Source organism: Tyto alba, unplaced genomic scaffold (assembly GCF_018691265.1).
Source record: "Tyto alba isolate M040663 unplaced genomic scaffold, T.alba_DEE_v4.0 Super-Scaffold_1000006, whole genome shotgun sequence".
Taxonomy (NCBI): domain Eukaryota; kingdom Metazoa; phylum Chordata; class Aves; order Strigiformes; family Tytonidae; genus Tyto; species Tyto alba.
Window position 1 is genome coordinate 19,639,850 of NW_024881272.1, and position 57,950 is coordinate 19,697,799.

The 57,950-nt window shown below is 38.6% G+C and overlaps 2 protein-coding genes across 5 annotated transcripts; both read left to right on the forward strand.

The window, feature by feature from the left end:
* Window positions 1-719: 719 nt before the first annotated feature.
* On the forward strand, window positions 720-27,067 carry LOC104357024 (SSX family member 2 interacting protein). Of its 4 annotated transcripts, none has more exons than XM_042785856.1 (16): window positions 720-755; window positions 7,139-7,179; window positions 8,233-8,268; window positions 8,870-9,003; window positions 9,784-9,950; window positions 10,199-10,399; window positions 12,175-12,285; window positions 13,541-13,676; window positions 15,299-15,374; window positions 15,450-15,621; window positions 18,573-18,723; window positions 20,222-20,358; window positions 20,791-20,964; window positions 23,215-23,326; window positions 25,866-25,986; window positions 26,190-27,067. In XM_042785856.1, exons 4-16 carry the CDS (start codon window positions 8,961-8,963, stop codon window positions 26,269-26,271), a joined length of 1,683 nt encoding a protein of 560 aa, XP_042641790.1. In that variant the 5' UTR covers window positions 720-755; window positions 7,139-7,179; window positions 8,233-8,268; window positions 8,870-8,960; the 3' UTR covers window positions 26,272-27,067. The 4 variants fall into 4 exon arrangements, with proteins under 4 accessions (XP_042641790.1, XP_042641784.1, XP_042641802.1 ...); XM_042785850.1 differs by lacking the exon at window positions 720-755 and adding an exon at window positions 762-947; XM_042785868.1 differs by lacking the exon at window positions 720-755 and adding an exon at window positions 762-947 and having other exon boundaries at window positions 23,215-23,266.
* A 4,350-nt stretch (window positions 27,068-31,417) lies between these two features.
* Window positions 31,418-55,302, forward strand: LOC104357023 (vitellogenin-2-like). The gene is made up of 36 exons (XM_042806517.1): window positions 31,418-31,487; window positions 31,590-31,610; window positions 31,720-31,871; window positions 33,385-33,636; window positions 34,200-34,361; window positions 34,449-34,597; window positions 35,169-35,319; window positions 35,437-35,594; window positions 35,709-35,874; window positions 36,722-36,847; window positions 37,146-37,364; window positions 38,336-38,553; window positions 38,709-38,806; window positions 39,105-39,229; window positions 39,338-39,439; window positions 40,101-40,220; window positions 40,307-40,496; window positions 42,296-42,389; window positions 42,497-42,682; window positions 43,216-43,360; window positions 43,484-43,706; window positions 43,797-43,972; window positions 44,345-44,836; window positions 44,951-45,154; window positions 45,640-45,690; window positions 46,582-46,671; window positions 47,758-47,970; window positions 48,065-48,207; window positions 48,601-48,739; window positions 49,261-49,396; window positions 49,844-50,030; window positions 50,339-50,430; window positions 51,531-51,628; window positions 52,381-52,540; window positions 53,918-54,079; window positions 54,964-55,302. Exons 1-36 carry the CDS (start codon window positions 31,418-31,420, stop codon window positions 55,080-55,082), a joined length of 5,589 nt encoding a protein of 1,862 aa, XP_042662451.1. The 3' UTR covers window positions 55,083-55,302.
* The last annotated feature ends 2,648 nt before the right edge of the window (window positions 55,303-57,950 follow it).

Here is a 57,950-nt window from a genome sequence, read left to right on the forward strand (position 1 = left end):
ATTCCTCAAATCAGCAATATCTTTGTTTCAGACAGCAGTCAGACAACTCTTAAGATCAACTACAAAACTGTCTTCTTTCAAGTGTCTTCTACAGAAATGTGATTTTAGACTAGCTAAGTAACAGCATTACACAGGGATGGACTTCTCACGCTTTTGTGTACAGCCACTGAAATTTCCTGCGGGGAGAGAAAAAAAGCAGCAACATATAGTCAAATGTAAGCGCTAGTATTTAATGGCAGATTTTTTCAAAACTTGTGACCACTCTGTCCTCTGTGAAAGGCGATAGCGTTCTGGGCCGAGCATTAGGTAAGGAGACATAACTCCGCTCACTTGCAGCGCTCCGGTGCGGGCAGCGGAGGGCTCGGGCCCCACGGGGACTTCTCGCAGCCAAACTAACAGTCCTCTGCCTCCTCTTTCCCTCACGGCTGCCGCGGCAGCGGGACCTGCGCCCCTCCCCGCCCCGGTTAACAGGTGCCAACCGCGCAGCTGGCTTTCCCGGGCCGCGCACCGCCTCACCGCCGGCTCTGCGCCGGCCCCCCGGCACCTGCTCGGCCGCCGCCCGCCGGGGAGGCGGCGCAGGCCCGTGTTGAAGGTCTCCTAGCAACTGCTCGGCCAATGGGAGCGGCGCTGGGGCGGGGGTTAACCCCGCGGGGCCCGGCCAGGGGCCTGAGCGGTGGCGCCGGTAGCTGCGGGGCGGGGAGCGGCTCCTCCTCCTCCGTCGTCGTCTCCCGCCGCGACAGCAGCAGCTGCAGCAGGTGGTGCTACGCGGATGGGTGCGCGGGGCTCCTCCTCCTCCTCCGCCGCCTCCTCACCGGCGGCTCGGGAGGAAGGTTTCGCGGGGGCTGCGTCCCGCCCGTGAGGCGCGGCGGGTAACGGGCGCCCTGCGGCCGTTGGCGAGGCACGCGCGGGGGAGGGGCCGGTGAGGGAGCCACCGCCGCAGCGCTGAGGTACCGGGGCTGCGCGGGGCTCTGCCCGCCCGCCACGCGTGCGGGAGGGAGCCCGGCGTGGGGCGGCCGAGGGGACCGGCGTTTCCGCGGTGTGGGCTAGCCCCGGGCCGGGGTAGGGCTGCGTGCGGGGGGAGCCGCTCTGGCCGCCGCCGTGTTGTGGGTCTTGACGTGTGCTGCTTCTTGTCCGGCTCCGGCTGAGCCGTAGGGACGCGGGCGAGTGCGGGTGGCGGCCGGGCTCTGCCGGCTGAGCCCCGCGCCGGGAGGCCCGGCGGTTTGTTGCTCTCCGTGAAGCTACAAACGGCGGATGCTTGAAGAAGTGAGAGCCGTAAGGCTGTATACCGACTCAGTGAATTTGTGACTGCTCGCGTTTACGTGGTGGTTTCACGTGATGCAAGAGTGGAGGTTCCATAACGGATTTTGGCCTTTTTTTTTTTTTTTTTCCCCATTATTTTGTTTAAAAAATAATTTTTTCTTTATTTGCATCAAATCCCTTTTCAATTTGATGACCAAATCATAACTCGAGATCAGTTTGTAGTATCACTTCATCCCTATTTATGTAGAACACTCTACTGCTTTCTGTGCTGTCAAGGAAATAGTTACATGGGGCTCCATATGCTACAAAGGTATGATAGGAATTTCAGGGTAATGACCTAAAATAGGAGTCGTGCAATGTAAAATGGGAATGTATTGGGTAAATTTTAATAGTGAATTTGAAAAGGAGACCTAGAGAAATTATTTGATACCAATGATGGAGATTTCAGATTATAAGTATTCAGGAGAGGAAGATATTCTCTCTGTTTCTTTGCAGGGGGGAAAGATTTGGTGCTAATATCAGTTATCATTTGGACTGGAGAGAGCATAGCTGAGGGTAATCCCAGGCTCATTGGCATCAGTATTTTATCTCTCAAAGTGTCTGGCAGCAGATGCTAAGGAAATGATCATAAATATAGGTTGGTTGTACAGTGATGCTTTTATCCATATATCTTCCCAGTATACTGCAGACTGGAGCTGAAGGAATTCTGAGCAGAGGTTGTATCTCTTTTTAATTTAATACGTGCTGATGGATGTTCTACAATGAATTGGAGCCAGCCTATATAATTAGCATTCACAGCACCTCATGGTGATTTGAGTCCACAACTTAACTGTTTTATATGGAAAAAACGTTCTTATTTTCCAAATTTTGCACTGAATTTTTCATTTCATTCTGCATAACTGTTGTGTTAAAAGCAGCAATGAATAATTATTTTCTGAATGTTTGTTCTGTTTCTCTAGTTGCTTCTTCTTCTAGCTGGAAAGTTGTAGTTTATTAGTTTCTTGTATGAAAGCGTTGGTTGACCTTCTTGCACAATTTTCAGGTCTGTTCTGTCTTTTGTACAGGGAAGGCTGTACCTGTGTGTGATATTTAGGCTGGGGAAGCTTAGTGTTCAAAGCTATTATGATGATCTCTTTTCTGTCATCTCAAATGTTCTGTTAACTGCCTGTTAGCTGTTATTTCTAGAGGGCTAATCCTAGTGACCCTGGTATTTTTTTCCTGCATGGTAATACCTAACTACAGGCCGTTGGTTTAAGTACATAGCAGAGTTGTCTTTTTCATTGTGTTAGTTTGCGTTTATGAACATGAAATTTCAGCTGCTGATTTTTATCATCCACTTGCTTAGTATGAGGACAGCCTTCTGCAGTTCTTCACATTAGGTTTGGGTGGTTATTTTTCTGAATAACTGCATAGTACATGAGCTTTCTCACTTACCTGCTCATCACCTTTTAAAATTTACTGATGAACAGAGATGCCTGCACCAGACTCCTTTGGGACTCTAATTTTTGTGTCTTTGTGACTTCCATAAGATATATTTTCATATCCCTCCTCACCTTTCTTGAACTTATACTTTGCCATTCTCCATTTATAACTGGTCATTAATAAATCCCGTGACATCTTAAATTAAGAGCATTTGGTAGGAAACATTGTGAAAAGCTTTTTGGAAATCCAATTATGCTGTCTTGCCCAGGTATGTTGGCTCATTCCTCCTTCTGGAGCACTGTGGCAGACTTGTTAGTGTTTCTTCCTTCCACAGAAGGTATGCTGACATTTTACCAGTCCTATTTTTTTGCAGTTTCCAAGTCTGTTCTATGACACTTCTGTTTTGATCAGTAGAAACCTAGAGTTTACATGAGAACTATTCCTTGAATTCCTTGGCAATCTTTAAAGAAATTAGTTACAGTTACCATCTTCCATTTAATACCTGATTTAACTTACAGGTTATATGCTACTTGTGAGTTGCTTAATTTCTGAGATCTGGAGTACTAGTACTGGTTCTGCCCAGTAAATATTACCAACTTTAGGAACTAGTAAGCTTGTGGTTTGTTTTGTTATTTGTGTTTTGCTTTGTTTTCCTTTCTTTTAAAAAGTCATCTACTTGCAGAGACATTCAAGCTATAAAGTTTGGCTAAAACTGATTTCAGGAAAAGGAGGAACTGCAGAAGACAGTTCCTAAGGTCTTCCCCTTGGGTATCTGTGACATGGAGAGGTTTGGCAGCAGAATGTTCTGCTCCACCTACATGTAGTAAGTGGTCTGTGAATGCAAACAGAGGAATAAAATTTTGAACATTAACAAAAATAGTGCCATTGTTTAGTAATAGAAAATGTGAAGATTTATAGTGTTAGTTCAAAATAGGGTAGGAATTTGGGAGCCAGATGAAACATTTCCCTGTGATTCAATTTGTTCGGTGATTGCATTAACAGAATTTCAGTCATCTGTGTATGTAAAAGGTAGAGTTGAATCTTGAGGTAGTAGATCAGATTATATTCCTCGTGTAACCTGAATGAGGCAAAGGCTATGACAGAACAGTCATTGATATACATGTTCAGAAGATCAAATTTTATTTTCTTAAGCTATTGATTTTTTTTTTTTTTTTTTTAAGTAAAATGGACTGGAGAAACGTAGTTGGGATTTTCTGAGTATGATATGCTCCGAATGAAGTGGAGTCTTAATACCCTCAGGCTGGGTGGTTTGACTTGCCTTTTCACATTACTTTTGACAATACGGAGAAGTTTAGCTGGAAATTTTACATTACTATCCACATTGTATGAGAACTTTAAGTGGAGGGGTTCCCCCACCCCAATTTTGCAGTTAATAGAATGATTAAATTTCCACAATCTTGTAAATGTGTGAGGAAAGATCTGGGTTCTGCTTTGATTGCAAGACCCATCATTAAAATCACAATATTAAATAAAGGTCACTAAAACTTTAATAGATTTTAAGAGGATTGAATTCTTTCAACTATACAGCTATCACTGGATATTCTATGCATATTTTAGTGCTAATTGTAAATTGTGTTAAGACAACTGTAGAAAGAGAGTAAGTATCAAAACTAGGGAGGAAATGCATGGACTTTCATGGTGATTACATGAATTAAAACAAGTATATGTCTTATGACATTATTAGGGATGTATTTGTAAACCTACAATATCATGACTGGAGTGTACTGTAAATTCACATAGACTGATGTGTCTTTGTGTCTATCTGGGTAAAAGCCGTCTGTGTGGCATCTGTGGATTACTAGACAAAAGTAAAAGCTTTAAGTAGATTCACAGCTCAGGATATAATTTTAGTAGAAGGAATCATATTGTCCTTTTAGGTAAAGGCTAACCATGCCTGTCCCAATTTTACAAGTTGAAACATACATGCCAACAACTTCTAGTAGTATTTGAAATATATAGAGAATGAATGTTTGTTTGACAATTTCCTGTCTTTTAAAACTTTTTTCTAAGACCTTGCGATATTGGGAGCAGGTAGAAACCACCTCTCCAAAAATTGCCTTTCCATATCCTCTGTACCTTGGTGATGGGAAAAAGTTTTCTGGGTTACTAGATATTTCATTTCCCATTTGTGTCAGGTTAGAGATGACCAGATGGTGTAATATGATCACAGCACAGTGCTATGACAAGTGATTCTCTTCTGATTGTCTGAATGAGTTTTACAAACGTGGTTATGCCTGCTCCCTTACAAGTTTAAGCATGATACTAAGACATTCTAAGTATGCTCCATTATGTAAAGTTTATAATCCTGCTTCTTACTGCTCATAATCTTTGAGCCATGTTATGGTCTGAACTTGATCTTAATCAGATTTCTATCTTGAGTCTTGGCATATTCATTGTCAATCTCTCCCCTGTTCCCCAAAACACAAAGCAGTAATTTTAAGAACAGTTCCTTTCAGCTCTCTGGGTTTGAAATGTACTGGTTTTGAAGTTTAGGTTAAACCTGTTCTTGAAAAGAAAGATGTATTTGTCAAGTGAACCATGTATGAGTCTGTGGAACTATTTCTGTAGATTTTTGTCAAAAAATACCCTGGATGCCTTTCTAAGAATCAAATTCTGGTATGTTATTAACATGACAGCTTTTTTTAAGTTCTTTGGATTTTTTTTTTTTTTTTTGTAGTTCACTTGTTCTGGTGAGCACTTACATGCATTGGTTTGACTGCTCGCTTGGTATTAATCAATCTTTCTGTGATTTTAGTGTAAGTATTTTGGGGACATGTGTGTGAGTTTTTTGTTTGGTTGGTTTTTAGATTTCTATTTGCAGTGAGATGGCTGTGCCATTATGTTCATGCATTTGAAACTGAGTCCCAGAGGCTCATTTTTTGACAATCTACCTATGTCTTGTCCACTCCAGGAATTTCTTGCTTGGGATTTTGACAAGTCGTCGAACCTGTTGATGAAGTAACTGCAACAAATCTCTGTGTACAGAGAATGGGCAGAGAAGGAAAATCATGTAGTTACAGCAGTTTTGGCTGTCCAGTGGGGTTTTTTTCTCTCCCATCCCCAGTCAGTCAGATTTTTTACATTAGCATGAGATGCTGGGAAGCAGCAAAATTCGTTTTTTACTTTCTATTGCAAGTTTTCCCAAACAGGATTTGAAGGGGAGGGGAGAAAGAAAACCAAAATCCCTCAAAACCTTCTTACTACTATTTTTTTTTTTTTTTTTTTGTTAACTGGGATAGCCTAGGGAGATTCCTAAAGTACTTTTCAATCTTACATATTTTATTATTCTTCCATAATTACACAAAATACTGCTTCAGAGTTACACATTTTCCTCCTCTATGTGAATATGGTTATATTATGGTGGTTAAAGAGAGTGTTGTAGTTTACTAAAGGTGAAGAGTCCCTTCTGAATACAGGGTATCGAAATTAATTTTGCATCCACACTGTCTTCCTCAGGATTGCTCATCTTTAACTCTTGCATACTTCAGTGGGGCTATTTTGAGCTGTGTTGCTCCAGAGGAACTGCCTAAACTGGAAAGGAAATGTATCAGATGGACCTTAATCACTAGATAGCTTTCAAAGTCATGGCTAAGGTCCTGAACTGGCAGTAGAAGCCACGTGGAACTGAAGAGATGATCTTAGCATGGGACTAAAGGCTTGTAGCATTCCCTTTTGCAGCTGACACAGTAAAAGATGATTCAAATACAAAATGCTGACCACTCTGATTACTGCTTCAAAGCTACTGCACTTGTTTGATAACACATAACAATTTAAGTTATTTTGAGGTAGTGGATTAACAGTGAAAGGAAGTTTTTGAGTTTGGCGCTTTCCAAATCTTGACATTGCTGAGGGTGGCTTTTAATCTGATGTATTAAATAATGTGCAGTTGATTTCTCTGTCTTCACTAGACATTCTTCTGAGTCTGTGCGTTAGTTTTCTTTGTGTTCTCTTGCTGGTGTACCTTGAAACAGTGTGTCATTAGAGGGTAGTCTTGATAAAGCATGCACACTGAATGAATCTGCATGTGGCTTGCAGGGCTCAAATTCGGAGAATCGTTGCATTCCCACACCTGGTTTAGTCCTGTTTCTGCTCCCAGTCAAACATCGTTTGGGGTGATAGATGCTGTGTTAGAACAGTATTGTCAGTGTAGAGAGACCTGTGGGTTGGTAATACTGTGTGTTGAGGGGATTTGGATGATAAGATCTCTTTAATGGGTATGCAGCCTCTTAAAGAATAAAAGCCAGTCTGAAAGTAATGGCATATCTGAAATGTGAGTAGTACTTTTGTGGATTTTCCAACAGTCCTTAATGGAATTTTTGTGTCTTGAGTTTGTTAACAGTTTTTTGAAATACTTTATTAGAATGCAGGATTGCGATACCAGCAATGAGAATATTTTTGTAGCTTAATTTGACTTCTTTGTGTCTTACATTTGCAGGTTTCTCTGTCTGATGGATCCAACAGATACGAAGCTAACATGTAAGAAGTGTGTCCTCTTAATCTTTACTTTGACTTTGAATTCCAGTTTTAAAAGCACATTTGTTTTGGATGAGTGAAAAGAAAGAAAGATTACCTTGCAGATTTCTGCTATGAAGTCACTTCTTGTATTTAGAATCAGAACCTTCATTCATTTCAGGACATCTTGGTTTTACAGGGGGAAAAACCCTGAAAAAATATGCATAAATGAATATAAGCAGTGAGAAAGCAGAAAAGCTAATTTCTTAAACAATAACAGCCACTAGAATGTTGCATGGACTGTGTTTTTCTTGCTGCATTACATGTACTTTCTGATACGCAGTGTTGTGGTTCCTGCAAGATTTCAACTCATCTGGGGAATAACTGTTTACCTTTTTTCCAAGTAAATTTATGAACCTAGAGAAATATTTATCCAGCTGGATATTTTATTTTCTAGTGCTGAAGCATTCTGTAACATGACTGTGCACCAGCATGAGATCTCAAAAATGTGGTGTTACTTTGGTCACTGTGTTCTTTGCTTTGAAATGTTGATAAGGAAGGACTCTTACTGTCTCTGTTCTCAAGAGACCTTAATGGATAAGAGAACACACCTTCTCCTCCCGTCCCACTCTCTCCCCTTCCCTTCTTTTTTCCCCCCAAACTATGGCTTTTCCATAGTGATAAAAATATGATGTTTTGGTGTCAGAAATTTAGAAGCCGCTTATCTAGAGTGTGTTTATTGGAACAGGAGTGGGGGGTTAGGGGAAAACATCCCTGTGCTCTTAAAGTCTCCTGAGTCCATCTAAAACCAACTTGAGATATTGTTCCAAAGTGTTGATTGAAAAAAGGGGGCCTTCTTTCCTGTCAGGTGGAAAGTTTATGTCCCTGAACTATCATTGTTCACATAACAGCTGATGGGCTGCACTGTCCGAATCTTAAGCATCCAAGCCAGATTTTAAGTTTCCAGCAGTGTGGCAACTCTAGTGCTGTTATGTGCCTTCTTACTGGGCAGTGGAGGTGGGGTGAGGGGACAAACGGTTTGTTCTTACGAGTGTGTGACTTCCCTTTGTTTTCCAGAGGGCCAGTGCTGTACTGAGTGGCTGTGCCAATGGGGTAAGGCTTCTCTTATTTTTCTTCAACAATTTTAGAGATTCGGCAAAGCAGCAAGCAACTTGCCAGGGAAAGGCAATATAAATAAATCTATAGGTTAAGTTAAATTTAAATGGCCAAATATTTATTAGAAGTTCCTTAGCCCACTCTCTGCCAATATACCTTCTCTAGAGTCTTTATTATCCTCTTTAAGTAATTATCCTACTCAGATTTATGTTAAAACTTCACATAAGTTTATTGTAATAAAATTGCTTCCTGGTTATATGGCAGGAAATTATTCAATATTTGGCTTGTTGTGTTTTCTCTGCTGTATATCAACAGAAACAACTGAGATAATCTACAGTGTCTTTATTATTTTCATGTGTGCATGGCATTTTAGCTTTAGTTAATGATTTACAAGACTTAGTTTAGTTTAAGGCTAACTAAATGCAGATAGATTCATTATTTTTACAGTCTATTTGCTGTGTTTAGAATGTTCTAAATACTGTGTAAAGAAGTAGAAAAATTTCATGTGGCTCAAGTCCAATAGTCACTCTCCTATGCCTTCTTTAATCTTCTAGCTGTATTAGCTGCCATTGTTAATCTAAAACACTTGCTATTTTAGGAGATGCCTATGTAATGCACATTGCCAGCAATTGTACTAAATACTTCACTGCTAAACCAGTTGCTCAGGTACCCTGCCTGTCTTTGTTGCTATGGGAGATTGGAAGACTGTTACTGTGCCAGTGCTGTCATCAGGTAAACTGGCATATTTGTAATATAGTGGATTTGCTAACTTTCTGTAGCAGCCATAATATCACTGATAGAAAGATGGGAGTTTCATGCATGACATACTTGACTAGTTAAGCAGAATGTTAAATAATGCATAGCACATATAGTGCTTTATTTTGGATTGAGTCCTTACAGAAATGCTGCTGTAAAATAATGTCCTTTTGTATGTATATATAAAGGTTCTAAGACTTTTCAGTCACACTTTTTTTTAATCATACCTTTCAGCATATCTCACGTTTTCAGAGGTTTTTTTACTTGTTCTAAATTCTATTGCCTCATAAATTGATTAGAAATTTATTAAAGGAGTAAATATTTTCTTGCCTGCTTCTACCTAGTGGAAGAATGAATTACAGCATATGGTTAATTTGAATAAGGATATCATACATTCTTTATGAATTTTCACTAAATGCACAGCTTTTGCACATGTGTGAAAAATAATTAAGAAGCATTTTGTAGCAAGCCAATTAGGAAGAAGGGCTGGGCAGGTTTTTTTCTTGGTGGAGGAGTAAAGTTAGAAAGATACAATACCTTAAAATGTTATTGCATATTTAAATCTTCAGTGGAAATTTATCTCTTTTCACTGAATTGTTTAATATATGTCATTCTAGATGAAATTCAAAGCTCTAGACTTTGTAAATTTCTGTAAATAATAATTTGAGTAGTTAGGGATTTGATATTTTTTTTTTTGTATCTGATGTGTCCAAAACTATTAGCCGTGACTTGTTTCTTAATGTTTTTAACTTTTAGATAGCAAAAATATTTTTCAATATACCTCAGAAAAAAAGATATCTCCCCTGAGCATGAACTCACAAGTGCTACGCTTGCCACTGCCTTCATCCAAAAGCATGCACAGCTTTTTCAGTGCCTTCTGCACAGAAGAGAATATTGAACAGAGTATATCCTATCTCAATAGGGTAAGCCAGATCTTGTTTATTGGAGGTTGTGTGAAGGTGACATTAAATCAATTGTATTAGTAAAAATTCAGTGGATTAAGAAGGCTTCTTTCTCAGTGTTCAGAAGCCAAAATTGGTGGGGAATAGGATCCCACCCTGCCCTTCCCCCCCATCCCCCACAGAATTTCATCCGCTATTGTTTCTCTCTTTTGGAGAATTGTGAGAGATTGATCCAGATATTTATTCCAACCTCCCTTGTCTTTTACCAGGAACTGACAACACTGGGTTTTCCTTCTATTTATGCGGAGTCCAAAGGACAAGAATTAAATTTAGTATCTATCATAAATTGCATGAATGAATTACTTGTACTGCAGCACAAGAACCTTCGAGCTCAGGAAGAAGTAGAAATGCAGCATCTGAAACTGGGTAGTGATATGGATCACTTACAGAACTGCTATTCTAAATTAAAGGTAGAAAACAAGATCATTTTACCAATATTATGCAGCACTTAAATATAAGAGATACTGTACATTCTTAAGTGAGTGCTTTTTTTTTTATCCTCAGTGCTAATCTGGAATTGTACTTTTACTTGCATTTTTGGTGTTTTTTGGAAGTCTTTTTTTTGCAGTGGAAAATTTCATAAAGTTAACAAAATATGAATTAATGAGAGAACTGAAAACTTAGAATTGTGGCTTCTTTAATCAAGGAAGTGGGAAGACTGTTTGGATTGGAACTGTTAATGTATGCTGTGGGTGAAAATTTTAAACACTTTGGTTCATATCATTCAGTGTCACTTAAAAGGGTATATCCAGCTCTAAAAAATAAATTCCCAAGATGACTGTAACCAATAAAAGTGTAAGTAGCATTTGTAGTGTGTCACAGGGTTGTTATCAGCCATTCTCCGTATCTGTAGCTTTTTCTATGTTTTTTTTTTTCTTTGTCGTTGTTGTTTGATTCCTTGGATAGCTGACTACAATGTCTTTCTAAGAATTTCTCAGAAGCTGTTGTCAAAACTGAAGTTACTAAGCTTTATCACAGGATTGATACATGCACAAGGCCAGTCACTGTAGAGTAGCTGATGTATTTGAAGTTCACAGCCTATGCTACTTCATGGGTACTTGTATGTGCAGTCATATCAGAAGAGTGTTTTCTTCCCCTTGATTCTGTCAATAAAATAAAATAAAATAAAAATATTTCAATTCATGCTTCGGGGCCTTTGAGGCTTGCTTTTCACTCAGGCTGGCTAGCACTATCTCCTTGATGAATACTGCTGTAGATTCTCAAAATCATAGTAGTCCTTCTGCTGAGACTGATCGTCCATATAGAAGCATTTCAATGTGACATTAAAAATCTTGTGGAACTGCACTCATTTTTATGCAAACACTATGAAGTGTTAGGTTCCAGAACGCTGCAATTGCTTCCCCTAGACAAATGGCTTTAAGGTAAAGATGGGGGGGAACTTGTTAGTACTACTTCAATCCCAGGGCATTTAATTTATCTGTTAGTTTGTAAGGTTTCTTGTGCAATTTCTTTTAGCTACCATGCAGCAATCCTTTTGAATTCCACTATTGTTACATGTATTCTAGTGTGGTTTGCTTAGAAGTTCTTGTTGCTTAAATATCTCTACGCATTTTTAGCTCAGTACACATACAAAAAAAAAATAGCTTGTATGTAGTATTTGGGTCTGTCATTTAAGTTGGCAGCTTCAGGTTTGTTTGAGTCTTGTATTTGTAGAAAAGGATTTCTAAAATGCTAGTTTTGCATAATCTGTTGTGAAATCATCTGTCTAGCCTTACTCTGTATATGTGAAATGTTCTATTTGCTTTGTTATGGTCACAGTCTGCGTATCAGTAGTCCCAAATTCATACATGTTGCTTAGTATCTGCCTCGTTACCACCTTATAGATATGCTTACGGAACCCTGACTTAATGAAAAAGTAATAACAGTATAAGATAATATCTGTAAGTTATTTTTAAAAAAATTCTGTTTCTTGTGAGCAGGTGGAGAATCATACTTCTTGCTCCAGAAAATAGAACTAACTTAACATGTCATTGAGAACGCAATATCATCCCCAAAACATCAGACATCAAATATATAGGCTGGCTAACTTCATGTGAGGTGGTTTGACAGTTTGGTGTGGGTGTTTTTTGTTTTTTTTTTTTTTTTTTACTTTTTTTTTTTTTTTAATCCTTTGCTATTAACTCTTACTGATACTGAACTATCGACACTTTTTCACTTTTTCTAGGAACAGTTGGAATTATCTAAAAGGGAAATAGTTGGACTTCAGGAAAGAGACAGACAACTGCAAAGCAAGAACAGAAATTTGCACCAGTTACTTAAAAATGAAAAGGATGAAGTGAGTTGTCTTGTACATTAACATGTCACTACATAGATACTCAATAATATGATTTTTTGCAAGGAGTTTTGTAACTGTTCATTTTGAATGCTGTTTGGTTGGTAAATGTCTTTCTCCAAAGTGATATTGGCATGTTGCACATGGATAAATAGGTTCTGTAAGGGATAGGTCCAAGTCAGAATAATGGTAGAGAGTACTGCAGAAATGTACACGTACAGTTTTCTGAGGCTTTCTATACTTTCAAGCATAGCTTTCTTTTAGAGTGTTTAAAAATATCAAAAAGTAGGAGGGGGCAACAGGATTGAGCCACATCCTCAGATGTGTATAGGAGCTTTTCTTTGGGGTTTTTTTTGTTTGTTTGGGATTTTTTTAGTTATTTTGTACGGGAGAGCAAAAGATCAAAAAGAAGGAAAGTAGGGGGAAACGTAGCCCAAAAGCACAGCCTCATTATACTTGGGAGTCTTGGAAGAACCAAGATCAGAAAACACCTTGAAATCCAAGACACAGTTCAGTTTGGGATTTGTTTCCAGTGTGCTTCTTCCTGCTTCCCCCTCCCCTCCCCAGCCCATTACTTTATATGGCTCCTAAGTTTCTGTGAATGTTCTCAGTGTTCATAAACATTCATACAGTTAGAAATCACAGTGCTATTTATATATAGTGAACAACCTAAAGTGTTCCTGCTTAAAACTATTGAATGTGCTGTATGGTTGTAAAATTAAAACTGATAATTCAGAAAACCCTCCCAGATATCGATAGTACAGGACAGGAATATGCTTTATGATGTTTCTTGTAGACCAAATGGAATAGCCTGTCTTCCAGCAGCCTGCTGTCCAAAAGAAGAGTTTATTACTATTTTTTTAGTGTAAACCTAACAAGAATACTTTAGAGTTAAACTAGATGCTGAATATTACTTATTGAAACAAAAAATATTTATCTGCTCAATAAAGGTATTAAAGAAGGTTATGTGAATTGCCAGAACATGAGTTTGGTTGTACTTCACAGGAGCTATAATATTCTAATATGTTGCTTATGGTGTTGGTTTCTACAGAAAAGAAACTAAATTCACAGGGATAAATCTGAGGTCAGAATCCATGGGTTCAGAGTTCTCCTGATTCCTTTTGTCACTTCCTTTCACCAGAAATACAGTTTAATAGAAGCATCATTTTACTTCATGTATTTGTTTTGGTTTTCTAAAGAAATGTATGTGCTTATGCTTTAGTTGAAGAAATACAGTTTTTTGTGGGGTTGCTTTTAGGTTCAGAAGTTACAGAACATAATTTCAAGTAGAGCTACACAGTACAATCATGACATGAAGAGGAAAGAGAGAGAATATAACAAATTAAAGGAACGCTTGCATCAGTTAGTCATGAACAAAAAGGACAAGAAGATAGGTAAGTAGCCCTGAATTTTACTACATTAAAATAGCATATTCTGTATGTTAAAAATATTTAAATTTGGGTTTGGATATCGTTAAAGTCAATATGGCCCTCCTCTTGTAGATTTTAATTTAGATGTTAAAATCTTACATAAAAGATGTAGTATCTCATGTCAGCTGACTGTGTAAGGCTAATAAACTTTGTGTTGTGTTCCATAAGTTTGTTTACCAAGCACAAACCAAGATGGAGGTCTTTTCCTAGTAAAAAACTAATTTTGTAGAATTACTTAGAATTAATTATGAAGCTAGAGATGTGTTTCTCCTACTTTCTTGCTACTGCTACCATCACAAGGCTTCAGATAGTGTCATAAACACTGTAATATGCCTACCAGTTACAATTGGGAAGGAGCACTGCATGAGCTTTTTTCCCCTTGAGGTACTACAGTCTACTTATGTTAACAATAAGCAATGAGAAATTTTAAAGAGGAAGTAATATGAGATAGACATAACATCTAGTGCTGTCCAAAATGAGGAGAAGTCTCCTTTATCATATGAGTACTTGTATGTTGTGCTGCCCAAAAATTGTGTTTAAGGTACTCATCACTGCTGTTTAGCATAAGTATAGTTTTTCATGGTGTGTTGCTGAAAATAGGTATCAGTGTTATGTAACTGATAAAAATGTCTGCACCTTTTGGTTCATATAACTGACCTCGGAGTATTTACGTAATTTTTCTGCAGTGGAAGGGAAGTCCTACTCTTCCACTCCTATCCCTCCTGCCACCACTGAAATACTCAGCTGTTTGCCAACTCCAGTGCATGTTGCATATTTTAGTAAGCTGGTTTAGCTCACTAAAGAAGAAAACTATTCGTGTTGTTGTGAAGTTGGTTTTCTGCTGCTTTAGTTTTCTGAAAGTGCTTGTGGGTGAACCCAGAGCAGGTTAGGACCCTGTAGCAGAAGCACCTGTTTTGGCTACAGAAAGTCTTTAGGTGTCAGCTCAGTAATCTCTAGAAGCTTCACCCAAAACTTACTTGTGGCATGTTCTTGTCTCTAGTTGGCTATTACTAGTTCAGGTATCAGTGAGGTCAAAATAACAGGGGTTTAAATCTAGTTACTGTTTCCTTGGTAGCTAACTAGAAGTTAACTTGTACTACTAATCTGTAGTGATGTGGATTTGGGGGAATTTTGTTGTTGTAGTGATTTTTTTTCCTTCAGATGTGGACAGAGAAGTCTCTTTGTTTTGAGGAGCACCTTGTAAAATGTCAGGAAGTTGCTTACTCTAAGCTGGAGATAAAACAGGTGTTGTTGCCAGAGGAATGGTTAGAGTTCATATAAAGGCTGAAATAGGGATGAAGGTGCCATTAAGGGATGCATAAAAAAATATAAGACAGGATGAGAATTTGTCTCTCCATGAGTTTCCAAACATGAAAATTATCTTCTTTCCTTGATTATCTTACCCTTACTTTGTTAAGCAGGGCAATGTCGTTTCATATGGGTCTGAAGATTGAGTGGGATAGTTGGGTAATGTGGCCTCTTGACAATAACTACATATACATGTAAAAAGGTAAATGCAATGTCACCTGAATATTTATACATTTGCATGTTGTTTCATGCTTTTGAAATATCCTTTTCATTTGTAGCTATGGAAGTTCTAAATTATGTTGGTAGAGCTGATGGGAAGAGAGGTGCATGGAGGACTGATAAGACAGAAGCCAGGTAGTTGTCTAATATGCTTCAATTAATGTTTTTATTATAGCTATTATGTTGTTACTGTAAGATTTCTTCTTCCAGAAATGAAGAAGAAATGTACAAAGTTCTGTTAAGTGATTACGAACAACGCCAAAAGCAGCTTTTAGTGGAAAATGCTGAGCTGAAAAAAGTTCTTCAGCAAATGAAGAAAGAGATTATTTTACTTCTCCCACCACAGAAACAGAAACCTAAGGAAAGGTCTGAAGATGAACCAGTAAGTATTCTTCAGTTAAAATTAAATCTGTGTGGTAGTTTGGTATAGTGCTAGAATTAATTTGATCATGGAGGGGGGGAAATAAACTTCTTGTGGAACTTGTGGTGGATTGCACATCCTCAGCTGTGCTTGAAATCCATCTGTGTTTAAATGTTCTACTCTATGAACAATATCCAGTGTGTTCTTCACAGTTGGTCAATGGAAAGCTTGAAAGTATAATTTGAATGAATTTTAGATGCAGTAGGTACCTGTATGTAATTCTATAAAATGGTGCATTTTGGATTTTGTGTGCCTTGCATAGTAAGATCTTTATACTGGCTTTCAAAGTGCTTATGCAAAGAAATCAGGTTTCCCACAGAATCATGAAGGTGGAAGAAATGTAATTAAGGTGCACTCCTACAGTACATGGATTAGAGTGGTCGTTAGTTCCTTTTACAGAGATGCTGACATGTTAAAGGAAAATGTTTGATTTCAAAGTAAAATGGTTTGTGGGTTTTTGTTTGTTTCCAGGATTTAAGTATTTCTTTGTTTGCACTGGATACTTTATTATGGAATAGCACACTGCGCAATCACTGTTTACCAGAGTGTTTGTTTATTCCTTTTGGTGATTCCTTGCTAGAAGTTGCACTTCTGTTTTGAGGTCAGAGTGAAGTAGGGAATAATCTAGGAAGGGTATCTGAGCTTTCTCTTAGCAGTAAGAGAAAGAGTATCCCTGGGCATAACAAAGAGTTGAAATACAGAAAACATGCATAAAGGCTAGATTCTAGGAATCATTCAGGATTGATGGTGTACTAGTAATAGAATATAAAGAGAATATGGATATTCTACAGAACAAATTATGAAGTTTTTCCTATTACAGTAAATAGTACATGTTGGTACATAAGAATATGTGTAGATGGAGGCTTCCAGAGTGTACTGTAGGAATCTAGTGGTTGTCATTTCAGAAGGTCCTCTGACCTGCCTGAGTTGCTGTACTCCTTTTATTTCTGAGCTATCTCAGGTACATTTGTCCAGCCCCGGAATGCTTGAGTACACTGGTGAAAATCCAGGTGTGGGAATGGGGTCTTTATGAATTTGCACATTGAAAGAAACAAGGAAAAACTGGGACTCAGTGCTCTGAAATTCACCGTTCTTGGGTGATTAGACAGGTATTTGTTAACTGTTGTAGCATTCATAGACTACTATGAAAATATTAAAAGCCTGAACTGAAACTTCCGATTAGTTATCTTGTAATAGTACTAATTAACCAAATTAAGCAGAAAAACTACTTACTAGACAACAGTAATTTCTAGTAGTAGAATAATAATAGAAGTACTTACTAGATGCAAGTCTCAAGTGGAGTTATCTGAGCACAGTTGTAGGGTGGTGTGAGTTTTTGTTTGTTGTTTTCCTATTTAATCTCTCTCATACCTTCTTTAATTCCATGCTACTCTAGAATTGGGGATAGTTTTTGTCATGTTAGGGGCACTGCTTATTTTTTTTTCCATTTGACAAATTAATATAAACAGGAAGAATGTTGCCAAAAATTACAGTTTTGCAGAAATGAATGATGTATTTAAGACTTAGTCTATCCCACTGTGTCTTTTACATGGATTAGTTTTTTGTCTAGTAGTACTGGTTTGCTTTGTGAATGTCTGAAAATAAATTTGTATTTAAAACATTGCATTTGATAGTTCATGCTTGTTTGTGACTCAACATTTTGCTATGAAATCTGAACTCTTATTGACTACCTTACAGAATTAAAAAAACCCCAAACATTGCATTTCTACTTAGATATGCTAATTCATATAGATTCTTAGAAGGAAACATACACCTTGGAGTGTGGCAGCTAGTGATGTAGTCACATCATTTATCACTTTGCTTCCCATCACAATGTGAAGCTGTGAAACCAGCCAGACTGTCATATTATCACAGTACTATCCAGAGAATTACTCCAGACTGGGCTTTCATTGTGGTAGCATATATAAATATAAGTAAATGAATAAGGTGTTTCTTTATGAAGTGACATAAAACTCTTAAACCAACTAACCCAAACCCCTTACCCCTCAAGAAAAAAAAACAAACCCCACAAAAAAAAAAAAAATACAAGCAAAAAGCCATAAACCAAAACCCTGCTTTTTTATTTTATACCTGTTGTTTTGCTCCTTAAGATCTCCTGTGATCCTGTGATCTAGGTTTGAAAGGCAGTGCCTACTGCATATGTAAATTAATTACTTTGATGCCTTTGAACTTCTTGTTTTTGTCCTTCCCATCCAATTTTTCTTATCTACTTGTAGATAAAGGGGATTGTATAGAATTATTTAGATGGTTGAGAAGAGTGGAGTATTCATGCCAGGTATTGAAATGGCTATACCTTTTCAACTTAAATTTACTGTGTTGTCCTGGGCTAGTCTTCTCTCTGCCATTTAGACTTTTATGTCTTAGCTCTTTGAGATAGCATCCAGGTTTGATGTTTGAACAGTGGTGTAAAATGGAAGTGGGAGAGGGAGGTGCTAGTTCCATTCTACGTTCAGTGTGTTGTGGGGTTTTATTATAAGGGAGAAAAGTAAGGCAGACACAAATTACTTAATTCTCAAGAGGAGAAAGTCTTTGTCTTAAATCCTGTTTATGCTGGATATTGAGCTGATGGAGAGCTACTGTTTGACAGTGGAACTCAGCAGTCTGAACTTCTCTAGCTTGAAGGTGTGTGAGTGATTGAGTCATCCTAGCTGATACTCTCTCTCTGTGGTGGGGTTCTGGGGACTGGCAGGTTGCTTCTGTCTCTTCAGCATTATGCTGTCAGGAAACTGAACTCCCTGACAGTCAGATTTCCCTGGATAGAAAACATGTTCCTCTATATAAGGTGTTTCCTTCTCTTCTGTAACTTAAATTCATACACATATTTAAATAAACAAACCCACGTATTTGGAATGGTGGGGTGGTTTGCAGCTTCTTATTTCTGCTTCTAACAGGTACTGTCAGACCTGGAGGAAGATACTGGAGAGTTAAATAAAGAGAATATGTGGGAACTGTCTTGTGAAACTGTGAGAGAGCAGCTTACCAACAGCATTAGAAAACAATGGAGAATGTTGAAAAATCACGTTGAAAAGCTGGATAACCAAGGTGATGTTTAACTGTATTACATGTATATATAAAATGCTATTGATAACTTCATTTGGTATCATGCTCATAGGATTTATTTTACTGACTGTAAACTGAAGGGAAGCTCAAGTGGAAGGAATTGTGACCTAGTAGACTTTCTGAAAGGGCTTGTGATTGCCATTTTCCCATGTGAGTTTTAATTGCAGGTAGTTACGGAAGCAATTGCATACCAAGCCTGCTATCATGAGAAAGCACACAATTATAGTTTGACATGGTAAACAGCAGCTTTCTGAAGAAATAATTATTTTTCGTTTGAAAGTACATACCCTGTAGTAATGTTTGTTGCCTTTCCCCAGCTTTTAGAGATGTTCAAATAATGCAGACGTAACAATTTGAACTAATTAGATGCAAAATATGTAAATCCTTTTCAGGAGTCTAGGCTTGCCATATCCATACCTCTGAGGCTTCTTGTGGCATTCTAAAGTGAACTGGCTGATGGTATGGTGCTGGACTGTTCTAATTTCCAGCTGTTAAACAGCATTAAAAGATGGCTAAAAATATATAAAATTCTTTCCTAGTATTATTTTCCCATGCAAGCAAATGCTGTTGCTAACACAGTGATGTTTGCAGTCAAGAATAAGACTGAGGAGGTCATGCATGCAATTGCAAATAAAAGAGCAGATGGTCTGTGAGAATTTTAATACCATATAAAGGATTTTAAGAATACTTGTTTTGAGTAATACTTGATTTGATGTAACTAACTGAAAAAATAGTTGTAAGCATCAGGAAAAATGTTTCAAGAATTTGCTGTTTTATTGGAGTCACCTTTTTAATTCTTGGATTTATAGAGATGACCATAACCTAGTCCTTTAGGATTCAATTAATGTTCAAACACTGGTATCTGGGTATCAAAACTTGGCTCATTGCAATCACTGTGGTAGCTATGCATGAAATTAAATAACGCAGTAGGTAATTACACAGAATAAATTTTATTCCTATCTAATTCATTCCCTTAGTGGGATGAAAATATGCACACAATGTTTATCTCCGTTTCTCTTTCACAGGACTTGAAAGAAAAGTCTTTCTTTTAATATCTGTGATAAATATAGTTACTGTCATATTTTTATGAACACACAAGCCCTTCAAAAATGGTCTCAGAATAATAGGCTAACAGCATGTGAGTTAAAAAGTCTTCAGTTGTCTTGATTTTTCTTCTAAACTGCTGAAACAAGTGGGGTTTTTGTGTGACACTTACTGAGATGCAGACGCTTGATTTACTTTGGGGAATGTGAAACAGCTCTGTGTTCACTGACATTTTTTTCGGAACTGGATTTTGTACATAATTACATGTGTAACACCAATTCTGGGTCTCTTGTCTCTGATAGGAGTGCTTTTGAATACACTGTGTATCTGTCTTTCAGGATGAAACAAATAGAGTTTAAAACCTTTTGCTGTGGCTGAGTCCCTGACGTGAGGGATTTTTTTGGTTTGCTTTTAAGTAGCTTTTTTTCCCCATTAGTGTCACGTGTACATTCAGGAACTTTGAATGAAAAAGATGTCATTTCGAGAGAAGACCATGAGCTGGAAACTGAAAAGCTGGAGTTAGAGATTCAGCAATGTAAAGAAATGATCAGAACTCAGCAGCAGCTCTTACAGGTAGTAGGCTTTAATTTTTCTTATTTTTTCTCAACTGTTTCTAAGCTTTTTTGTTTTTTAATGTGCCACTTTTCTCACCTGTGAGCCTTTCTCCATTCTTTGATGATGCTTTTTAAATAAAATACTTTAATGGTTGGCCTGAATATAGGTATGCTAGTGGATTGGTTAGTAGTTTGAGTTTGTGATCCTGGTAGAAGTAATTTTTTGGATTAACAAAGGTGAGGAAGTCTGATGAGCTCAGATGCCTGAACAGGGATATTTTGCTTGCTGTCTGAAACTGCCCACACCAGCCACCAACTTGATACTTACTACATTGTTTCCATATTAAACTTCAACCATTTTTCTGATAAAACTGAATCTGTGTAAGTACTGCATCTCATAACAGTCACTCCCAAATTAATGTTTGTGTCTCTTGTTGCTTTGTATCTGCAGCAGCAGCTTATGTCTCCATGTGACGATGACACCACCCTGTTGTTACAGGACTGCTATTTGTTGGAAGAAAGAGAGCGTCTTCAGGAAGAATGGAGACTATTTCAAGAACAAAAAAAGAATTTTGAGAAGGAAAGAAGAAGTTTTACAGAAGCTGCTATTAGATTAGGACTTGAGGTATTAGAATGGTGGAAAGATATTAGAAGGGAACTCCTATGGAAGATGAGTTATGTTTGTTAAGTAGTTTTACTGTGATACACACTAAAGTGCAGACATCCAACAGTATCTGTGTGCTAACATCTATAGAGAAAGATCATTCCCATACTGTATGAAACATTTTTTTGGTTATTATAGGACATTATTCTGTTGACATTTAAAAAAAACCCAAGGTTTTTTGTGTGTATTGGAAATGTGGTTACTGCAACTGGAATGGCCCGTTTTTGTTTCAGCTTTTACAGTATCTAACTGCTTCCTAAAATCAGCCCATTTATTCATTAAATCCTTTATTTATTTTATTCTGCTTAAGTTCAGTTTCCTATGAAAGGAAGGCCTATGCAAATTTGAGTCAGATTTGGCTGCAGTGTTGAATTCTCAAAGGTACTCAATTCCTAAACTGGAAAACCGGTCACTGTTGCAGAAACGCAAGGTAACTGTTGCCTTTCCCTTAGTAGGGTTATCATGTGTTCTATTCCCATAGTTAAGCTGGCCAGCAAGCATGCATGCTGGAAGGCAGTGAGGGTAGATGTGTCTCTAAATGAGCTCTAGCATGTGTGTTCTTTGTTAGGGCCAAGAACATGAAGGGGCTTTACATGTTCAGTAGGGAAAAGAGGTAATGATGATGTCATGAAACGATGATGGTAAAAAAAGCCATTGAAGGAAAAAAGAAATGGACTTCAGGTTTACTGCTTGCAGAGCTGCTTGCTTTGACACACAGAGGAGAAGGTTGGAGTAGGATGTGTTTAAAACTTATAAAACTGGATTCGGTTGGTCTGACAAAAGCAGTACTACCGTTCATCAAATCTTTCAAGATTAGGACTAGAGGGAACTCATAAACTGCTTGAAATTGTCTAAAACATATCCAAAAAAGGTACGGTTTTATGTCAAGTAGTTGACTTTGGATTTTGCTGCCACAGGAGATTGTGAAGGCAAGCAATAAGAGCAGGCTCAAAAAGCAGTTGCCTAAGCTCATGAGCAACATGTCCACAGATGGATACCTAAAGGGGAGAACAAGGGAGTGCGTTCCAACATTTCTAATCAAATGTCTCTTGGGGCTGGGAACCTCTGAGGGAATGCACTGCAGAAAGTGGCCAGGTTCGTGTGATCTCAAATAGCATCTCTTGTGGCTGTTGTTTGAGGCAGAATACTGAGATAGATGGACAACTTGTCTGGCTCAAGACAGCTTTTTCTTTGTTTTAATTATTATTATACTGCAAAATTTATTGTAAAGAACATGAAATACTTCGGATTTTACTTGAGATACGGGCACAATAGTACTTAACATGGTGACAGATATTGACTCAAACCACTACATATAGATATGTATTCTTCAAGTATTTAATTTTGTTTGTATTTTAATGAGTCTGTGAATTTCACGTTGGACTTGCATTCAGCTTTAAAAGTATTGAGTGATAATAAATGGTAATTGTTTTCCCAGAGATGTTTAGGACTACATTGCAGCATAAGCATAACTACCCATGCTTCTTGCTGAAATGCTTAAATATGAAAAGAGAAGCAATGCAGTAAATTTTGTAGGCGTTTGTGAAAGTTTGCAGTGGAGTTCAGCTTGCTCTGTTTTCTACTGATGCAGTAGAAATAATTTCATATAATGGGTACATCTTGTTTCACTGATGGGTTTTGGAGATGAAATATCCAGTGGCTCTGAAATTAAACAAGCTCTTTTGGAGATTCTTTTAGCCATTATTTTCCTTTTCTGTGCTCAATGATTGGAAAATGAAACAACTTCCTTTCTTTCTTCCCCAGTTTTGAACAGAAGTAATCAGTTCTATTTTCAATGTCATTTTTATCTGTTTATGAGAAGGCTCAGGGTTGAGGTTTAAGCAGTAATCCTTACTGGCAGCTGCCCAGAAATGAGGGCTACCTCCAAGAGGTAGTGCTACACTGAGGGGGAGCATAGGAGGCAGTGGTAGGAGATTGTGTCACTGGAGTGGAGAACAGTAAAATGAAAGGATTAGTCAGACCTCTGTGAAACAAACCAGGGGGCTTGGTTTGTAAATAAATACCTCCTCAGCTAATCTTTGTTGGATTCAAAAGCTTACTCATATGACTGATTATGTGTTAAACTGCTGTCTCTCCTTAATTACATGGACATGTTACAACCTTTGCTTTCTTAGATAGAGTAACATCAATTCAGTGTGGACTAAACTTGTTTCTGTGGTCATAAGTGTAAACTGTAATTTCTTTTCCTAGAGAAAGGCATTCGAAGAAGATAGAGGAGCATGGCTGAAGCAACAGTTCTTAAGTATGTCTACTGATTACAAGCACTCTGAAAATGTGACAACTCCAAGTGCCTTCTTAGGAAGCAAGTATTTGGTTCAAATTATGTTCTTGTAATGTGTTTCTTTTTCCCCCCTTTTAACTAGAAGATGCAAATATGAACAAAACTATTAAAACTCAAAAACTTCCCAAGACAAATTTTACCATTCGTCTCTGCCTCTACCTGTCAGGGTAACTGATGGTTCAGAATCTCCTTTTAAAAATGTAATTGTGATAACTTCCCCCCCCCCCCCCCCCCCCGATAATTACTTATGTAATGAATTTATGTTTGTGAAGTGATCTGGTGAATGCCCACTACCTGACAGCTCAGCTCTTAAGAACAGGGAACTTTTAGAATTACTAAATTAAATTAAATGTGAGCATATTAATTGGCAAGGCAGTTGAAGAAGTCATGACCAATAGACATCAGTATAGATTAGAAACAAATTTTGGAAATGAAGAGCATCATAATATGGAGACAGCAGCATTAATTATTTGAGATAAGGTAATATTAAACGTGTATAAATACATATACAGTATAAAAAGAATCCTTTGGAAAAAGAAGTAGTGAAAATACCATAATGATGATGATAAAAAAATTTGAGCAATAAACAGTTGAATTTTAAGATTAAAATATTCATAAAGGAAGAATTTTTTCAGAAAAGATAATGAAAATATGTCTATATGACATACAGTTTGGAATATTGTTTTTATTGAAAGTATTTTTTACTGCCTTTCTTCTACGTTTTTTTTTTTTTTCAAGTTGTTAAGTTTATTTCCCATCCCCTCATGCCTGAATATGCATGTACAGTGTGTTGGTCTTTGCTACTGAGTTTTCAGTACTTTCTAAGGGCTGGGAGAGTGGGGCAAGACCGAAAAAAAAGAGACAGGAGGAAAAAGTAGCAACAATATCTGTTAAATAGATTCTTGTGGCAGCCAACATTTAAAGATAGGCGTGTGAAACACCTGGCAAGTAAAGATAGCTTGAATTTGTATTCTTGCTAGATAAAGTAGCCTGCCTCGTGTTCTGGGTTCTCCTTGTTTTTTCGCAGTGCAATTCCTGTAGTACTTCTGTAAGTGTGAAATGAAATGATCTTTCACAGTAGGAAAACTTCTATTTTCAGGAACAGAATTGAGATTGTTTGGCTGTTTCTTATGAAGAATTGTTGGAGAATGGCTCAGAGACAAGGGTCATGAGCCCACCGAGCAGTTGTATGATCAGAGCCTGTTCTAGGGGCGGATGCTGGGCCTCACTAGGGTTTGCCTGCAGCTGCTCGCAGCTGCTGATACATGAAGAATCTCAAGGATGCTTCAGCCTTGTGTACTGTTCTGTATCGAAAACAGGTTAAGAGGAGTTAGAAATAGAGGCCTGAGGAACTTAGTGTTATGGTACCGTTGGCCTGAGAAACTTCGTGTTATGGTACCATTGTGTATCGAAAACAAGTTAAGAGGAATTAGAAATAGTGGCCTGAGAAACTTAGTGTTATGAGAAGCTTGTGCTGTTAGCTAACTGCAAGTAGGTGGACCGTGCGAACACAACTTTTAGAGCTTAAGCCAATCAGCTAGTGACTAGTAAGCATAATAATTATCGTTGTCTGTATAAATATATGTACCCTGGACCAATAAAAAGATTGATGCTCTATCACCCACACGGAGTCCATCTCGACGTTCCACAAAGAATGACTGGATTTAGTGATCTATGAGCAACTTAAAATCTGTTTAACATTCATTGTACACTAAAGCTTTTCATTTGTAATTGCCTTTTTCCAAATTCTAGTGTTTCTGGATGTATTTAATGCCATATTTTCTCTACTGAATGAAATCCTTCAATCTTGCATATCCTAACCTTAAGCTACTAGATAATAGTAATAAAACCAAAAATATGTCTGCCACAGAGAATCATAGTCTATTTGATTAATATTCCACAGGTTGTTATTAGAATTATTTTAATGTTAAACTTTCCTTTTTCACAACACTTGTCCACAAAGCTCTTAATTCTGTCGTGCTGTAATGAATACTGTAAAATATAGAATCATTCTCTTTTTTTCCACTTCACATGAAAGCTCTGAAATCTAAATGTGAGGTGGAGTTAGCAGGGATTGATTTGGCCCTCCCAAGTTTGGCCATGGTTAAGTTCATACAAATGCTTAAGGCATCTAACTTATTGCCTTTAATTTTTTTTCTATACTGTGACAAGTTTGCAAGTTCTCATGTTGATTTTAATTATTGTATATACATGCTGGAGAAGTTTTTACTTGAGTAAAAAAACTTTTTCAATTGTAAAGCGAGGAACTTACATCTGAGTGGCTTTAAACTTGATTTCATTATGACTACTTGCCGTGGTGGTTGTGTATGTAAGAGCTTCATTTTCAAATTTAGAATCATAATTTTAAGATAACTTCATTCAGTAGCATTAAGTGTACTTACAAAATTTTACTGCATATCTGTAACAGTAAGATTTGTTATTATAGACATGCCATAAGATGTTTGGTGTGTTTTTTTTAAAACAGAAGACATAAAGAAGCAAGTCCTTCAAATGTTTTCAGTTGCACTGTAGTTTAACTGATGATACATATGTCTCGTAGGTTCTGACCAAGACAATCGGTTAGTGAAATCTACATCTCAGCAAAGAAAACCTTCCTGTATGTCGAGTCGTCCTGTTTCAGCAGAACCTTGCCAGACATCTCAGTATATTACACATAACAGGTATTGGAAATGATGTTGCAGTGATTATTTTTATAATGCTAAATTCTACATAGAGAACAGAGACTAAGTTGTTACAGAAAGCCAGATCTAAGGATTATGATTGATAATATAGCAAAACATATTAAACATCATATCATAAAACCAGTATTGTGTTTCTATCCAAAGCATAATTTATTTGCATTGTAACAGTCTCTTTTTCCCAGTTCCAGTGCTGCATCAAAAAAACCTGCCGGAGATAGGAAGCCAAATCAGTGGGTGGAAAGTGACAAAGAAGAAACTGAATAATTCACGAAGCCATGGGAAGACTCTGGAGTTGGCACTCTGCTGTGTAGAAACTTGCACATAGTACAGCTGCTTAAGACTTCCTAGGGTTGCCTGCTGGGTTTCTTGTTAGAGATTTGTTCGTAAACTTACGTTCTCAAGTGATACAGAATGCTGTGAGTTTGGTCATTCTTCTAGAGGATTATGTGGTGATCTGAATTGTGGCGTGTGTGTGTATGTGTGTGCACATGGCTTTTATTTTTTAGACCACTTTTTGCCTCTTGTGACTCTTGAAAGAAGACAATTGAAAAGTATAGAAAAGCTTTGATATTTTTGTAGTAACAGAAGCTCTGATTCTGTGAATTAAACGATGGTCTGAAACTTTAACTGTAATGAAATATTGGATCCTAATGTTACCTTTCATCACAGGCAGAGATAGCACTTTTAGAAATTGTTTAATTATTGGAAACATTCGTTTCAAGTGTAACTGGCATTAAAACTTCTTTTGCCTCAACTTGAATGTACAGTATACTGTAGATTTTTAACAAAACAGGTTCTATATTTATTGTGTGATTTGAAAATACCTCTTTGATATTTCAGATGACTTAAAGTGGAAAATCTTTATATATTTGTAAATAGAAAAAGTGATTATGCTGAGAAACCATGAAGTGAAACACATGCATACATAATATTATTTTACATGGCATTTTAAATTGTTTTATAGTGATACTCAGTTTACAGATGCGTTAGGACTTCCAGTGGTTCAGTTGAGAACCAAATTATTTCAAATGTGAACAATAAACATGTAATTCTATTCTAAGCAACTGGTTCTGTTTTGTGTGCACTAAACTTCTAAGCTGTCATGGTTGTAGGGCTGTGTACTATGTCAACAAATTAATACTGATTTTTGTATTTTGTTAGTTTTTCCTTTTTAATTGACTACAGAATCTTTTTTGACATAGCCTTTGGGAAATCTGCTTTACTGATAATATAATAAAAATAGCCAAGTATAGGTAAGATGTTTCAAGTCTTCTTCACCAAATTCAAAGCATGCACTTTTCCTTGCCTGTTACAAATTCATCTCATCTCTTGTTGGGTTTTCATGCATCTGTGAGCGCATGTATATAGCTCTGATCCTAGTGTAATTGACCTTTGGGATGATGTCTAAAAAGCTTGAAAACACTAAGAAACACTGAAAATGCATTGCTTCTCAGCCCTGTTATCTTCAGAATTCGATGTAATGGATCTGCTGCATAGGTGGTCATGTTCAAAAGACAAGATAAATAATATCACGTTATTTATTTATTTATTTCTCTGCTTCCCACTCAATAAATGGGTGATCATAGTCATGCCATCTGCTGAAAGGGTTTAGCAGTGTGTAGTTACTGTTGGGCTTACACCTTCTCCACAACATGTTTAGACACCTCTGGCCTGAATTTTAGCTATGGAAGAATAACTATACATATTCAAACCCCATATTTATAGATGTAAAGTGAAAAGTTTAACAACTGCCAATTAAGTGGGAGAGCAGTGCTTTGCATGTAGCATTCTTATCCTGGAGCGTGGAGGTCGCCCGGGCGGTGCAGAGACAGTGTCAGTGTGCCTCTAGGGGCTGCTGTGGGACTGAGGTGATGCTGCTGTGCCCCGGGTGCTTCCCTGGCACACGAAGCGCGTTCGGCTTAGTTGGGCTATTTTACTTAACAGTTTTTCTTCATGACAGTAAATTTTTAAGATAAGAATGCCTTTGAAGAACAAAATAAATTACCTATTTAATCTTTTGTTTGTGCCCATTGAATGATTAGCATTTAATAAACATTTTGTACTGATTTTTTTTTTGCTTTAACATTCTGTAACCCATTTTACAGAAGTGGAAATTCATTTGAACACCTCCGTGGAAGAACCAACTGTGCTAGAAGCGTGTATGCAGTTGAGCCCTGTGCTGATCTCTTAGACCTGGTCTGGCAGCCTAGGGTATAGATTCAGTCCTGACCCTGTAAAGAAAGAAAGCATGCTTAGAGTTTTGGGTTTGCTCTATGTGCAGTGACCAGGAAGCATTTAAATCTGAAGCTACTGCTAATAATGTTATGAATACTGCAGGTGGACTGGTTGGTAGCATGGTGACATTGTAATACTTCACTAGGTTGGAAACAACTTCAGGATCTTTCCAACTGAGAGACTGCTGAGGAGCAAAGGGGAGATGGTTGTGGGAATGTATGCAGGTGTGTCACTACACACACGTGCATATTCCAGATAATAGAGCAAGTGGCCTACTTAAGGAACAAGAAGTACTGACTACCAGTGACTGATTAGCATACTGTTAGTCTGTTGGCTACCTATGCATGACATTGAAAAGATGAGTGGTTTTCTTAAACTCTGGTGTTCTAGTTCACAAAATCTTGACGTACCATGTACAATGTGCATTGCTGCTTTTTCAGTCTACTCGATGAGTGCTTTTACCATAAATATCAATCTGATTAGGTATGAGAACTTACTTTCCAGGATTGTGTTACAGCTATTAATTTTTTTTTTCTCTTTCCTCCCCAGTGGTTGAGGATGATACAATATAGCTTTTGCAAAAGATTAATAAATGAAAACTTTAAGAAAACTTTCTCCCTACTAAACGGCTTTCTTCCTAATTTTAAGAACAGCTTCCACCAGCTTCTGCGGACTTGCTCTATTTCGGTCGCAGCAGGACAAAAATATTCCCACGTGTATGAAAAAAGTCAGACCGTATTTTAGCTTTTTCTCAGGGATTATTCTATGTACACTTCAACTATGCCAAGGTAACTAGTAAATCCCCAAGATAGTATCTATTTTAAACAGGTTATCTTGAAAGGAAATAGAAGTATTTACAAGGTAATGGCAATGCTGTTTATGTTGAATTAGCTTAGCTACTACTTATGCTGCTTTTTTTTGCTTTTTTTTTTCTTTTTTTTTCTTCTTTTTTTCTTCCTTTTTTCTTTTTCTTTTTTTCTTTTTTTTTTTTTCTTTTTTCTTTTTTCTTTTTTCTTTTTTCTTTTTTCTTTTTTCTTTTTTCTTTTTTCTTTTTTCTTTTTTCTTTTTTCTTTTTTCTTTTTTCTTTTTTCTTTTTTCTTTTTTCTTTTTTCTTTTTTCTTTTTTCTTTTTTCTTTTTTCTTTTTTCTTTTTATTTCCAGTTACTACAAAGCTTTTGTATGTGAAGACATGCCAGACATCTTGCATTTACTTTCTTCTCTTCCATGCCCCCCATCTAATTTGCAAGAGAAGTAGATGACAAGATATGAAAGGTTAATACAGTTGGATTCAAAAACTGATCCCAAAATAACTGCATTATCTGATGATTTATTTATTGCTTTCAGAGAATACATCTGACTTCTAACGTTCACTATGCCCAGCAAAGTTGCACTGTAATTAAAAAAAAAAAAAAATCCCATGGTATACATTGTGTTGGCATTTTCACACTGACAGAGTACTCCTGTTCCTTTATTCAAGTTTTGAATTAACTGGAATGCATAGCAGGTAAGTTTGTTCTAAAGAAATGTTCAATGATTAAAAAAGTAATTACAATTGTGTAGAAGAGCTTGCCAACATCATAGTGAAAAGTTTGTTACCTAAGGCACAAAACATGCTTGTTCCCTTGAACATAATAATAGATTGCTAATCATGAAAAAGGAGACATTTCTTGCTAATGTGCGTGTCCCATTCTGTTCCCTCCCACCAAAATGTAGTCTCCTGCAGTGAGCTGGATGACCATTCCCAAAACAGGTTGCACAACCCCTGGTGGATTTACAGCCCAGATTTTAAAAAGTCAAGACTTGTGGGTCTGACAGCCCCGGAAGAGCAGTTGCTAATGGGAGACTAGAAACTGCTGAAATAGAAAATAAATGTTCAATTGTGGTTGTTAAATTAATGTTTGCCACAAATCATGCTCCTGTGGTTAATCTTATAATCATAGGTATTATGGGAACAGAAGCAAAGTGACTGAATAACCAGTATGTCGTTAGATGTTGAATTAGAATCAGATTCACATTTTCTGTGTGACTTAAAGCCCATGGCTTATTGCATTGCCTGAAGTTACCCCTCAAGAAATGTCTTCTAACTCAGAAGCCCTTGTGCGTTTTCCTTGTCTTTTTTTTTTTTTTTTTGCTGATCCAGTTGCCACCTAGCTCACTTTGGAAGACTCTGTAACTTTTTGGGGTGTTTGACCAGAATGCATTCCTTCCTTTTTGTTGTTATCAATTTATTACCCTGCTCAAAAAGGGAAAATGAGTTTTGCGCATCTCCAATTGCCTTCATGTATCTGAAATTTCTAGAACAGCACACTTGTGTGAATGTGTTCTTGGGCTGCCACTGTGTATCAGTGATGAAGCTGGCTCCAAGCCTACATCAGTTTATGTATTTGGCTGAGTTTTGTATTTGGCTCCTTAGGAAATGCAAAACTTCTAGCTGCTTTAATGCTAAGAGTCTCTGTGGCTTTTAATTGTTCACATTTAGCTGTCATTTACCTTGGAAGTTAAAATATTTACAGATTGCTTATGAAATCTTTGTTCATTTAAAAATTATTCCTGGTCAGTGTGACCGGAGCTGAAAGGACACACTGATCTTCTGATTTATTTAAATAAATATATATATTCCATACATATGGGTTTTCAGCAGGATGTTGAATGTGCTTTGGTGCACATACGAATATAAGAATAGCAAGAGTTTACCTGTCCTCATCTCTTGTCTACAGTGGTGGCTGTAAACTAGTGCTGAGGGAAGAGAAAACACCATTAACGTATGTGGCACTGACTGTACTTTAATTGGGCCATTCTCAATTAGATAACAGGTTGGGTCAGATGCCAGGTCAGCATAACCTGGGCAAAAATCAACCTAATCTGTGGCAGGACCAAATATCAGCAGCCACCTGTGACACAATCTAGGAAATTAAGTAATGTGTTTATTGTAAACTTATTGTAAATGACCTAGTAAAATGTTTTACTATGATAAGGAGAAACTTTTAAACAATCTAGCAAAGGGTGTATATGAGAAAATCAGTGAGATGACAAGGTAAGACTTGATTTCCGTTATTCCATCTGAAGAGAAAGTATGATTGCAAAGAGGGAAGTGTTTACATAAACTGATAAAAAACTTGAGAATTCAGCAGAACACAGCCACGTGCTCCTGAGCTTTCTTCCATAAAAGTCTCACCATGTCTGACAGAGCCCCATTCACCTTCACTATGAGGGGAATCATACTCGCACTAGCACTCACCCTTGTAGGTAAGTCTACATATACCTCCTTGATCTCTCTTTCCTTAAGTTCAGTGGCAAAAACTGGATCTAGACTGAATGTTACTCATCTGGTTTTTGATCTTTTTGCAGGTAGCCAGAAGTTTGACATTGGTAAGTAAATTTCTTTCTATAATTCTATAACCTTTCAGTGATTTTGCCGTGATTTCTGTTTATTAGAACATGTTTGCAAGTATCATGAAAATTGCTATTATTCCCACAGACCCTGGATTTGGTAGCAGAAAGAGCTACTTGTACAGCTATGAAGGCTGGGTGTTGAATGGGCTTCAAGAAAAAGATTTAGCCAAAGTTGGTGTGCGCTTGAGCAGCAAACTAGAGATCAGTGGGCTGTCAGAGAACACTTACCTTCTCAAGGTACCATGTCTTCTTCCAAATGTACCATGCAGCAGTGAACTATAAATCACAATCAAAATTGCATCTGGCTAATCCATGTTTTAGTAAATCTGTAGGAGACACAGCTGGAGACTTAGTGCTGTAGATGTCAGAGAACAGTGTGCAAGCTAAAGTTTCGGAAGTGATATAAGTGATTTGGCATCCAGTCACTTACCAGTGTTTGTTGTGGAAATGGTTTGTAGCAGGTGTTCCTCGAGAATTTGTGTAAGAAATAGAGGTCCCAGAATCAGGGGTTCTGTTAGCAAATGGTTATTTCTAATTCAAGACACTGAAGCCTGCTCTGAGTTTAAGATCTGATTTTGGTCTCAGCACATATTTCCAACTTCTGTGGGAAGCCAGGACTTGGGCACGTGAAATCATCGTCATGCAAGCAATTAATAAACTTAGACTTAAATGTGGTAAAAGCTAAAGATAAAAAGTAATAAAAGCTAAAGACAAAACGTCATAAAAGTGATAAAAGACAGATAAAAATAATGAAAGGCATCAAAAAGGATCACGTAAAAATATTTAATGTTTGGATGATGCAGTAAAAGATCTGTACACGTGAAATCATGTCTCTGCTGACCTCAATAAAGATAGGACCTGACCCATTTGAAATAAATATGTTTCAGTTTGTCTGTTTAATTTAGTTACATACAAGAGCTTCTTTCTGGGGCACTGAGTTCAGTGACAGAGCTCTTACTGATTGTAGTTGAACTGTAGATCATCTTTTATTGATGAGGGCAAGATGTCAAAATTACAAGCTAGGGATTGCATTTTGCACGATAGTCTTCATTCTGAAATTCTTACATGGTGTGTACCAGGCTGTGCTCTGAGGCACCTAAACTGGCAGTAACTTTGCCAAAGATACTGAAATTGCTTCTGATTTACATTGTGTCTCAGTATGGGAAAAAAAAAGTTTATAAATACATTGTTCATTATTAAAAAAAAACAACCCTGGGTTGATTTAAGCAAATCACAAATAAGAATCAAATATAGCAACTAGTTTAGTAAAAAAAAATAAATTTGGAAGGAGGCAAGTTAAAATGAAACATTTTAAAACTATATTTTTTTGACATTTAGAATGATATAAACTTTTAAAATGCTGAATTTGACCTAATGCAGAATATTTATTTTAAGGCTGAAAAAATATGGAGAATTTTATTTGAATTTTTTAAAATTTCTTTTTGAATCAGCCTTTCTTCCTATAAAGTTAATGCAAGTAAAATGTTTAAAATGTCACTGGGAAATAATAGTGATACATTAGCTGCTTCTGTAAGATAAAATAACACTGCTGAGCCCATAAGGTATGTACTGGTTTTGCAATAGTGTAAGCAAGAGACAAAAGAATAAACTGCTGTATGAATTTCTAAGCCTACCTTTGGAAGGAAAGAGTATATAACTAGTGATTATGTTAATTTCTTCCAATCCGTTTGCAAATTTCGTACCAAAGTAATTTTATTCACATAAGTATCTTTTCTTAATTTCTTCCCAGATCCGCTCACCACAATTTGAAGAATACAATGGCATCTGGCCCAAGGACCCATTTACTCGATCTTCCAAAATCACCCAAATTGTTTCTTCATGTTTTACTCGGCCCTTCAAGTTTGAATACAATAGTGGACGGATTGGAAACATCTATGGCCCAGAAGACTGCCCTGATATGTGTATTAACATAGTGAGAGGAATACTGAACATGATTCAGATAACCATTAAAAAGTCACAGAATGTGTATGAATTGCAAGAGGTTTGTTTTTTCCATTCTAAAATTAGTTTACTGAAATGATGTGTTCTCTTTAGGTGCTCTTTCTTCAAGTTTCTGTTTACTTGTATCTACTTTCAAATGTTCGCCATCAAAAAAAGATGATTTTTCATTCACATGGAAGAAAACATGTACATACTTATTGAATGAATTATCTGGGCTTGGTTCTTTTTAAGATATCTGTATTTAAGACTTAACATGCAGTCTTTCGAAGAAAAAGGAATTATTAGCTATGAATGTATTTGTTAGATGACTTCCCTGACACAGCTACTTGATCTGTTTTATTTGTTCATTGTTGATGTTAATTAGTTGATTACTTTTTAATTTTAAACTCCATCATCTGACTAAGTGTTGTTCACCTGTGTATTTTTCAGCTCAATAGGATTAATTGTGTGTAATGGTAACAGGTTTCAAAACATATTTAAGACTGTTCAGCAGGTCCTTACGCTCATACTGCTCCTTCAGAATCTTCGTTCAGTAAAACCTCTTCTCATGCAGTGAAATCCTGATATAATTGGAAAGTCTTATTGTCTGTATTGATCTACCAGGCTGGAATTGGAGGTGTTTGTCATACAAGGTACGTCATCCAGGAAGACAGGAAGAACAGCCGTGTCTCTGTTACCAAAACTGTAGACCAAAATAATTGCCAGGAAAAAGTGACGAAGAGTGTTGGAATGGCTTACATCTATCCTTGTCCTGTTGACACGATGGTACGTGCGATGTGAAAAGACCTTCCTAATTATAGACACAGCCGTTCTCTTCCCATTCACTCTTTGGGTTTCTCTGTCCTTCTCCAGAAAGCAAGGCTCATAAAAGGGACTGCGGCTTTCTCCTACAAACTGAAGCAGTCGGACGGTGGTACCCTCATCACAGAAGTGGTGTCACAGCAGGTGTATGAGATCTCACCATTCAGTGAACCTACTGGTGTTGCTGTCATGGAAGCAAGGTAGGTGGGACATGGGCTTGCTTCACAAAGTGAGAATAATTATAGATTCTGACAGTCCCTTTCACCCCCAGTTGAAGTGAAATGAGAATTGAGCTCCACAGCAATTGGGTAAAACTGCGAGTGCTCATACTTGGGGTTTCCACACTCCTAAAAATTCAGTGAACCATTTTTACTCTGGTGAAGTTGGCACTACAGTTACATGAAAGAAAAGGAGAAATGCTCTTTTGCTTGCTTATACCATAAGAATGCAACTTTACTACTCTGTTCTGAAAAAGGGCTAGATGGTGCACATAGAAATAAGATCATTGATTCCACTGAGTCAGTAGCTCTCATTCAGAAGACAGTGGTTTAGCCCCTCCCCAGAAACAATTTAATTGTAGATAACTCTAATACTACTTTGTTCCAATTAGAAGGTGTTATCCATTAGCAGACTGTAAGATTTTACTGTGATAAGAAAAATTATTAAAAACTAAAGCTGATACCATCACAGAATCACTGAACAAACAAACAGCCAAGGCAGATAGAGGAAGAGAGCAAATTTATTCCTCCCACAACATTTGTCTCTTCACAGACAACAGCTCACCCTGCTTGAAGTGAGAAGCGAACGGGGGAGCACCCTGGACATTTCCATGCAGAGCTTCGGAGGCCTTCGTTACCACTTCCCATCAGTATTGCCACAGATGCCAGTGCAGCTAATCAAGACAAAAAACCCCGAGCAACGGGTATGGTATTTTTAGGTCTTCAAGTTGCTTTTCTAATCAAAAAATTAAAAGACTAATGATCATAAATTCCAAAGGATTTAATTAGGTATGCCCCCTCTCCCTCATGTTTTGTAACAGATAGTAGAAACGCTGCAACACATAATCCTGAATAACCAACAAGATTTCCACGATGATGTTCCATACAGATTCTTGGAGCTCGTCCAGCTCTGCCGGATAGCAAGTGCTGATAGTCTTGAGTCCATCTGGAGACAATTTTCAGATAAACCCCGCTACAGGTATTTCATTGTATCAACTTATAAGAAACTTTTCCATTTTTGGAGAATTGAGAGCTAAAATCAAGGGCTTTTTTTTTTTTTTTTTTTTTTTTTTTTTTTTACACCTGCTTGCAGGCGATGGCTGCTGAGTGCAGTTTCTGCAACAGGCACCGCAGAAGCGCTCAAATTCATTAAGACCAGAATTCGCAATGATGACCTTAACTACCTTCAGACTCTTCTAAGTGTTTCTTTTGCTCTCCATTTAATGAAAGCTGATGAACACACTGTTCCAATAGCAGCAGTGAGTAAATCCGTGTGAATCTTTCCTAATTCATATCAAAAGGAATGATAACTGATGACAACCTTTAATTATTAAGTACATTAGAGGCTGGATTCTCCTCTCATCTACACCAATTTTGTACAAATTTTGAACTATGAATTTCTTTGGGCATTACTAATGTGCAAGGAGAGTCCTGTGTCTTCATTTCTCTAGATGGATATAAAAGCCCTTCTCCCATAACAGCTTCTGAGAATAATTCCTAGTTTAGTTTTCTGGGATCACGTGTCTTCTATGAAGAAAATTTTATCCACTTCAATCTATCTTGAAACATGTGGTGATTTGTGTGTTATGTCATTTGAATAGCTCTTTTAATTGCAAACTATTCCTATGAACTGGAAAGTGCTGCATGTGAAATTGAGTGCAAACATCAAATATTTTGACACTATAACGAGTAATTTATTCTGACCAGGATTTTTTGCCATCTCTAGTCAATATTCTTCTTCTTAAATAGGAAAAAAAAAGGATATGATGCAAGAATTCATCATTAATATAATTGAGTTGCACACTATTCTGATGATATTGCACTTATAGATTGATGTTTACCCATAATATTTGTATTTTCATTGTTATGCTCAGTTGAGGAAAATCAGAATGGTCCCATGTAAACTTCTATATATTGAAACTAGTGGGAAATTAAGCCCTGAAGTGAAGATCACAAATGAAATGCCTACAAGCTAATTTTTTTTTTTGGATGTGAACAATAATAATTCAGAATTTGCTCCCCTCAGATAAATTCTGGTAATTTTTCTGCTCTGAATGCTATATGAAGCACTGTATTAAAATAATTTGGTATTTTTTTACCCCACAGGATTTAATGACCAGTTCTCGAATCCAGAAAAATCCCATGCTCCAGCAAGTTGCCTGCTTGGGATACAGTTCTGTGGTCAATAGATACTGTTCTCAGACCTCAGCTTGTCCTAGAGAAGCTCTTCAGGTGGGCAGCTTTTTGTCAGGATGTTCTTAAGATACAGTATAAAAATGGCAATTTGACTTACACGTTTCATAGGTCTCCTTCAGAACAAAGGCAAGGAATAATTTCATTAATGTAGATATTTGCTTCATGATTGAAAACACAGCGTTCCTGTCATAAGGTAAATGCTGAGAGAAACCATCACTAAGTGATTTTATTAAAACCAGTTGCTTTATTGTGATAGGCTTTTCAGTGAGTGAGGGGAACACTGCGGACAATCTATACAATATGAAGAGTACACTGAACTGTGCTTTGTCTTTAGCCCATCCATGACCTGGCAGATGAAGCAATCAGCAGGGGCCGTGAAGACAAAATGAAATTAGCTCTGAAGTGCATCGGCAACGTGGGAGAACCAGCCAGCATCAAGCGCATTCTAAAGTTCCTTCCCATATTTTCATCCAGTGCTTCTGATATCCCCATCCACATTCAGATTGATGCTATAATGGCCTTGAGAAAAATAGCTTGGAAGGACCCCAAAACAGTAAGTAGGATCTGTGAGGGATTCTTTACTTAGTTAATTAGAGAATATATACTATAAGGGTAATGAATTTAATGGTATCATGTGTGTGGATACAGCATGCTTAGAAAAACAGGATTATTTTTAAGAACACAATACAGATTTATATTTAAGCTGATGTTTTCTGCTAAGCTGTAATAATTATTAGTCAGTAGGAATCTTCCAGAAGGATATCAGCAGTGTTTCTTTAGTCATCTGTCATAACCAATTAAGTCCTGTGTTAGTTATGTATGGTGGAAATTTAGCCACCTAAAAGTCAGGCATACATTTTAAACTGTCTCCATAGTCAGGAGGAGAGAGAGACACTTTCTGTTGACCTCCTAGGCAAAATGTCAACATTGCTCTGCCTCTTCTAGACCCTTCCCTTAAGGTTGGATGAGTCACCACTGACCTCCCACTGAGGTTTCTGGTGTGGTGAGCATAAGCAAGACTCCTGCGTTTCAAGTGGTTTAGATATAGGACCTGTATGAGACAACATCCACTTAGACTGTCTTTGGTGTGCTACTGAAGTTCCCCTTTTAAAAGCGGTCTAAAATAGTGAAGCACGCTCACTGAGTCAGTAGAGTTACTCCAAGGAATGAATCTGTCGTATTATCTACAGTTGTTTCTTCTGAAGTTATTCACTGCTCTTTGAATGTCAGTAATGCAAAAGGCTATGCTGATGTGTTTTTAATTGTGGTGGGTTGACCCAATACATTGATATAGGGACATCTATTTCAGATTCAGTGCCAGCCCTTCTCCATGGGGCTGTTCCTCCATGGCCCCTTCAGTTGTCTTAATAAAATTATGTGGAACCACTCAATAAAAAAGATCAGGAAATCTATCTGCAGGGATAATGACCCCCTCTCCCATATTTCTTGTGGGTTACGTGTTAATCCAGTCTTCAAAAAAAGTCTCTATTATTGGTAATTCCAGACACGCTTTTCTCTTTGCAGGTGCAGGGATATCTCATCCAGATCCTCGCAGACCAGTCTCTTCCCCCCGAAGTGCGAATGATGGCTTGTGCTGTTATCTTTGAGACAAGGCCTGCTCTTCCTTTAATAACAACGATAGCTAATGTGGCAATGAAGGAGAGCAATTTGCAAGTTGCCAGTTTTGTGTATTCCCACATGAAGGCTTTATCGAAGAGCAGATTGCCGTACATGTACAACATGTAAGTAGAGACGGGAATGAAGTGGGAGATCTGCAGATAAGTTCTGTTACATTCTTGTTAGTGAGAACTGCATGTGCTGACAAACTGAATTCAGTTTATATTCTGATGGGGTGCAGCTTCCTTCTGGATATTATTACCTTTCTCATTCTGTTTAGATCTTCAGCTTGCAATATTGCCCTTAAGCTGCTGGCCCCCAAATTGGACAGGCTGAGCTATCGATATAGCAAGGTCATACGTATTGGTGGTTTCTTTGGTGAGTAAAAGCATTTCAGTGACTAGGAAATTTTCTCATCAGAAATCCATTTTGAAGAGACACCAAGTCCTTTGGAGGAATATGGCATTCTGCATTTCAAGAGGAAATGGAATTAAATGTGACAGTCACATATTTAAAAGTGCATGAATAGCCATTTATTAATTTGGGCCTAAACAGTTAAAATTTATGTAATGATATATCTTAGAGTTGGCAATGGAAAAAGCTGCAGAAATATGATCTTGAATGGTAAGCAGAGTGGTTAGAAAAAAGATATGTCTTTTCTTTACTTCTGCCATAGAAAACTATAAAGTTGGTGCTGCTGGTGATGTTTTTGTTATGAACAGCCCAGGAACAATGTTCCCATCCACAATAATTTCCAAGCTGACGGCGTATTCTGCAGGCTCAGTGGCTGATTTGGTGGAGGTAAATATCTACCTAAATCAATAATAAAGCAAATAAAAATGAAAATTGACCACAAAGTTTTGTCTCTAAGTACGTCTCAGACTGCTTCTTCTTGTGCTGCTTTGATAGGTTGGTGTCCGCGTGGAAGGCCTCACAGATGTCATCATGAAACAAAATATCCCATTTGCTGAATATCCCACATACAAAAAGATAAAGGAGATTGGAAAAGCTGTAGGTATTTTCAGTAATGCAGTGCGTGGGCTATATGAAGGGGTATTTAGTGAGGCTTCTTATAGTAGTTAAACCCTGTCTCAGAAGGTTATCCCACCTAGCAGTCACCTCGAGTATTTCTGTGATAGAGAGATCTGCAGTGGGACTTCAGGGGACAATCACTCCTGTGATGGTTTGGTACCTCCTGCAAATTCTCTCTCTGGCCCTGCCTCATCGCCAGCTTACACATGTCTGTGAAAGGAGCACGGGAAGAGAGGGGGGAGGCAGGCATTGCAGCATGGTGTGTGTCTCATGCCTGGAAGGCATCCTCCTCTCTCCCTTCACCTATCTCGCTTAGTTTGCAAGAATATACCTTTGTTTTCAAGAGAATAGGTGATTTGTTGCTGTGCTTTCAAACTGGGTTTAGTGGCACTAATGGCCCAGCCCCTCTGTGTAAATATTATTGTATCGGAATACAAAACTCTGGACAGGAGGGTATTCATGGGCATCTCAGTGCCAGGGAGTAAGTCTGAATTAGTGACACTGTGCTGTTTACAAAGTGGCAAAGAAACGCAAGCAGCAATAGAAAATTGCAGCTTGGTCAGTGCCATCACCTTGCTGAATTACCATTTGTAAAGTGTTGCATTAAGGAACTCTGATTGTTTCTTTATCTGTTCCCTAGCTGCTGGGATGGAAGGAGCTGCCAACAGAAATCCCCTTGATATCAGCCTACTTGAAACTATTTGGCCAAGAGCTGTTCTATGTCAACATCAATAAGGAAGTCCTGCATCAGGCTATAAAGGTACCAGGGACCCCTACTTTCCTTTGCAGGATTTGAAACCATTGCACTCTTATATCCCAGCCTCTTGGATCTCTGTTTTACTGCAGACTGTGCTGGAACCTGCTGACAGGAACGCAGTGATCAAGCGGATTGCCAGCCAAATCCGCGGTGGCATTGCAGGACAGTGGACGCAGCCGGTGTGGCTGGGAGAGGTGCGATACGTCGTTCCAACCTGCACCGGTCTGCCGCTGGAGTACGGGTCATACACGGCGGCTCTGGCACGTGCGGCCGTCAGCGGTGAGTTGAGAAGTGTGAGATCAGCCTTGCGAGCTCTGAGCAGGGGATGAGAGGGAGATGACAAGCCAAGAGGGGATGAAGAAAAAAGTTAGAACTAATTTTTGTAGTGGAGGGGAGGCAGTGTTTGAAGAGAAGCTGGAGATAGCTGATTTTTGCCTCATCTTTGAATGAGTTGAAGACAGGGGAGGTGAGGTGAAAATCTGGGAAACCGGGGAAAGAAAGGTCACAGCATTCAAGGCCAGAAAAAACAAGAGCTGACTGGGGACTTGATGCAGACATGGGCAGGAGGGGGTGGCTCCTGAGAGATGCACACGGATTAGGATTCAATGGTGATCTAAAAAGAAAAGAAAATAGAAGACAATCAAAAGAGAACTACCAAGAACATTAGAGAAATCAGGAAGAGAAGAGACCTTGTCAAAAGAGACAGAGAGCACTTTTAAAAGAACAAATATGCAAGTACAAATACTTATCAAGAAGTTAATTCAGTGATCGTACTGTTGTTGTGCAGCAGACTTTTAATTTAGGCAAAACTGACCATTCCTTTGGCTGACACCACATAAGAAACAAAGGGTGAAGTATCTATACTTGTGCTCTTTATAGAAGTCTTGTATGTGTCCACTCTTTGCTGCTCTTGGGTTTTGGTTTGTCAGTTTGATTTAACAACATCTTTGAACCCTTGCCACTTGTTTTGTGGGTAGTTTCTTTTTGTTTGTTGGTTTGGTTTGGGGTTTTTTCTTTGTTTTGTTTTGCCTTTTTTTTTTTTTTTTGTAAATAACATCCTTTTAGCCAAGTTGGGGAGGTATGAATTAGATGGATGAGCTACAAAGTGAGTGAAGGCTGTCTGGACTGCTGATCTCCAAGAGTAGTTAACAGATGAAAGTCTAATTGGTGGCTTGTTATGAGCCATGTTCCTCCATCATTAGCACTTGTTCATTGTCTCTTTTAACAATCTGAACTTTGGAAAAGAAGGCACACTCAGCAAATCTGTGTCAATTATGACATTGAATTGGTGGGACAGTCACTGAATTGCAGGGGGGGAGAGGGCAGGCTGCCACCTCAGGGCAGCCTGACAGGCTGGAGGGGGTGGCCTGACAGAAGCACAATGAAATTTGAGAAAGGCATTGCGAAGTCCTTCACCTGGGATGGACTAACCCATGCAAGTGTATGGGCTGGGAGTCACCCGGACATAAAGCAGCTCTGAAGAAAAGGGCCAGGGAGGCCTGGAGGACAAGCCGGTATAGTGAATGAGCAGTGTGCTCTTGTGGTGATGAAGGCCAACTGCATCATTGGCTGCAACAGCAAGAGCAGAGCTAGCGTGAAAATCAATCCCCCTCTCTTCCCCCTTTATTTAGGACATGCGAAGCTCCATCTGGAGTACAGTGTCCATTTTTGGGTCCACTGTGCAAGAAAGACTTTCACACTTGATGTGAAGAAAGATTGGAGAGCAGGGTTTCTTTAGCCTGGTTGCTGACCATTCACTCTGTCTTCTGGCTCCTCATGTTTCTGAAATGTTAATGTTATACTAATTAATAAATTTTCAATTTGGGTCAGCTCTTTATTTTTTTACTATATTTTCATTTCCATTTTCAATAAGTTGTATCAGAACCCTTGCCTACAGAACAAGCTTTCTGTATATTTTTGGTAATTTTCAAACTCATAAAAGATCTCATTCTCTTGTTTTCCAGACATATTTGTTGTATTAGCAAAATATTTACCTCTTTCTGAAAACTGTGTCTTGCTCAAATTCAAACCCTTTATTTCCCTTTTACCATGTTTAAATGTTGTTTTGTCATTTGCAGTTGATGGAAAGATAACTCCCCCTTTAACTGGAGATATTAGACCTTCCCAGTTACTCGAATCCACTGTGCAGATTCGGTCTGACATAAACCCAAGGTATGGCGTTTCTAAGGTTTTACCTATGATGGAGGTTTTTTATGAAAAGGCAGAACTGCATGTTAAAGAGCATCTTTCTTACATCTGACGGCTTCCCTCTGTTTCAGCTTATACATACATACAGTTGCAACAATGGGTGTCAACACAGAATACTTTCAACATGCTGCTGAGATTCAAGGCAAGGTCCTGACGAAAGTGCCATTGAAGTTTGATGCCAAGATAGACATGAAACTGAAAAATATTAAGATTGAAACAATTCCATGCCACGAGGAAACTGAGATAGTAGTTGGAAGGTATGGTAGCATTACTTCAGAATACTTCCTGTTGCTGGAACCTTACAAAATTCAATACTGGCTGACCTCCTATGGAATTTTCTACATAGGCAGAGTGACTTTTCAGTGTGTAGCAGAACCTTTGGAATAAAGAGCGGGAAAAGAAATAGGGGAGTTAAAAGTCAAAAAATACCTAATTATTTGGGAGTTTAATTTTTATTTTGCTTATTATTTTGTGTTTTAAATTTGTATTTGTTTATTATTTTATTGTCTGCTAAGGTTTTTAATTTTTATTTTTAAATTAATGCCTTTCATGTTTTGGAAATGTGTTTAAATTTATCCAGATTTTGAAAAATTCCCATGATGTAAGGAACTGGTGTTTGTCATGAACTCTTATTTGTCTTTAATAATAGTTACACTTATTATTGCATATACAATCCCTATGTTCAAACAACATATCTTTGCTGTCACATGATACCCACAGGGATGTATTTCATTTAATCCAAAGACAAGAGGTGGAAATAATTCATCATTTGTTGCACGTATCTCAACAGACATAAGGCTTTTGCTGTATCAAGAAATATAGGAGAACTGGGGATTGAAAAGAGGACCTCAATTCTCCCAGGAGATGCTTCATCAGATATTGTGGAAGAACCTTTCAAGCCATCAGAGAGAGCTTCCAGTGAAGGTTTCACAACGGTAATCTATTCTGTTTTGCTTATATAGTAATGTTTACCCTCTCTCTGTGGTGCATGTGTCTGCAGTTTTACTCTTGCCAATGATATGCTCCCAATGGTATTCACGTACTCATCTCCAATACAGAAAGGAGCTGACAGCGTGCCAAGGAAACATGCCTATAGCTCTCAAGAGGATCTTCGCCATGGCACAGGAAGAAAAACTCATAAACGAGATATTTGCATCAAACTGCATCATCTTGGTTGTCAGTTCTGCTTTTCCAGAAGGTCACGAGATGCCAGTTTCCTAAAAAATACATATTTACACAGATTAATCGGAGAACATGAAGCTAAAATAGTCTTGATGCCAGGTATGATGTTGAGCACAAGCCTTGTCATCTTAGGTTTGTCGGTGCTATTTGAAACAGTATAACCTTCTAATGTGTGAAATTGGTGTGTAGTTCAAACAGATGCCGATATTGACAAAATTCAGGTGGAGATTCAGGCGGGATCCAGAGCAGCTTCCAAAATAATTCATGTGGTAAACTCGGAGTCTGAGGAAGAGGATGAGTCATCTCCATATGAGGACATCCAACCTAAACTGAAGAAGATTTTAGGCATTGAAAATGTGTTCAGGGTAAGAGACTTTGAGCATGGAAAGGGGGAATATTTACCCATAAATGAAGTCAAGAATTTGAAGGTCAGTGTGGAAAGCTGACATGGAAAAGCAAGGATGGGACTAGTTTGAAAGGTGCCAGTGCCACATCTAGAGGGATTGATCCTATGGGGTGCATCCAGCTGAGGCTGGTCCTCTGTGCTGTGCTAGATTTCATCTGGGTGGAGTGGATCTAAGGCGGTTCTGCAGCTTCTGCAGAGATCGAGGCAGGGAAGTTGCTGATCCTTGAAAGGCTGATGTGAGCAGCTTGTCAGACACTCAGAGAAGTTTTACTTTGTAAATACAGAATTAGATGTATCCCCTTTTGCACTTCTATTTGAAATGTTTTTGCAGGTTGCAAATAAAACACGACACCAGAAGAAGAAACCTTCTAAGAAAGGAAAAATTATGCTAACAGAGCTTGGGACAGACCTCAATGCAAAAAAGCCCTCCAGTTCATCTTCTGCCTCCTCAGCTGTCTCCTCTTCTTCCTCATCATCTGCTGCTTCTCCTGATCGTAAAAAGGCCGTGGATGAAGATGAGAATGACCAAGTGAAGCAAGCGAGAAACAAAGATGCAAGCATCAAGAGCAGCAGCAGAAGTAGCAAGAGCAGCAGCAGTAGCAGCAGAAGTAGCAAGAGCAGTAGCAGCAGAAGTAGCAAGAGCAGTAGCAGTAGCAGCAGCAGTAGCAGTAGCAGCAGAAGTAGCAAGAGCAGTAGCAGCAGCAGTAACAGTAGTGGCAGAAGTAGCAAGAGCAGCAGCAGCAGCAGTAGCAGCAGAAGTAGCAAGAGCAGTAGCAGCAGCAGCAGTAGCAGAAGTAGCAAGAGCAGCAGCAGCAGTAGCAGCAGAAGTAACAAGAGCAGTAGCAGGAGCAGTAACAGCAAGAGCAGTAGTAGCAGCAGCAGTAACAGTAGTGGCAGAAGTAGCAGGAGCAGCAGCAGTAGTGGCAGAAGTAGCAGGAGCAGCAGCAGCAGCAGTAGTAGTAGTAGGAGCAGTAGCAGCAGTAGCAGCAGCAGCAGGAAGTCATCAAGTCACCACAGCCATGGGCATCACTCAAGGTATCTGAATGGCAGCAGCAGCAGCAGCGAGTCATCGAGTCACCATAGCCATGGGCATTATTCAAGACATCTGGAAGGTGGCAGCAGCACATATTCCAAAATATGGGTAACTTTGTCAGTAAATTGACTGATGCTGCTAATGTTCATGAATCACATTCCTGATGACAGCTGGCTTTGCATCATAAATCAGGAAAACACAACACAGTAAATTTTAGCAACATAAAGTTGCAAAATTTATTCTGCAAACACACAAATCATTGTCTCAGATGCCTACTTCAAAGCATCTCAAAAGTTTTCACAAGTTCATTGAAACTTTTTGTTATAAGCAGGGAACCATTTTTTGCCAATTTACTACTCTCTGTCAATATACATTGCATGTTTCTGTCTTAATTTTGTGGTAGGAACATTAATGCTTTATATAAACTACTTAAAGTCTTGCGCTGTGTGCTTGTGACTAAGCATACAGAACTATGTATGAATGCTAATTAGTAAAATCTTTACTTAATTCCCAGTGCTCAGATTTCAATGTAATTGCAGCATTATTTTTTTTTCTGAGACTTTTAATCTCCTTTTTTTTTATCATTTCCAAAGGAAGATCATGAGATTTATAAGTATCGCTTTAGATCAGCACATAGACAAGAGGTGAGTTTTATTTTCCTCAGTAAATTAAGTATGGAATCTGTCATGAATCACATGGAAACCTTACAGGCAACTTGTTGTCTTTGTTGAGGAACATTACAGTACTGATAATATTTAGAACGCCAAATAAGACTTTGTGGTTTTTCTGAGATGCATAAAGACAGAGAGCTATGTTCTCCTTTGTGTTGTGCACATGATGCCATTTGTGGCTCTGCAAAGTAGATGCAAAGTTCTGCCAATGCAGTATAAGGGACTGGGGATGCACACTTTGGAGGAACAAAGATCCTACCATCAAGAGCTGGGGTCATTGGACTGGCTTTGATCACTTGGTTTATTGGGTTGGAATCATTGTTGATACATACCAGGATAGTAATGTTGACAAATGTGGGAGGTTACTTTATTTTATGGTACTTTAGTTCAGCAGAAGATTCTTACTAGGGTATGAGCCAGTCAGGACCAGTGTACTGATATTAATGTTCCTCTAAAAGTAAAGAGTTCAGCTGTGTGTGTCCATTCAGTGTGCCCTCCAGTTGACCAAGCCCTTACAGAAGTAAAACGAATCAGTTCTGGTCTTTCATATGGAATCGAGAGGCTGGTTCAATTTGATTTGCTCTGGTCCACTGTTTTTCACACTGGGAATTCTTATCTAAACATGTTCCTTATTCGTCTCTTGTGAGGGTCAGATATATTTGGGTAAACGAGTTTTTTCAGAGCTAGGTCACAGGTACTAAGCAGGAGAAAGCCTATTGCAAGTCATTGAGCTGCTTAGTATTGGAATGTGTTTACCAACAACAAATGCTATGACAGAGGGGATTCCACAGCACTGCCTAGTGCAATTTCTTCAAACATGATTTTAAGTCTCCCTCTTGAGCATGATGTGTTTTCTTCTTGCAGTTCCCAAAAAAGAAACTCCCAGCTGACCGCCTTAGCAGCACGTACTCTTCTACCAGTTCCAGTCATGCCTCATCTCGAGCTGCATCCCAGGTTAGTTGCATTATTTTTAGGGGGTTTTGGCACTTCGGAGGAATGGCAGAGTGGTCATGCACTTGCAGTAATTGTGCAGCTAGGGTAGTGGGAAGAGAGAAATACTAACCCCTCAAGTTTCAGGTATCAGTCAAGAGTGAGACATGCACCATAGTTCACACACACACTTTCCTCTGCAGTGAGGTGAGGAACCTTCTTACCCACACCACGACCCTTCCCTCATGGGAATCCCACCCAACAGATGCCTGCAGAGACTGATCTTGTGACCTCTGCAACCAGGAAGGAATCTGAGGTGCTGCAGTGACAGTGCAAGGATGGTGGTGGTAGAGGATGAGGCTAAGAGAAGCTTCAGCAGAAGGCACATTCCAGAGGCGACATGTAGCACCTTGGCTCCTCACCACCACCCAGGCTGATGCGTGCAGGCCTGCTCCCTAGGGCAAGTGATAAATTGAAGTCTAACAATGGAGTGAAGGAACTGCAGGTCACAGCACACTTAAGGCCCTGCTGTCAAGTGGGGAGGCTCTTGAATGTCCTGGATTATATATTGTGCTAGAGTGCTGTGCAAACACAAAACTTGTCTGCCCCACAGAACTCACAGCTAATCTGTGAGGTGAAAGCCAACAGACCAACCAGACAGATAAACAGAACAGTAGTTGGGGGATGTAATTGTGAAAATGAGTGATGAGCACAACTGACAGCTGATGATGTTACTCAAATTGAACCACTTTCTTTCATTCACAAGCAAATATGTGTGTATTTACATGATTTGGGCTTCATTGTTGTCATTACTATATCCTAATGATATGAATATTTCCATGGTATCAGCTGTAACTCAGGAAATGGCACAAATTTTGGCTCATAAAATACAGTGATAAAGCCCATCTGTGTATGCAGGAATACATCCACAATAAAGACATATTCATGAGAGTTTATAGGCATGTATATGTGTGTGGTACATATGCTGGTATATATTTGCAGTTTAGTTGCTTATTTTTCATTTATGTATCTAGATCTTGCATCTAAAGTGTTCCATGGTAACTCTTCTATATTTATATTCTTTGCATACTTTCTTCCCCTTCTTCTTAGCCTAAGTTTTTGGGAGATGTTAAAACACCAGTATTAGCTGTTTTTCTTCATGGCATTCGTAACGATAAGAAGATAGGAGGCCTCCAGCTTGTGGTATATGCTGACATTGGCTCTATAAGGCCCCGGATGCAGGTATTTGTGTCAAACCTCACAGATTCAAGCAAGTGGAAGCTCTGTGCTGATGCTTCAGTCCTCAATGCTCACAAGGCAGTGGTAAGGCTCAAAAATAGTTATATCCAGCTGTATGCATCACAGGAAAACCACATTCCATGCATTTAAAAATGGACCATTTCTCTCTCCATTACAGGCATACCTCAAATGGGGCTGGAATTGCCGGGACTACAAGATTTCAACTGAGCTGGTAACTGGGAGGTTTGCTGCCCACCCTGCTGCACAAGTGAAACTGGAGTGGCCTAAAGTTCCTTCAAGTGTCAGATCCATAGCAGAATGGTGAGGTTTTAGTCTTAATTGATGTTTTTCATGGTATCGGTCAACTGGGAAAAATCAGCATCCACCCATGAGGTTCTAGTTGTTAAAGTACTGGCTGTTATCTTGTTCTCTGATCTGTCCAAGTATTGCCTTCAGACATAAAAGCTGAGTGGGAGATCATAGCCATCCTACTGTAATGTACAGTAGTTCTTTATACTGGACATGTTTACTGAAAGCAGAGAAACTTCCTTTCACTCAACACTTCTTCATTAAAGCAGAGGGTGATTATGGAGACCTAACCAGGGATCCTGAAATCTCTGTATACTACTTACAGATGAGAGACAACCTATTTTGGATATGAGCTGCTTTTTGCTTATCTATTTCACCAGATCTTTCTGATTTGAATTTTTGAAGGTTTTACAAGTTTGTCCCTGGGGCTGCATTTATGCTGGGGTTCTCAGAAAAAACAGACAAGAATCCTTCTCAACAAGCCAAGGTGATCGTGGCTCTAACTTCCCCAAGGACATGCGATGTTGTTATCAAGCTTCCTGATGTAATTATGAAATATTATTGTTCTCCTGTTTTTTCCTAGTAGAAAAGTGAGACGGTGGTGGCATTTTAATTACAGTGGGTCAAAGAAAGTTTAAGTAAGCATGAGTTTGGGTGCAACTCATTCTTTTGTTTATTTGCAACCTTTTAATATTATTGTTTTATTTTATTTTATTAATGATATGATGATATGATATTATTATATCTATTATATTATATTAATACAGTGATTTTGTTCATGGAAAAAGAGTGCCATGGGTACTTATAATGACACGTTTCCATCTATACTAGCTCCATAAGTGTTCACCTAACCACCTTTGAAGGGAAGTAATTAATTCTCTCCCAAATAATATCTGAATGATGGCCCACACTGTGAGAGAAAACTGTAAGCACATAAAGTCTTTGTCTACCAAAGTAAAAGAAATTGAAATCAAATTCCAAATAGGAGAAAAAGCTGATCTCAGCTGTTTGCTGTGAATACCTGGCACAAGTGTATTTTGAATGTGCTTTTGAATTCTTTTTCAGATGACCCTCTATGAAAAAGCCATGAGGCTTCCCCTGTCACTCCCTGTAGGTCCGAGGATACCAGCTTCAGAGCTGCAGCCTCCCATCTGGAATGTCTTTGCTGAAGCCCCCTCTGCAGTGCTGGAGAATTTGAAAGGTCAGGGTCTAATCAGGTTCAGAAGCATGACAGCCTCAGTCTCCTGAATTATTTGAGCACCTTCTGATTTTTTCTGGGGCTATTTGTCTCCAGTTAATTAGAAAACATCCTGTAATAATGTGAAGATGGTTCAACTGGGAGAGAATATTGTGCATATAGTACAGAAATCATCACCATTTCAGGGATCAAGATACCATTTATCTGAATTGATAACATTTAAACTTTCTGGCAATTATTTTTTGTTAGATGGAGGAGTACATTTTTTACCATGCCTTTTTTTAGAATTTATGGGTGCTTAGTAGCCAAAAGCCCCTGTAATCCATACAAAAATATCACATAGTGGAAAAAATATAAAGCTGAAATAATATAGCACTAAAAATAAAATATGCCATTTAATGACTTTCTTTTATGGAAAAGCAAATATTCACTGCCATTTTATTTAACCAGCTCGCTGCTCAGTTTCCCACAACAAGATCACAACTTTTAATGAAGTTCAGTTTAACTACACAATGCCTACAAACTGCTACCACGTCTTGGCTCAGGATTGCAGCTCTGACCTCAAGTTTTTGGTGATGATGAGGAATGCTGAAGAAGCTATAAATCTGAAAGCAATCAACATCAAGCTTGGCAGTCAGTAAGTAACTCCTGCCAGATGCTGGGGGTGTGAGGGACAACATTGTCCACATTTAACATGAGAGGATCTTAGATCGGTCATGGTCAGCAGCCCATTTCAGTATTTCCCTTATTTTTCAGTATTTCCACGCATATTGAATGTGATGCTGATATGTTCTCCTGCATCTTAGGTGACAAGAATACCCTGATGTAATTTAAGTAGTTGACATGAGCTTATGCTGTGATATTTAGTGAGCAGAAAAATGCCTTTGTCACTGTATGCGTGCGGGTGTGGTATGAACAGGACATGAACGCTCTTCTCCTTAACAGCGAAATCGATATGCGACCTGTGAACGGACAGGTGAAACTGCTGGTAGATGGGGTTGAAAGCCCATCAACGAACATTTCATACGTATCTACTGGTAAGTGATGAAGCATCTGTTGTTTGGTTTTCCATCATGTTTTAGGAGAAGGAAAGAAAGAGAGAGAAGGAGAGAAAGAGAGAATCTATCAAAGAGGTTCCATCAGTTTGTATTCAATAAGTATTTTTACCTCTGGTTGTAAGGTTGATATTTAAGAACAAGTGTTTTACTCACTTACATAGGAACATTTAGAAAGACTGAGTAGAGTGTGAAGCTCTTGAAATGGCCAAACTAATCAAGGTATAACTTACATGAAGATCCCTCCTTTCCATATATTACAGCATCTCCCACTGGAGTTCCAAATTTGAGAAGTGTTTCGGTTGTACTATAAAATCTTGTTTGATTAAAACTTTTTGAAGTAGACCTTTTCTAAAATTCACCACACTTGTATATCAATGCTTTCCTAATTTGATTTTTAGGTATAAATTTGGCTAGCATTCTGAAATCTGATAGGAATAAATATGGAGCACTGATAAAATAACCTGCTTGCTTTTCTCAAAGCAGGTATAGGGGTTTTTTTCTGTGAAAGGTACAGAAGGACCTTGTTTCATTCTGTGCTATGCAGCCAGGGGCTATGTACAATGCAGGTATTTCATGACTGTAGAGCTGTAGTATATGAATCAGACTAAATCTTTCTGAAAATGAGTTAACATCTGCCAGTTCTGAACTCTGTCCTATTTGTTATGTACTTGGGAAGTGATAATTGTGCTAGAAATGGCTCCAGTGACAGTCACAGTGTTCTTTGTATTTACTTACTCCAATATATTTTACTTAGGGCCTTGTATAGCTGCACAGCTATGCAGATATTATAGGCAGGTCTGTAATAATGTATAGAAATAAATATTAATATGTTAATAACCCAAAGAAAAATTAATAAATCTGTGATCATTGAAATTGTTTTCCAACATTTTACACACACTTATTTTCTATATATGCACATTTCTACATTATTTTGCTGTATGTTTTGTTTCTTGAATAGAACAACTGAGGAATCTCAAGGGAAAGAACATTTTGGAAACACGACAGTTGCTTTTTTCTTAAAGAAGCTAGGTTGGGTCTGTTTTGCTTTTGCTTTGTTTTATTTTTTTTTTTTCTTCTAGGTGCTTCTCTGTGGATCCACAGTGAAAAACAAGGGCTTGTACTTGTTGCTCCAGTCTATGGCATTGATAAATTGTACTTTGATGGATACACATTCAGGGTATCATTCTTCCTCTTTGTAAACTTGGGTGTTGAGAAATTTCCATAGAATGCCCTTAAGTCTGTATGTATGAGAGCAAGAGTGTGCAGTAGCAAAACCAAATGTGTGCAGGGCCCAAAAAACCCAAAAGGGAAGATGACACTACAGGATTGCACAGTCTTGCTCTTTATTTCTGAGCAGGAGAAGTGAGAGAGAATCTTTCACTGACCAAAATACCTTATTCTTGTAGCAGAGGCGTGTGTCGGGAAATGGGCCTGTGAGGGTACACGCACTGAGTCAGCAGTGCATTTGCAAGAAAAATTAATTTTCAGATCCTGTCCACTGTTTTTACAGCTGTATTATTCTTCAAATCAGCAAAAATGCAGCCATTCTTTTAAGATGAATGAAAGCTTTAAAGGCTGCACTAAAAATAATGTGAAACGGGAATGTAAGAAATCGGTAAACCATACTGTATCTATCACCCGTACTGTGAAAACATCCATCAGACAAAAGCTTCAGCATATTAATAGTCTAGACTATTAATAACTTTACATACTAGACCTGCACAGTAGGTTTTAAAAGCTGTAACAGTTAAAGGCGCTGCAGCACCGTGGGAGTTTGGCATTTGACTGTCAGACCCTTTTGAATTCTTACCAAAGACCTTTTAAATGTTTGTGCATTAACTTACACTGGAGGGGACCTGCATAGCAAAAATCGGTTCCATAGGTTCTACGTTTTTTAACTTGAAATGCCTTTGACTTTTTTTCTCAAAGATTCAAGTTGCTTTATGGATGGCAGGGAAAATGTGTGGAATATGTGGAAAATATGATGCAGAATGTGAACAGGAATATCGGATGCCCAATGGATATCTAGCTAAAGATGCAGTGAGCTTTGGGCATTCTTGGATTTTGGAAGAAAAGCCCTGTACAGGAGGTATGCAAGCTCCAATTAATTTAATATAATATTACTGCAGTTGTTTAGAAAATGTAGAATCTGTTTAGAAAATCTAAAATATGTAAATGTAAATAAAAAGCATTTTTACAGGATTCATTATTGAGTTATATATTAAGTATTAAAATTACTTGCCAGTTTAGAAAGAAGAAATTACCACTTAAACAAATAAGCTGAAATACACAAGTCAGTTGAAATTAAACCAAGCTGAAACAGTCTTTGCTTCAGTTAGATCAGAAAAAAATGTATGAAGATAATTCACACAGAATGCTTTGATTTAACCACAACAATATTTTCCCAGACATCAATTTCCAGCACTTGACCCATAAAAAAAATCAGGTGGGGATTAGTAATTATTACCATGGCTGACCACCTGATTTTTGAACCAGTGCAACCTGTCAAGCAAAGCATTCAAGTGCATGAGCAGTTCCAGGGACTTAATTACATGGTTGAAATAAAAATGCTCTATTTTAAGTGTTTCAGAAGATTAGGATCATATGGTGTGCTGATGCTCTCAGATGAGGTTATGATGCAATAGCATACCATAGTGCTGCAAGGAGAACAGCCACATTGCCTTTGAAAAGAAAACTTGTCCTGGTGGCAAGGACTTCCTCAGTCCCTGGAGATGGCTTCTCCATGTTTAGCTGTGCATTAACTGTTATTCTTCTATGTCTTTGTCAAGAATACTGAGCATCAAATTTGCTTTAGATGGATATGGAGTCCACATACATGTACACAATAATATTCCCATGGTTGGTAGTGACCACATACTGTGTTTCCATTTCACATATGGTAGAAATGGCTGGAATATTAGAGAATAAATCTTATAGTCAGGAATAAATTGTGGCCTGTTTAGCTTCTCACACACTTGTCCTGAGAATCCAAAATGAGATCAATATTACTGGCTGGCAGCAATGACTACTGGTCTTTCTCTGCAGCATTTCTGTGTCTGAATGACAGTGGTAACTGTAATTTTTTAGTGATTATTTTTTATTTGGTCAGAAATCTCCCTTTTATTTCCACTGTTGAGTATTCAACGTTTTTAGATGTGGTTTTGCAGCTATTCCGTGAGCCAGTTTACTTTGAAAAATGTTTATTAGAAAGTACATCAGACTATTTCTGCATCCTAATCTAGAAATAAACCAGTTGCATCTGAAATTAATTTTATGTAGCTCCATATCTAATTAGCTCATTTGAAAAGCTTATCAGTCAGTGATGCTGCTTCGCTTATGATCAAAATATAGTTTGCATAGAGGAAAGTTGTTTGCAAATTGACACTGTTGTCAGATGGGTCCTCCTGGGGAGATATTAAGATTTTGAATATAAACACATAAACTATCACTGAGGATTGTGTTACAGCCTGCAAACTACGACGCTCATTTGTGAAGCTTGAGAAGACTGTTCAGCTTGCGGGCGTGGAGTCCAAGTGCTATTCTACAGAGCCTGTGCTGCGCTGTGTGAAAGGATGCTCTGCCACCAAGACTACTCCAGTCACTGTTGGTTTCCACTGTCTCGCAGCTGGTAAGTCAAAAGAAATCCCACTGAATAGGAGCTGTACAAAAGTCCAAATAGATTGTACCTTGACTCAGTTATTCTACTTGAAACATATGAATAATCTAATATATCCACAGGTAGGGATGGACTTACTGCAGTATCAGTTGAAGACCTTTCCCTGTTTTCATTAACGTGTAAAACTTCCTTTAGCAAGAGAGAGGTTTTCCTGTTGTAATTTTACTATGTTTTTCACTATACTAGAGTTTAAAATCTAAACTGGAGTCCCTTTCGTGGTGCTTTGAGCTAGCAAGGTATGGGCAGGGTAACAGCACAGCCACATTGTGATTCAGCTGAAAAACTGTGTATTGCAGCCTGTGAGGATTCAGCCACAGCTGATCATGTGCAACACCCTGAAATGGGTATCCTCACGTTGTATATTTTTATATATTGCTGCCTTTGGATGTGATCCTATTTCACTGAGCTGATGTAGGCAATAGAAGGTCCGGTGTGGATGGGGCTTCTGCACACAGGTGCAGTGATATAGAAGGATGTCTTTTTTATAGGTGTATTGTAGATTATAAGAGATTAGATAAAGTAGATATAGATTACATAGATGACAGGTTCATGTCTGTTTTGCAAGTTAATTTTTCCTTTAAGACTATAATATCCTTTCCCGAATGTACTATTAATAAAATTCTACATGGAAGTAATAGTCTCCAAGGTAGAACTAGCTTATTAATTAAGTGGGTTTCCTGGAACATCTCTGTGTGACTTAGACAAATATAAATATGTAAGCCAGTGAGGAGAAGCCAAGCCTGCTGTAATTAATGACTGTGACATGGTAAATACTGTACCTTGCAAAACAGCTTCTGAATTATACTGTCTACTTTTTGGTTTTTGTTCCCCACCAGACTCAGCTACCAGCCTGACAGACAAACAGACAAAGTTTGACCAGAAGTCAGAGGATATGCAGGACACTGTTGATGCACACATAGCATGTTCTTGTGAGAATGAAGACTGCAGTGCATAAAGCTGTACATTGCAGCACAGGAAAAAACAGAAACATTTTAATGTTTTTATTGTGTGGTGTAAGAAAACACATCTTAAAGAATAATAAAGATACTAAATTAAGTGCTTAAGGATGTGTGGAATCTTTCCAAGTAATTTAAAGTATTAAACTCTATTATTGTAGAAACTGTTATGATTTCCCAAAAAATCTGATTTCATAATAAATCCACGCATGGAAAAAATTCTGAAGGCTTCCTTATTTCACTGGTTATGGAAAGAGGAGGTCTGTGTTGCTTCTCCTCACCCCCCATTTCATAGACTTCTCTTGAGGCTGTGACTGCCTCTGGTGCACCAAGCATGTGCCTGTGTCAGGCCCCACCGGGGGATATGGGCGGGGTAGCTGGGGTACCAGGCTCCTGCTTGTTTCTCCTGGTGCTTTCTTCCCTGGCGCTGGGATCCTGTGCAGCAACAGAACACCTCTGCATGACCAGCACCCTCTGCAGCAGCAGCGCAGCCATGGTGCTCTGCGATAACTATGTGATGTGCTGCTGCCGCCACAGGAAACAGCAAGATCAGAGAATAAGCCTGGATCTCATGCCACCAGAGAAGGCTGCTTGAGGGAGTCAAGAACATATTACGTTCCTGATGCACCACATGCAGAAACTACTGCGAATGAGGGAGCTTTGATAGGACATGGTGGAGTTACCCAAGCATGACATCTGCCAAAGGGTCTGAAGCAGAGACAGACCTTTGCAATTTGGGTGAGATGCTCCAGCCTCTGCGCCTGGCATGAGCCCTCGCTGTGACCTCCATCAGCAGGCGGGCTCTGTCTCCTGCCCACCCACCGCAGGTCTGCGTGGGCACGGTGAGGGATACACTTGTCTGCCATGAGCTCTGGAGCCCAAAGGATTCCAGCAGATCTGGCAGATATTTTCTGCTTGCCCCTAAGATTGTGCTTGCAGGCTGAGTATGAATGCTGGGTGAATTTGTTTTTCAGAGAATTGCCTTAGGAGATGGTGTAGAGATAACCATCGATGTCAATGAGATGGTTAGTAGCTTAAATCATAAGTAGTTTTGCACAAATTTCAACAGAAATAGTATTGCACTATAAGTTTATCTGCCTTAATTCATCAGTGTTCTCCGAATGAAAACACACACATCCAGCCATTCTTATTACTGACTGAACACACATTCCTTTTTTGTATATTTATTATTGCAAAGCAGAATGTGATCCTGCTGAATTGTTAAAAATGTAGCTCTTCTGTAAATTAACTAAAAGAGAAGCAAGTTATTTGGTTCTTAAAATCAGTAGAAACCAATGAATTAAAAACGGCGTTTACCTATGACAGTGTGGGGTAGAGAGGTAATCACTGGCTAGCAGCTTTATTCCCTTCAATGGCTGCACGTATGTGAGTTTTATTGTTTGGATGTGAATCTTATAGTTTGGAAAAGTAATGTCCTCAATACCAAAGGCATATGTTTGCAAGATAGGAATGAGCTCCCAGCTCCGGGGTGGGGCAGCCCATGGGGTTCTTCTCTTCCTGGCCTGCTGAGGCTGGGAAACAGTTCTGGGGAGACTCTTGTCTTCCAGCCCCTGCGCTCAGGTGCAAGGGGTGCAATGTGCTCAGGAGTAAGCCCCTGGCAGCAGACCCACGGGTGAGTGTCACCCAACCACCACAGCAGCCGGAGCACCCGTGGGACTGCAGGCTGTGGGTGTCCACCTTGTGAAGGGCTGAGGGGGGGTCTCAGCCAGCCTCTGACCCTCTCCCCCATGGCCCCTGCAGAAAGAGCTGAGCACAGCTAGAAGGAAATGCTGTCCAGGGCAGGTCCTGGGCACAGCAAAGTTCTTCATCACCCTCTCAATTTTTTTTAGGATTTTTGTTTTTCCTTTCTCTTTTTAATTCAGGTTATATCCTTCAGAGAAATATGAAGCGTGAAAGGGGTGTGAGTGTAGGGGGGGACAGGTTGGGAGTTGAAATCATTCTTGATGTACTGGAGAAATGATCTAGAAAATAAGAGGGTTCAGATCTATAAAGAAACCCGCCAGAGGCAAAGCTATCACCAAGAGGTTTTGCCTGCACCTGGAGCAGAAGCGTAGATGATCCCACCTGTGTCACCAACACAGCTGGGGTGACCGGGGGTGTGGGGGCATGGGATGGGAGCGAGACTGCAAGCCCGGGGCTGGGGATTTTGGGGAGATGCTGCCCTTGCAGCCAGGCACAGTCTGTACAGCCCCAGGGAGGACCCATATTTTGAGGAGTGTTTGGTTTGTAGTGTCGCTGTTGCAGTGTGGTGTTTTAGTTATCTCGTGTTACAAAATTGAGACACTGAATACAAATGTTTTTGAATTTAATCTGCCATCACAGCAGTGGTCTTCTGCTTGTGCTGCCACTGACCTTGCATCCTCACTGCCCACAAGGTGGTTGGTTTTGTTTTTTTTTTTTAAATCCTGTGCAGCTGCATATAGTTATGCCATAATATATTAGCTTTTGAGCCAGTTGCCAGTAGCTGTATACTCAAACCCTTTAGCTACGTTTACCATTTACCACATCACCAAAGACATGACAGAAGTCACTAGTGAACGGCTTGGCTTTTCTGTCATGTGACATCAGTTTTACAAGGGAAGGAGCTAAAACAAATGAGACCAGAATATAGTGCCAGTAAAAACACAGTGAAGTACATGCCATGCTTCAAAATTTATTTATTTTTTTTCACCCTGCAGATGCAATCTTTGATCTAGAAGCAAAATCCACAGCTTGTCAGATGTTGTAAATTACATCCCAACTGCCAATTAGAAAAACCCATCAGCTGAAGAGCATTATGAAAACTATGCTGTCTTGGATAGGAGCCACTGATCTGTTGATGAGAAGCTGAATCTGGTTCCTTCCCA

Bases quoted from the DNA above. Each gene is read 5' to 3' on its own strand.
- LOC104357024 (XM_042785856.1), top strand. From the start codon at position 8,961: ATGGGAGATTGGAAGACTGTTACTGTGCCAGTGCTGTCATCAG. The intron at 9,951-10,198 runs GTAAGCCAGATC...GTCTTTTACCAG, and splicing joins GTATATCCTATCTCAATAGG to GAACTGACAACACTGGGTTT. The intron at 13,677-15,298 runs GTAAGTAGCCCT...TTTCATTTGTAG, and splicing joins CAAAAAGGACAAGAAGATAG to CTATGGAAGTTCTAAATTAT.
- LOC104357023 (XM_042806517.1), top strand. From the start codon at position 31,418: ATGTCTGACAGAGCCCCATTCACCTTCACTATGAGGGGAATCATACTC. The intron at 35,595-35,708 runs GTATTTCATTGT...ACCTGCTTGCAG, and splicing joins TCAGATAAACCCCGCTACAG to GCGATGGCTGCTGAGTGCAG. The intron at 42,390-42,496 runs GTATGGCGTTTC...CCTCTGTTTCAG, and splicing joins CGGTCTGACATAAACCCAAG to CTTATACATACATACAGTTG.